Consider the following 71,167-nt stretch of genomic DNA (forward strand, 5'->3'; position numbering starts at 1 on the left):
AAAATGTGGAAGTAGGTGCACAGCTTGGAAACATCCCCCCTGTGCTTCTATAAGTTCCAGTAGATTGTCCACTGGCAGCATGGATTGATTTCTTTGCTGCTGTGAAAGCCGCCAGGAAAAGTCTCTGGTCACCAGAGCTCCCTGCTTCTTCAAGCACATCTCTGGTTCTTTCCCTGCCCCAGTTACTGCTATAGCAGGGTCCTATATGCACTGAGCCTAAAGCTTTTTCAAGCCTTCTTAGTGCAATTGGCAGCACATCAGTCTCATAATCTGAAAGTCCTGTGTTTAAGCCTCAGAGAAAGCAATGAGTTTCATTCCCTAGTTCAGATTTTCTACAGGAGATCAGAGAAAAGAAACTAGAGGAGAGTGGTTTCTAGACACCCTCCCACCCATCTAACACACACACAGATTCTTCTAAGGCATTAACTTTTCCTTCTCTATGGATCTTGTATTCTCAATAGAGCAAAATATAACAAAAACATGCAAGTCTAAACCTAATACAGTATGAAACTCAATACAGATCAAATCTCACCCTCAGAGATCTTCCACTAAGCTTCTTTCACAGACTAGACTTATTTCTTGTCTGGGCCCAATCTTTTCACCTGGTATAGTCCTTGTTCCAGCTCAGGTGGTAGCTAGGAGATTTCTCATGACTGCACCCACCTTTCTTCTGTACCACCCCCTTATACAGCTTTGGTACAAGGCAGGAATATTTTGTCTGTCTCCTGGGGAAGAGCCCCAGGTTTAAGATGGATTCCTGTACCAGGTGACATGGTCACATGTCCTGTGAGACTCTAAGCCTTCATTCTTTCTGGCCTGACTCCCAGATGGTGCAGGACAGAGCCATCTGCAGTCTATTGTCCTGGTTAATGGGAGCCATCAAGAGTCCAAACCACTATTAATGGCCCACACTTTGCATCATTACAACAGGACCTCAGAGTTATAGTTCATATTTCTAGTTTCAGATCCAAGAATGATCGATTCATACAAATAGGATGAACACACACAGTAGATTATAAGCTTTGTAATGATACCTTAAAAGAGACCTTTTGCATGAAGCATATTTCAGTTACTTTATATTCACACTCATTAGCATATTTTCATAAAATCCTATGGAATTCAACGTCATAGCAGGGAAAGGGTTTTACTGCGGCACCTGGGAGCAGTTGAGTTTCATGTTCAGGCTGTGGTATGAGTTGCTCCAGGTTTCTCGTAAGCACGCAGGGACCTTAGCCAGTGCTCTTGATACAGGAATGGCCCCGACACGATAAAGTGAGGGGGATTGCATTTCACTTTTTTATTTTTGTATTTCCAATGACATTTCTGTTTGTGATTTCGTTTTGCTTTGTATAACTGTGTTTTCTACTGGATTTGATATTTAACTAAAAAACGAATAAGGCCTCAGGGTGCCGGATGGAGGAGCAGGCTGGGGCTAGGACTGCTAAGAGAGCGAGAATAGCAGGTTTTCTGTATTGTTTCTTGTCTTCATTTTCATGACTAGTTTCTCTTGTGCACTAAATTTGTTTCTTTTACATGTGAGCCTGGCTAGCTCAGTTGGTAGAGCATCAGACTTTTAATCTGAGGGTCCAGGGTTCAAGTCCCTGGCCAGGTGAAAAGGGAACCATTCCCCTCAAAATGAAAGAAGGCATCTCTCCAGGATGTTACTTGACAACACCTTTTTTTTTCCCCAGGAAGGGCTGTGTACTGCCTGGGACTGAAGGGGCAACTTCCTCACATGCCCACTGGTCTCTCAGGGCTTGTCTACATCAGAAAGTTGCAGCGCTGGTGAGGGAGTTACAGCGCTGCAACTTAGGAGGTGTACACATCTGCAGGGCACCACCAGCGCTGCAACTCCCTGTTTGCAGCGCTGGCCGTACTCCCGCTTTGTCTCGGGTGTAGAGGATCCAGCGCTGGTGATCCAGCGCTGGTAATCAAGTATAGTCACTTACCAGCGCTTTTCTTGACCTCCGTGGAATAAGCAGGTATCCCAGCATACCTGAGGAAGCCTCCGGTAATCAAGCTGGTCTCCTTCCCCGGCTTGCTCTCGCGTTCCCCGAACCCCGAGCAAGCAGGTCTCCTTCCCTGAGGTTTGCTGGGTGGTTCGGCGAACGCGAGAGCAAACCGGGGAAGGAGACCTGCTTCGCCGCGGTTTGCTCTCGCGTTCCGCGAACCACCCTGCAAACCGCAGGGAAGGAGACCTGCTTGCTCGGGGGTTCGGGGAACGCGAGAGCAAACCGGGAAAGGAGACCAGCTTCGCCGCGGTTTGCTCTCGCGTTCCGCGAACCACCCTGCAAACCGCAGGGAAGGAGACCTGCTTGCTCGGGGGTTCGGGGAACGCGAGAGCAAACCGGGAAAGGAGACCAGCTTCGCCGCGGTTTGCTCTCGCGTTCCGCGAACCACCCTGCAAACCGCAGGGAAGGAGACCTGCTTGCTCGGGGAACGTGAGAGCAAACCGCGGCGAAGCTGGTCTCCTTCCCCGGTTTGCTCTCGCGTTCGCCGAACCCCCGAGCAAGCAGGTCTCCTTCCCTGCGGTTTGCAGGGTGGTTCGCGGAACGCGAGAGCAAACCGCGGCGAAGCTGGTCTCCTTCCCCGGTTTGCTCTCGCCTTCCCCAAAACCCCTTGAAGCCGCCCAACAGCGCTGCAGTGTGGCCACATCTAACACCACTTGCAGCGCTGGTTGCTGTAAGTGTGGCCACTCTGCAGCGCTGGCCCTATACAGCTGTACTAATACAGCTGTAACAACCAGCGCTGCAAAATTTTAGATGTAGACATGGCCTCAGTCTGGATTAAGAAAGGCCTCTGGGAGCTGCAGCAAACTGCTGTGTGACAACTTGGTGAGTAAATGCAGTGCTACCCGCACAGGGTCATCCTCATCAGAACTCAGCAGAGGTCTGGGTGTTCCCTACTGGTCCCATGGTGTAAGGGCCAGCACTCAGGACTTTGAATTCTGCAATCTGACTTGAAGTCTCAGTGGGATCTGAGGACAATTCCTGTGCCACAAACCCTGCTGGGTCTTCCAAGTCTCTATCTTGCTTTCTGAAAAGCCATGAAAGCTTATCTTTTCCCCACTAGCTATTGTGACTTGAGCACAAGAGGGGATGTTTGATCCAGAAGCCTGGCCGTGCCTGGGGTCCTGTAGGTAGGGATGCGAGCTGCATTTCCTCTGAGTCCTGAAGCTGGGCTGCAGCCTGGCCTAGGAGGCAGCACTGCTGGTTGACCTACTGGCCCAAAGTCACTTGTGCGGTGTTGGTGTCCCCAGGAATGCTGAAGGGCCTAAGGGAGGGAGGCTCAATACTTCCCCCTATCAGTCAGGGTGGAAGAGGAGGGCTGCAAGAATGGGCAGGTTAATGGCTGGGCCTTCTAGCGTTCGGCTGGGGACATGGTGGGGAACGCGAAGTGGGAGAAATGGTTGCAGGCCTGTGAGAAATGGTTTGGCCAGTGACATAAGTGGATTGTGTCATTACCTACAAAGTTGTGGTGCTCAAGACCCATCTGTGGGGAATTTCCTCAGCCATGTGTTTCCCCCAGCTCCACGAGTGCTGCTGAGACCGAACACGATGGCCTTCCACCTCTTGTGGAGCAATAGGATGTCCCTATCTAGTCAGGAGAAGTGTGGCTTTTCTGCCGTATTAGAAGGGGTGTTGGGTCTGGTGGGCTTGTACGGCTCTACTTTTTTGTTTTTTCAATTTTCAGTGGTGGCTGAGCTGGAGGGCAGTTCAGGCCCGAGATAAATTTTGGGGCAACAGCAAAGAACCCAGCTGACTCTTCCGATATGGCCGTATTTTTTTTGACCCCACTGGATGCAGCACCGGGTATGGGATGGCGGATGGTGGCAGAAGTGGGAGGAGTAGACTCATAGACTCATAGACTTTAAGGTCAGAAGGGACCATTATGATAATCTAGTCTGACCTCCTGCTCAATGCAGGCCACAGAATCTCACCCATCCACTTCTATAACAAACCTCTAACCTGTGTCTGAGTTATTGAAGTCCTCAAATTGTGGTTTGAAGACCTCAAGCTGCAGAGAATCCTCCAGCAAGTGACTCATGCCCTATGCTGCAGAGGAAGACGAAAAACCTCCAGGGCCTCTGCCAACCTGCCCTGGAGGAAAATTCCTTCCTGACCCCAAATATGGCGATCAGCTAAACCCTGAGTAAGTGGGCAAGACTCACCAGCCAGGACCCAGGAAAGAATTCTCTATAGTAACTCAGATCCCATCCCATCTAACATCCCATCACAGACCACTGGGCATACTTACCTGCTGATTAAGAGGTTAGGAACCCGCCCCCCAAGTGTTCTTCTATTCCCACCTTACACCCTACAGGATTTTCAGTGGGTGGCTTGGTGGAAGGTGCTTGCAGGATGGCTTCATCTGCAACAGTGGCTGCCCTCACAGCAGCGGCAGCCAGAGCAGTGAGCCACCCCCCTTTGGCTCAATCTGAACAGGGGTCAATGTACCAGTGGGTGTGATAGGCCAATTTTAGGGAGCTTCCTCTGAAGGTGAGCAACTGTCCCCAGAGCTTACTGACAGGCACTTTAAAGTATTTGCATATGTGCACGGCCAGCATGTGCAGAGCAAAGGCTGCCCATGGGCACTATGTCAGATTCTGGCACTGCTTGAGACAATGGACCATCTTCAGCCACCAGGTAACCCAGGATCTAAGGCAGGAATTGGGTGAGGGAGCAAGTGAAGCTGAGCAGGGCAGACAAAAGTTCATCTTGCCTTCATGGGCGCTAGCAATGATGCCCTTTTTGTGTGCCAGGGCTGACAAAAATATCCCAGATAGAGAAGCAGCAGGCCCAAAAAGTGCCATTAGGGTGCTGACTTAGCTCAGTTGCGAGAGTGTTAGACTGGCAATCTAGAGGTTCCTGATTCACTCCTGTGCTTTGGCATGCTCTCTGTGTGCAGCAGTGGGCTTTTCTCTGGAAGCACAGCAGTGCCTTTACTCACCACAAATCCCTCATTTCAGGCTCCCAAGCAGGAAAAGACAGCATGGACTTGTGCACCGAGTTGGCCCACCTGACCTTTCTTTCTTCTCTTGCTCTTTGTCAGCAAGGGGAAGAAAAAGAAGCTCTCCTTCAAGCTGGAGTCAGAAGGGTGACGTCAGGATGACTTCCTGAGTGCCGGCTCCAGTCATTTGCTCTACCAGCTGACCTATCGAAGGGCTGCCACCTCTCTCTCCAGGTTTGCCCATCGGTGTGTTCAGAATGGAGAGGGGTACTAGTGGTGTTCCCCAGTGGTCAGTCCTAGGACCAATCCTATTCAATTTATTCATAAACGATCTGGAGAAAGGGGTAAACAGTGAGGTGGCAAAATTTGCAGATGATACTAAACTGCTCAAGATAGTTAAGACCAAAGCAGACAGTGAAGAACTTCAGAGAAGTATCACAAAACTGTGACTGGGCAACAAAATGGCAAATGAAATTTAATGTGGATAAATGTAAAGTAATGCACATTGGAAAAAATACCCCCACTATACATACAATATGATGGGGGCTAATTTAGCTACACCTAATCAGGAAAGAGATCTTGGAGTCATCATGGATAGTTCACTGAAGCCGACCACGCAGTATGCAGCAGCAGTCAAAAAAGCAAACAGGATGTTAGGAATCATTAAAAAAAGAGAGTAAGATAGAGAATATCTTACTGCCTTTATATAAATCCATATAAAAATGAATACTGCGTACAGATGTGGTCTCCTCATTTCAAAAAAGATTTACTGGCATTAGAAAAGGTTCAGAGAAGGGCAACTAAAATGATTAGGGGTTTGGAATGGGTCCCATATGAGGAGAGATTAAAGAGACTAGAACTTTTCATCTTGGAAAAGAGAAGACTAAGAGGGGATATGATAAAGGTATATAAAATCATGAGTGGTGTGGAGAAAGTGAATAAGGAAAAGTTATTTACTTGATCCCATAATATAAGACCTAGGAGCCACCAAAGGAAATTAGTAGGCAGTAAGTTTAAAACAAATGCAAGGAAATTCTTCATCACACAGACACAGTCAACGTGTGGAACTCCTTGCCTGAGGGGATTGTGAAGGCTAGGACTATAACAGTGTTTAAAAGAGAACTAGATAAATTTACAGGTTTCAGAATGGAGGCCATGTTAGTCTGTATCAGCAAAAAGACCGAGGAGTACTTGTGGCACCTTAGAGACTAACAAATTTATTTGAGCAACAACTCTGACATCATAATCAAAAAGGCTGACAAAGGAGGTGCTGTTGTCATCATTCTACACCACATTCTACAAGCCATTACCCTCTGATCCCACTGATGATTACCAAAAGAAACAACACCATCTGCTCAAAAAACTCACTGAAAAAGCACAAGAACAAATCTGCACAGACACACCCCTAGAACTCCAACCAGGGGTATTCTGTCGTCTACCCATAAACCTGGAAATCCTGGATGCCCCATCATCTCAGGCATTGGCACTCTGACAGCAGGATTGTTTGGCTATGTAGACTCCCTCCTCAGGCCCTATGCTACCAGCACTCCTAGCTATCTTTGAGACACCACTGATTTCCTGAGGAAACTACAGTCCATTGGTGATCTTCCAGAAAACACCATCTTGGCCACTATAGAGATAGAAGCCCTCTACACCAACAAAGATGGATTACAAGCCATCAGGAACAGTATCCTCAATAATGTCACAGCAAATTGGTGACTGAACTTTGTGACTTTGTCCTCACCCACAACTATTTCACATTTGGGGACAACGTATACCTTCAAGTCAACGGCACTGCTATGGGTACTCACATGGCCCCACAGTATGCCAAAATTTTTATGGCTGACTTAGAACAGCGCTTCCTCAGCTCTCATCCCCTAACGCCCCTACTCTACTTGCACTACACTGATGACATCTTCATCATCTGGACCCATGGAAAAGAAGCCCTTGAGGAATTCCACCATGATTTCAAGAATTTCCATCCCACCGTCAACCTCAGCCTGGACCAGTCCACACAAGAGATCCACTTCCTGGACACTACAGTGCTAATTAGCGATGGTCACGTGAACACCACCCTGTACTGGAAACCTACTGACCTCTATACTTACCTACATGCCTCCAGCTTCCATCCAGGACACACCACACGATCCATGGTCTACAGCCAAGCTCTAACATAGAACCGTATTTTCTCCAACCCCTCAGACAAAGACAAACACCTACAAGATCTCTATCAAGTGTTCTTACAACTACAAAATCCACCTGCTGAAGTGAAGAAACAGATTGACAGAGCCAGAAGAGTACCCAGAAATCACCTACTAGAGGAAAGGCCCAACAAAGCAAGTAACAGAACGCCACTAGCCGTCACCTTCAGCCCCCAACTGAAACCTCTCCAGCGCATCATCAAGGATCTACAAGCTATCCTAAAGGACGATCCCTCACTCTCACAGATCTTGGGAGACAGGCCAGTCCTTGCTTAAGACAGCCCCCCAACCTGAAGCAAATACTTACCAGCAACCAGACAACAAAAACACTAACCCACGAACCTATCCTTGCAACAAAGCCTGTTGCCAACTCTGTCCACATATCTATTCAGGGGACGCCATTATAGGACCTAATCACATCAGCCACACTATCAGAGGCTCATTCACCTGCATATCTACCAACGTGATATATGCTATTATGTGCCAACAATGCTCCTCTGCCATGTACATTGGCCAAACCAGACAGTCTCTACATAAAATAATAAATGGGCACGAATCACATGTCAAGAATTATAACATTCAAAAATCTGTCGGAGAACACTTCAATCTCCCTGGTCACTTGATGATAGACCTAAAAGTCGCAATATTACAACAAATAACCTTCAAAAACAGACTCCAACGAGAGACTACTGAATTGGAATTAATTTGCAAACTGGACACCATTAAATTAGGCTAGAGTAAAGACTGGGAGTGGATGGGTCATTGCACAAAGTCAAACTATTTCCCCATGTTTATTTGTCCCCCTACTGTTACTCACACCTTCTTGTCAGCTGTTGGAAATGGGCCATCCTGATTATCACTACAAAAGTTTTTCTCTCCTGCTGATAATAGCTCACCTTAACTGCTCACTCTCGTTATAGTGTGTATGGCAACACCCATTTTTTCATGTTCTCTGTGTATATCTATCTATCTATCTTCCTGCTGTATTTTCCACTGCATGCATCCAATGAAGTGGGTTTTAGACCATGAAAGCTTATGCTCAAATTAATTTGTTAGTCTCTAAGGTGCCACAAGTACTCCTCTTTCTTTTTGCAGATGAATTAGTGGAGGTTAAGTCCATGAATGGCTATTAGCCAGGATGGGTAAGGAGTGGGATCCCTAGCCTCTGTTTGTCAGAGGGTGGAGATGGATGGCAGGAGAGAGATCACTTCATCATTACCTGTTAGGTTCCATCCCTCTGGGGCATCTGGTATTGGCCACTGTTGTCAGATATGATGCAGGGTTGAATGGACTTTTGGTCTGACCCAGTATGGCCATTCTTATGAAGGGAGGGGAAGAGCACTGTAACAGAGTTTCTGTAGTGTAGTGGTTATCGCATTTGTCTAACACACAAAAAGTCCCTGGTTTGAAACCGGGCAGAAACATGAGGGCTTAATATTCCCAGCTCCTACTGGCCTGTCCCTGCTGTTTTAGGAGCAGCAGTGATTTCTATGCTCAAAAGGTTTGTTATATTCCCCCCATTCCCACTTTTGTCTCCTCTCCTTCTCTGAATGCCTGTGAAGTGGCTTTTCCCGTCCTGCTCCCTCCTGGACTGCTCGTGGGATGAATGTTCTGGTTGAAGAGCAGAAGAGCTCCCAGGTAGACAAGGTGTCTGGGACTCTAATTAGGCAGCACTCACAGACCCAGAGCATGGACACTGCCCAAGGTGGAGTGTGACCAACCAGATGCAGCCAAGTCATCTCTAGTCGCAGGCCATGAGGTGTAGGCCCTTAAAAGGGGAAGGGGCCATGTGCTCAGGAGTCACTCACAAGCTTGTACCTCCAGTGAATACCCTTTGCCCAGACCGCCTGGCCAGTGGTTCTCTGCGTTGTATTTCACTGTGCCTCAGGAAGACTTACCTTCATCGCACCGTCCATAGCTGTGCTGTGAGACACTTACCTTGCAGAATCCTGACATCTGCAGTGATGTGCCTGTCCTGGGAGCATGAGTATGTCAGTGTGAGTGTTACCCCTCCTCCCCCACTTATTTTGAGCTTAGCTATCAGTATAATAAATGTGCTGCTATCTGCCAGACTCTGGTGGGTCATTAGTCCTCCCTACGCTTAATAGCTGGCCCAATTTTGGGTAACACCTGCATAACCCTAACCCCTGCATGGCAGAGGGTGGAGAAATGAGCTGAGGAAAAAGCCTTGGCATCAGCAGGGGAAAGCTAGATGATCTTGGAGAGTCACCTTTTGAAGCCTTGTGGCTTGGCTTCCTCTGCCCTTGGAGGTTGGCCTACGGAGGCAGGCTCTTCCTGCTGGCCTCCTTTGTATGATTTGCCAAAGGAGGAAGTGAGGCAGGAATGGGGCAAAAGAGGAAAGTCGAGCTGAGGAAGGCAGGGCAGAAGCTAAGTGCCTCAGTGCGGCTAAGTGGGGTTAGTAGAGTGCCACCATTCGTTCTGCAAAGCCTGGGGTGGTGGGGTTGGCTACTGGGAGGTAGAATCCTGTGCCTGCCACTTGGCTTCCCAGGGATGGCTACTTGCATCCCAGGAGAAGAAGGATGGTTCTGGGTGAAAGGAAGGCAAGCAAAGCTATGGGAGGAAATTTGGGTGCGGGGTGCTGACTCTGCACTGGGGGAGGGGGTTGGGGTGCAGGAGGGGTGGCGCTTACCCCAGGCAGTGCAGCTCCCAAAGTGACCAGTACACACAACCCTGTGTCAGCAGCTCCTAGGTGAGCCGTGCCAGGGGGTCTCCTTGCGCTGTTGCCTGCAGGCACTGCCCCCAGAGCTCCCATTGGCTGCAGTTCCTGGCCAATGGGAGCTGGGGAGTTAGTACTCGGGGCAGGGGTAGTGAATGGAGACACTCCCCCCACCCCAGGGGATGCTGGGACATGCCGGCCATTTCTGGGAGTGGCACAGAGGGACGGAAGCAGTGTGGGCAGGGAGCCACCTTAGTGCTGCCGGCACATCTCTGCACACTCATTGAGGGAGCGGAGCAGAGGTCGTCCATGTGCTGCCTGGGGTAGGAGCAGTGCACAGAGCTGCCTCCCTTCCCGGGTCTATTACAGGAGGAGAGGGGGGTCTTTTGGCCTGTAAGGTGCAGCAGGTTGGACTAGATGATCGCATTGCTCCCTTCTGACCTTAAAGGCTCTAAGTCTAAAAGGGAGAGGGAAGTAAAGGAAGTTTTTTTAAAAAAATAAAACAAACATTGTAATACCAGGATAACTCCAACGACTTATTGTCTAGTCCCACCCCTTTCTTCCTCCATTGTGTTTTGAATGACCTGCAGGACACTGATTCTCTCATTCCATTGCTAAACTGATACAATGTGACTGAAATTAAACCAAGTCCCAGGGGAGAAAACACCACATCAGTGCATTGGCTGGGAATCAAACCCTGGTCAACTGCTTGGAAGGCAGCTATGCTCACCACTATACCACCAATGCATCTGGGAAAAGTGTTACTTATGCTTGCCCAATGAGGCTAGAGCAGCATTGAGGAGATTTTCGGTGTGGTAAAATGTACTGGATTCTCATCACTAAAAAAAAACGCCTCCATCTTCACTTGAGTTTGAACCATCAGCCTTTCAATTAGCCACCAAAGTTGTTAATCACAGGGTATGTCTACACTACGGGATTATTCCGATTTTACAGAAACCAGTTTTTGGAAACAGATTGTATAAAGTCGAGTGCACGCGGCCCCAGTAAGCACATTAATTCGGCTATGTGCTTCCATGTACCGAGGCTAGCGTCGATTTCTGGAGCGTTGCACTGTGGGTAGCTATCCCGTAGCTATCCCATAGTTCTTGCAGTCTCCCCTGCCCATTGGAATTCTGGGTTGAGATCCCAATGCCTGATGAGGCAAAAACAGTGTCGTGGGTGATTCTGGGTAAATGTCGTCACTCACTCCTCCCTCCGTGAATGCAACGGCAAACAATCATTTCGTGCCCTTTTCCCTGGATTGCCCTGGCAGACACCATAGCATGGCAACCATGGAGCCATTCAGCCTTTTTTCACTGTTGCCGTATGTCTACTGGATGGTGCTGACAGGCGCGCTACTGCAGTGCTACACACCAACATCCTCTTGCCTTTTGCAAGTTAGCAAAGATGATTACCAACCATACCGTGCAGTCTGCTGCTTTGCAAGTTGACAATGACAGTTACCAGTTTACTGTACCATCTGCTGCTGTCATGGGTGCTCCTGGCCGGCCTCGGTGAGGTCTGCCTGGGGTGCATGGACTCAAATGGGAAAGACTCTCCGGGTCATTCCCTTCTTTAAGTTTTGTCTAAAGGGAGAGTCAATCCTGTCTAGACTATCAGGCAAGTCTACTAAAGACTGAGAGGCCAACGGCCGCTCCCAGTCAGAGCCCCAGACATCCCACAGAAATGATGAGCTGCATGCCATTCTAGTGGGTGCCCCTGCAACAACCCCATCCCTTGCTTCCCTCCTCCTCCAACCCTCTTGGGTTACATGTCAGTTGTCCCCCCATTTGTGTGATGAAGTAATAAAGAATGCATGAATTTGAAACAACACTGACTTTATTGCCTCTGCAAGCAGAGTTTCAAGGGGGGAGGGGAGGGAAGCCTCCAGCTGCTATGATATTCCAGGCAGGACTGAATCTCCATTAGACAAAGCTTAAAGAAGAGAATGACCTGGGAGTCATTCTCATTTTTGCCCAGGCACCCCCGGCCGACCTCACCGAGGCCGGCCAGGAACACTCACGGGATGATGATGAAGGATACCAGTCCTACTGTACTGTCTGCCGTCCGGAAGGAAAGGGAAGGAAAAGGGATGTTGCTATGTAGCGCTGCAGCACCATGTTTGCCAGCAGAATCCAATAGACGTACAATGACATTGAAAAAAGGCGAGAAACAATTTTTTTTCGTTTGCTTTCACGGGGGGGCGGGTGGAACAACATATACCCTCAACCACCCGCAACAATGTTTTTGACCCTTCAGGATTTGGGAACTCAGCCAAGAATTCAAATGGTTTTCGGAGAGTGTGGGAACTGTGTGATAGCTACAGTCAACAGTCGCCCCTCCCTCTGTGAGCATCCATTTCATTCTTTGGCTTTCTGGTACGCTTGTCTCAGCTCCTTAAGTTTCAGCACTGTGTTGAGTCCCTGCTGTGGCCTCTGTTTGTCATAACCTTGGAGATTTTTTCAAATGTTTTGACATTTCGTCTTTTGAAACGGAGTTCTGATAGAACAGATTCATCTCCCCATATAGAGATCAGCTTCAGTATGTCCCGTACGGTCCATGCTGGAGCTCTTTTTTGATTCTGGGACTGCATGGTCACCTGTGCTGATCGGCACTCCATGCTGGGCAAACAGGAAATTTAAATTCAAAAGTTTGCAGGGCTTTTCCTGTCTATCTGGCCAGTGCATCCAAGTTCAGATTGCTGTCCAGAGCGGTCACAATGGTGCACTGTGGGAGAGCACCTGGAGGCCAATACCATCTAATTGCTGCAACACTAACCTAATCCAACATGGCAATACCGATTTCAGCGCTACTACCCTCATTGGGGAGGAGTACAGATATTGGTACTAAGAGCCCTTTATATCGATAGAAAGGGCTTCGTTTTGTGGATGGGTGCAGGGTTAATGCGATTTAATGCTGCTAAATTCGATATGAACTCGTAATGTTGACCAGGCCACACAGAGCAGCAGGTTTCCCCTATTGTTTCCTGCTCTTGTTTTCTTCACTAGTTTATCTTCTGCACCAACTTGCTCTTCTCCTTTGTGAGCCTGGCTAACTCAGTTGGCAGAGCGTCAGACTTTTAATCTGAGGGCCCAGGGTTAAAGTCCCTGGTCAGGTGATTAACTACTCATAAGGATCTTATATTGTCTTTCTGGAGTCCTCTTTGATGTTCCTCTTTCTCTTCAGGATTTTCCCTTTCCTCAGAAAGGCCTTTTTGTGTGTGGGTTTGAAGGGGCAACTTCCTAACAGCCCCTCTGTCCTTGCAGCCTGGAGGAATAAAGGCCTCTGGGCATATAGCATGTTCCTTCCCTGCACACACACACATACAAACACACAGAATATCCCTAAGGAACTGGAATCACCTGCTGCCTTCCCCTTTCCTGCTGGATTCCCAAACGAGGATGCTCTACAGCCCAAACCCATGTCCCTTCTTTTCCCAGTGCCCCTCAATCCCAACCCTCTGTCCCTCCTATGCACTCTGCTCCTCACTCCCAACCAGAGCCTACTCCTCTTCATCCTTCTCCTCTGTCCCAATCCACATACCCCTCCTATTCCCAGTGCCCCACAATCCCAACCCACAACTCTCTCCTCCTTACACTGCTCCTCGATCCCAACCCACAGGCCCCTCCTCCTCACGCTGCATCTCAGTCCCAACCCACGGCTCCCTCCTTCCCTCCAGCAGCAGGTGCCTCAGACTCCCTCAGGAAGATTTTCTTGCAAGGTTTCATGTATGAGTCTGCATGTGGATTTTACAGTATGTTGGAAATAGGTTGGATTGCTTGCCGAAATGATCACTTTTGCCTGGCGTTGGATTCCCAGTCTCCTTGTTATTCGGGCAGGAGAAATAAAGGGTTGTTATCCTTGTTGTGTGATTTGAGGGCAGCCCAACTGTGCTTGGCAGACCCCGATTGAGGGGCTCACCCTCAATTCAATAGCATTCGCTAGGCAGGGGAAAGGGGTTCCAAAGCCAAGTGGGCTGGGCCCTGGGTCCTAATACTAAAATTTAGGTGTTAGATCAATGTTAGGACAGGGTGGCAGTGAAGGGATGAGTGAGTCCCTAGACAACATAATGAGTATGGTGCCTTCTTATTTTCCCCCTTTTCCACCCAGGATGGCAGGTGAACTCTATAGAGGCACCTCTGGGCTTGCACTGACTAAGGACAACAGCTGTGAGTGGGGTGAAGAGCAGGGATAGCTCATGTTAAAGGACTTTTGGTTGCTGGACTTACGAACTGTAGAGAGAAGGAAACTGCCCAGCTTATTTGGGGGTGGGTCTTTTCCTTGTAGTTTAGGTTTATGAGTTGGGGCTGCTGACATGACTTCTGCTAACCCTGGGCTTACATTGCAATGTAGACATATTCTGAGAGGGCATCTATACTGTGATAAAACCCCTGAGGCCCGGCTGGCCTGGATCATCTGACTTGGACTCCTGGGGCTCAGGTTGTGAGGCTAAAAACTGCAGTGCAGACATTTAGGCTCAGACTGGAGCTCAGGCTCGGAGACCCTCACCCTTCATGGGGTCTTGGAGGCTGGGCTCAAGCCCAAGTGTCTACACTGTAATTTTATAACCCTGCAGCACAAGCCCCACAAGCCTGAATCAACTGACCCAGGGTTTGAGAATAGTGACTTGAGTATGTTTATGACAATGTAGACATAATGCTGTGCTATGTCCAGACTGCAATGAATCACTGAAGGCTGCCTGTCATAAACAGATAGCTACGGGTTAATGTTCTTTTACCTGTAAAGGGTTAACACAGGGAACCTGAAACACCTGACCAGAGGATCAATCAGGAAACAAGGCTTTTTCAAACCTGGGTGGAGGGAAGTTTTGGGTGTGAGTTCTTTGTTCTTTGTCTTATGTCTGTGCCCTCTCGGCTCTGAGAGTGATTTTTCTATCTCCAGGATTTCTAACCTTCTGTTTCCAAGTTGTAAGTACAAGGATAGTAAGACAATAGGTTTATATTGTTTTTCTTTTGTATTTACATGTGTGTTGTTGCTGGAATGTGTTAAATTGTATTCTTTTGGAATAAGGTTGTTTATTCATTTTTTTTTCCTTTAAGCAATTGACCCTGTATATTGTCACCTTATTACAGAGACTATATTTTATGTCCTTTTTCATTCTTTTTATATAAAGCTTTCTTTTTAAGACCTGTTGGAGTTTTTCTTTAGTGGGGACTCCAGGGAATTGTGTCTGCAGCTCACCAGGGAATTGGTGGGAGGAAGAAGTCAGGGGGAAAAATCTCTTTGTGTTAGATTTACTAAGCCTGACTTTGCATACCCTCTGGGTGAGGGGGAAGAGAGATTAGATCTCTCGGTACTTGTGTTTCCAGGACTGGAAGCAGGGAATCTCCTAGGGTCGTCCAGGGAGGGGAGCCTGGGAGGAAGTAACAAGGAAACAAGGGGAGGGGGTTATTTCCCTTTGTTGTAAGACTCAAGGCTTCTGAGTCTGGGGGTCCCCCAGGGAAGGTTTTGGGGAGACCACAGTGAGCTAGGCACTGTATAATTCCTAGCTGGTGGCAGCGATACCAGGTCCAAGCTGGTAACTAGGCTTGGAGGTTTTCATGCTAACACCCATGTTTTGGACGCTAAGGTCCAGATCTGGGAAAAAATGTTATGACACTGCCCCATGCCAGCCTAGGCTCCCAAGGCTTTGGCTGTGGGGTGGTAAATCTGCAGTGTAGATGTTTCAGCTCAGGCTCAATACTGGGCTCTGGGACCCCTCAAAGTTGGGAGGGAGTTTAGCAAGCAAAAAAGGTAAAACCGCAATGAAGTATTAACGGTGATTTCCCTGCACACAACCCCTCCAGTTTTGTGAGCTAGTTACATACCAATTCACTGACTGTTTGGAAATCTGAATTTAAACTGAAACATTAATACACACTTTAAAAGCTTATACAGTGTATGATTAAATATGTGTGTCTGAAAAAGTATAATAGATTTGAAAAGTATGAACATAGACTAGCTTCCTTGCTTCCTTATACAGCTGTTTTTTATGATGCCAGTGCATTCATTTCGGTGGTGTTGGCCAACCTATTAATTTCAAATGATGATTTGTAAGCAAAGTCTAAATGAGCTCTCTCTGACAGCTAGTGATGAGCTGGGGCTGCAGGGAAAGGCTTCAGGGCTAGATTCTATTTACATTCACACCTAATCTACCTAGGTATCCAGCAAACAGAGCTGTGTTGTCCAAGTGATAGATTTTGGCTGAGGTTGGGTTACAAACCACTTGAATGTGGGGGCGGGAGGGGATGAAATGTTGTTCTTATTGTTTGAATAAAGGGCAGTAGAACTGTAGCCTGTGATGATTTGAAGACATCAAGAGAGAGGGTGGGGACCTGTCCCTCTCCACTGTTTAAAGACAGAGCTGATTAGGCTCCATAGATAGTATTTTGTTCTGTTAATTGACCACAGCAGCTGAAATCACTGACAATCAAGTCTAAGTGCTTAGTCCTGTTGTGGGGACAGTGTTCCTGTGGGACAGCGGTTTTGTGGAAGAGACAGCCCAGACTGCACTAGCTGCGAGGTTCCCCCAATGAGAGCTCAGCTGAAATGACTGAGAGCTGGTGGAACCTCAAGAGACCAACTTGCAGAGGTCACGGTGGCAGCAGAAGGTGACTGTGCAGGGCCTTTGGCAACAGAGCGGTGGAGTGAATAGTGGTACAACGAACAGCCGTGGCCAGAGGGAACAGTGAGCAGCTGGAGGAACAAGCAAGGTGCCTTCTTGTCCCCCACCTGGCAGGTGTACTCACGTGAAAGCACCTCTGAACTCTGAGTCTCCCCTGACCAAGGACAACACCGGTGAGTGGAGTGCGGTGGAGGGAAAAGTGAGGGGCGTGTTAAATAAACATTTGTTTGTTGGACTATATTTTAGTCACTTTACTCCAGAATGCTAGATTTGTGACTGGGAATGGAAACTTATATAAATATGTTTCCTAGTAGGCCAAGATTTTTAAAATGAATTATTTGCCCAGGTTGTTATCCCACATTGTTGCTATCTTGGGAGGTCATTATACTGGGGAGTTTCTGTACTAAACATTTTTATTATTATCATTCATTTTTACATAAGAATGGTCATACTGGGTCAGACCAATGGTCCATATAGCCCAGTACCCTGTCTTACAACAGTGGTCAAGGCCAGGTGTCCCAGAGGGAATGAACAGAACAGGTAATCATCAAGTGACCATTCCCTGTTGCCCATTCCCAGCTTCTGGTAAACAGGCTAGGGACACTCAGAGCATGGTATTGCATCACTCCCCATCCTGGCTAATAGCCACAGATGGACCTATTCTCCAGGAATTTATCTAGTTCTTTTTATAATCCTGTTATAGTTTTGGTCATCACAGCATCCCCTGGCAAAGAGTTCCCTGGGTTGACCTTATATTGTGTGAAGAAGTACTTCCTTTTGTTTTTTTTAAAACCTGCTGCCTATTAATTTCATTGGGTGACTGCTAGTTCTTCTGTTATGTGAAGGATTAAATAAAATTTCCTTATTCACTTTCTTCGCATCAGTCAGGATTTTGTAGACCTCTGTCATATCCCCATTAGTCATCTCTTTTCTAAGCTGAAAATTCCCAGTCATTTTAATCTCTCCTCCTGTTTCGTACCCCTGATCATTTTAGTTGCCCATCTCTGTACCTTTTCCAATTCCAATAAATATATTTTTAGGATGGGTGACCAGATCTGCACACAATATGCAACGTGTGGGCGTACCATGGATTTCTATCGAGGCAATGTGATATTTTCTGTCTTATTATCTATCCCTTTCTTAATGATTCCCAACATTGTTTGCTTTTGTGACTGCTGCTGCACATTGAGTGGATGTTTCAGAGAACTATCCACAATGACTCCAAGATCTCTTTCATGAGTGTTAACAGCTAATTCAGATAATATCATTTTGTATGTATAGTTGAGATTGCTTTCCCACGTGCATTACTTTGCATTTATCAACATTGAATTTAATTTGCCATTTTGTTGCCCAGTCACCCAGTTTTGTGAGATCCTTTTGTAGCTCTTCGCAGTCTGCCTGGGACTTAACTATCTTGAATAGTTCTGCATTATCTGCAAATTTTGCCTCCTCACTGTTTACCCATTTTTCCAGATGAATATGTTGAACAGTACTGGTCCTCGAACTGACCACTCAAGGATACCACTATTTATCTCTCTCCATTCTGAAAACTGATAATTTATTCCTACCCTTTGTTTCCCATCTTTTAACCAGTTACTGATCCATGAGAAGACTGCCCTCTTATCCCATGATGGCTTACTTTTCAAAAGTCAATTTAAATTAAATACACTTTTTAATTTTTTTTTTTTTTTAGAAATCTAGATCTGTTATGTGTTTTGGTGTAACTTGCATTATCCTTATGTTAAATTTGCATAATCCTAACAAAACATTTACTTTATTCATATCTCTTTTATTTATCTCATTGGACCTGACACTCTCCCTGTAAATTCAAACACCCCCCCTAATTTCAATTCCTGGGGAAATCACTGAGTATTACCCTGGATTCAATGGCATTTCTCTATTGGTCTGTCTGCTTTGGGGCAGGGGCAATAACACATCCTGCTGCATTCGTTATTTCAAAGGCCAGTTTAGGATTTTCATTCTCATACACGGTGCACAAAGCAGGACTTCACACTCAGTGTAACCTAAATGAGCCGCCCACAGATTCTGGCAGCCACAAAGAGCATTTGGTGTGAGAGCCCAGACCTGACCCTGCCCTTGTCCCTGTCCCTGTCCCTGTCCCAGTCCCGGGGGGTCATCCACGACCTACCAGCTGCTAACTCCTAAACTTTCAGTAACTCTATTATCAGTGCCTGGAGTGTAATTTAAACCATAAGAAAAACCACACTGGGCTAGACCAAAGGACCATCTAGCTCTGAATCTTGTCTTCTGACAGCAGCCAAGAGCAGGTGCCGCAAAAGCCACTTAACAAGGCACCACTGGGAGTTATTATCCCTGCCCCAAAAAGCAGACAGACCAATGGAGAACTGACATGACTCCAGGGTAATACTTCCCTGCGGTTTTACCATTTCCACTTGCTAAACTCCCTCCCAACCTTCTGGGTTCCTAGAGCAGGGTACTGAGCCTGAGCCGAGACACATACACTGCAACTTTACAGCCCAAGCCACATGACCTTGATTACTCCAACCCAGCCCTGCCCTGGATGTTTCATTGCACTGGAGACGTACCCTAACATGATGTCTACACTGTGATTAACACACCCAGGGCACCTGTCTCAAAGCCTGGGTCAGCTGACTCAGGCGTATGGGGCTGGGGCTGCAAGACTATAAAATGACAGTGCAGACATATGGACTTGAGCCCAACCTCTGAGACCCCACGAGGGGTGAGGGTTTCTGAACCCAGGCTTCAGTGTGAACACAAATATCTGCACCACAGTTTTTAGCCTCTCAGCCTTAGCATAATGAGCCCAAGTCAGATGACCCAGGCCAGCCATCCTGCCATCTTTATCCCAGGAGAGATGGACTCTAAGGGTACGTTCCCATTGCAATGTAAGCCCAGGAGTGGCAAGCTGTGCTCAAAGCAGCACCCTGCAAGCCCCATATTCACCACTCTCATATAGTGATGATATGTTTTGAACAAAGTCTGCCTGGTGAGGGATCATTTTAAAAATCTTGAACTGTTCATCTACTGAACATTAATGTCTTCTTGCATTCTATGTGCTCACATTGGTTTGGGAAGTTATGAAGTTTGCTCTGTGTGCATTACAGAAATATGTTATGAGGTTGGGAAATGCCCAGACCAGCCTTTCAGGTGCAAAAATGGAGGAGACAGACTTGCTGCTGGCCCATTCAAGGTATCCACACTCCCAAGGACTATTCCAGGAACCGTGTACAATGCAGACTTCTCCGAGATAGCACAGAGACAATGGACAGTGCTTGACTCATGTCGTAGCAAAGGTACTTCCTAGCAAGTTGGAAGAAACTATGAAAGGGAAGTAGAGACTTTATGAATTGGCCTCTCTCCCCCACAACTCAACAGCTGGAAACACATCTGGAGGACAAAGACTGAAATGAGATAAATCAGAAGAGAATAGCAATAATACATTTAAATCAAAGTCCTCAAACAGACTAGTACTGGTTTTTCAGCAGAAAATTTTCAGTTTGGGGAATTTTCTTTTCCCAGTCAGACCTTGCCAAGGGAAGCAGGGAGAAAATGTTTGAGTTGCCTTCTTCAGGACAACTTACCCTAGACATTCTAGCTGTGGGTCACTGTCGTGGCATTGCTGAGAAATGGGGTATTTTTATAATTTGAGGAGGTTCCAGGGTGTTCGGGGGAGATTATGAGGATGTTACCTCTTGAGATAAAAACTAAGAAATACAGAACTAGAGAATTTTTTTTTTTAGAAATCTGAGATTTAGATATTTTATTTAAAGCCGGGGATGGGGAGGAGAGAGGGTTGTCTGAGTTTCTGAGAAGGTTTTTGTTTGCAAGAAGCATTATTGTTTGATTTGTCATTGTACCAAAGGGGAGATGGTTGTCTATAAAGGAGGGGTGAGGTGAAGACTAAAAGCATCCCGTGAGGATGGGATTTGAACTCATGCGTGCAGAGCACAGTGGATTAGCAGTCCATCACTTTAACCTCTCAGCTACCTCATCTGACCTGACAAGAAAGGGACAGGAGGAGAAATCTAGGCCAGCAGTGATAGGGCCAATATGGAGTTTTTAAATACTAAGCAGAAGCAGGGGCTGAATGAGCTATGAGGTAGCTAGGTATGACCTTGCTCCTGTCTCGAAAATAACCCTTAACTGTGTGGTGGTCTATTTCATTACTTCAGGGTGGCTGAATGTACATAATATGTTTGTAGTTGGGTTGCTCTTGTTCTAGGGTACACGCACCCCTCAAATCCGAAGCAACACTGTCATAGGCCGAGGGCTGGAGCTGATTACTTCTTGAGCTCCCTTCCACTCTGACATTTCTGTGGTTCTGGGCTTTGTCCCTTGCTCTTTGGAAGAACTCCTCATAAACATCCCCTGGCCAACCTGGTTATCCTCCTTCCCATCCCTCCGTACAACTCCCTTGTTCTATGAAGCCTAGAAACACATGCTAATGGTTAGGCAGGTTGTGTGCTGAGATCACTATCAGGATGACAGATGATGTCTTATTGTTTCCTTGTGCTCTCTCTGTCCTTATTCAGGGCCATTGTACCTGTATTCCCCCTCTGTGGTCCAGCAAGGGCACCTGTTCTCAGACTGTCCAGCTGGCACCTCTCTTGGGTAGAAACCCACATCTCTCTGGCTCCTAGCTGTAGTATCTCCAGGCTGCACTGCTCCCTGCCTACAGTGTGAATTCCCCACTAAGGCAGATCCTCTCCCTCAGCAGGCCTGCTTGGCCTTTCTTCCTCAGAGGCTAGGAACAGCAGAACTGCCCCTAGTTAAGGTAGGATACAGCCCATGGCCAGCAAACAGTGATTCTCAAGGTAAAGGCGTTACAGAGAGAACATATTAAACAATAAAAGAACCTATATGCCTGCTAACCAGAGATCACTCCAATGGTTGGGAGGGGCGTGGGGAGTGGCGGTTCGAGCGGGGGTGGGGGCTGGGTTCCCTCCCCAGCTCAGGGAGGGGAGCGGGGAGTGGTAGTTCGAGCGGGGGTGGGGCGCTGGCTTCCCTCCCCAGCTGTGGGAGGGGCCTTAGGACTGGCGACTCCTTCAGTGGGAGGGGCTCTTGTTTCCATCCTCAGCCCTGGGAGGGGCCTGGGAAGTGGCAGATCAAGTGGGGGAGGGGCACTGGCTTCCCTCTCCGGCTCTGAGAGTTCTGGGAAGGGTCGGATGGAGCGGGGGCGGGAGGCTTGGTTCTCTCGCCAGCTCTGGGAGGCCAGTGGGGAGCGGTGGTTCGAGTGAGGGTGGGGCGCTGGCTTCCCTCCTCAGCTCTGGAAGGGGCCTGGGGAGTGGCGGTTTCAGCAGGGACAGGGCTGTGACATTATGAGTGTACTATAAAATCTCAGTGAAAGGTGACAGGGCCAGTAAGGGTTAATTAACTCACCTCACCAACTGACCTGACCCGTGGGTGAACCTTAAGGACTGGTTAGGAAGATCTGTAAATGAACAGAGCTTTGAAATGCAAGTCTGCATTGTCAGAGGTAGAAGGGGAGATGTTTGCTCAGGTCTTGTGATGTAAGCAAACGAGTCTTGTCTATTGCTATAGTTTTAATTGAAGGATCAAAAAAGGAATATTAGCATTTATGATGATACTCAAGTAAAATAGTATTATTGTCTATGTATCTCTTTGACGGTTGTGGTAACCTGTATCTGAACTGTTTAATGGATAAATGACTCTGTGCTAATTGCCAGGATGTTTGGGAGAAGGAGTTAAGCCTATTGTTTTCTCAGGCCGAAAGGCTGCTGGAAATGTATAAGAACCCTGGGACACGATCCTTCTCATCTCAGATCTGCTTTGGGTTTCAAGAGGGAGAGCCACCCTGAATATGGAAATTGGACTATAACCTATAGACAATTTCTAAAAGGACTCTTGGCAACTACAAGCTCACCTCTGCTATGCATCTGAAACTCAAGAATTAAATTCAAGTCTGTATGTATATGGATCTTTTAAACAACACTCTCTTATTTTTTAATAAATTTTAGCTTAGTTAATGAGAATTGGCTGTGGCGTGTATTTTGGGTAAGATCTAAGTTATAATTGAACCTTGGTATCTGGCTGATCCTTTGGAATCAGAAGAACCTTTTCTTTTATATGATGAAGTCAGATTTTCAGGAATCATCATCATATCCCACAGGTGTGTCTGGACGGAGGCCTGAGGCTGGACACTTTAAGGGAACTACGTGATATAAACTTTTAAGTAACCAGTGAGGTACTATAGAAGCTGTTGTGTGTTTGTTATAACCTAGTCCCAGATTTGGACCTTAGCGTCCAAAATATGGGGGTTAGCATGCTTAGTTACCTGCTTGGACCTGGTACCTGCTGCCACCACCCAAAAAATTAGAGTGTTTTGGGGCACTCTGGTCCCCCTGAAAAACCTTTCCTGGGGACCCCAAGACCCAAATCCCTTGAGTCTCACAACAAAGGGAAATAATCCTTTTTCCCTTCCCCCCTCCAGGTGCTCCTGGAGAGATACACAGACACAAGCTCTGTGAATTCAAACAGAGTGAATCTCCCTCTCTGTTCCCAATCCTGGAAACAAAAAGTACTTTCCTATTCCCCCAGAGGGAATGCAAAGTCAGGCTAGCAATCCAACACACAGATCTCCCCTTGACTTCTTCCTCCCACCAATTCCCTGGTGAGTACAGACTCAATTTCCCTGAAGTAAAGAAAAACTCCAACAGGTCTTAAAAGAAAGAAAAATACATACAAATGTTCTCTCTGTATTAGATGATACAACACAGGGTCAATTGCTTAAAAGAATATTGAATAAACAGCCTTATTCAAAAAGAATACAAATCAAAGCACTCCAGCACTTATATTCATGCAAATACCAAAGAAAAGAAAACCATAGAACTTACTATCTGATCTCTTTGTCCTTACACTTAGAAACAGAAGATTAGAAAGTAGAACTACTTCTCCAAAGCTCAGAGAAAGCAGGCAGGCAGAAAACAAAGACTCAGAGACTAAATTCCCTCCACCCAAAGTTGAAAAAATCCGGTTTCCTGATTGGTCCTCTGGTCAGGTGCTTCAGGTGAAAGAGACATTAACCCTTAGCTATCTGTTTATGACACGCCCCCCAAATTGCAGACAGTGGGGAAGCTCACTGGCGGCGATTTCCTTCTAGAACTTGAAAATAAACAGATTACTACAACACATGCACCTTTACATATACTACTAAGTATATAACTAACAGATTTCTACATTTTAAGAACACTTTTTAACTACCGAATTCTGGGAAACTCTCACGGGAGAGTGCATCAGCAACTTTATTAGAAGCTCCTGTGATGTGTTGAATTTCAAAATCAAAATCTTGGAGAGCTAAACTCCAACGAAGAAGTTTCTTGTTGTTCCCCTTGGCAGTATGAAGCCACTTTAGTGCAGCATGGTCAGTTTGTAGTTGGAACCGCCGTCCCCAAACATATGGGCGTAGCTTTTCCAGGGCGTACACAATGGCATAGCATTCCTTTTCACTGACTGACCAGTGACTTTCCCTCTCAGACAGTTTCTTGCTGAGAAACACGACAGGATGGAAGTTGTGATCTGTTGCTTCCTGCATGAGCACTGCTCCTATACCACGCTCAGATGCATCTGTGGTTACTAGGAATGGCTTGTCAAAATCCGGGGCCCTGAGCACAGGGTCAGACATGAGCATCGCCTTAAGCTGGGTAAAGGCCTTTTGACACTCATCAGTCCACTTAACGGCATTTGGCTGGGTCTTTTTGGTCAGGTCGGTCAATGGGGCAGCGATTTGGCTGTAGTGTGGTACAAATCGCCTGTAGTATCCGGCCAAGCCTAAGAAGGATTGGACCTGCTTCTTGGACCGTGGGACAGGCCACTTTTGGATAGCATCCACCTTGGCCTGTAGGGGGTTTATGGTTCCTTGACCCACCTGGTGCCCCAGGTAAGTCACTCTGTTTTGGCCTATTTGACACTTTTTGGCCTTAACAGTTAGTCCTGCCTGCCTGATGCGCTCAAAGACCTTTTCCAGGTGTAGTAGGTGTTCGGGCCAGGAGTCTGAAAAAATGGCCACATCATCGAGGTAGGCAACTGCAAATTCTCCCAGTCCAGCTAGTAGACCATCTACCAGCCTCTGGAAGGTGGCGGGTGCATTTCGAAGGCCGAAAGGAAGGACATTGAATTCATACACCCCCACATGGGTGACGAATGCTGACCTCTCCTTGGCAGGTTCATCTAGCGGTACTTGCCAGTACCCCTTGGTTAAGTCTATTGTAGAGATGAACTGGGCACGTCCCAGCTTTTCCAATAGCTCATCGGTGCGTGGCATTGGATAGTTGTCCGGACGAGTTACCGCATTTAGCTTACGGTAGTCCACGCAAAAGCGTATTTCCCCATCTGGTTTGGGTACCAGAACCACTGGAGATGCCCATGCACTGGTAGATGAGCGGATTATACCCATTTGTAGCATGTTCTGGATCTCCCGTTCTATAGCAGCTTGGGCATGAGGAGACACTCGGTAGGGTGGGGTTCTGATTGGGTGAGCATTACCTGTATCAATGGAGTGGTATGCCCGTTCAGTCCGTCCTGGGGTGGCTGAGAACAATGGGGCGAAGCTAGTGCACAGCTCCTTGATTTGTTGCCGTTGCAGACGTTCCAGGGTGGTTGAGAGGTTCACCTCTTCCACGCCACCGTCTTTTTTCCCGTCGTAGTAGACACCGTCAGGCCACTCAGCATCATCTCCCTGGACTGTAAACTGACAAACCTGTAAGTCTCTGGAATAGAAAGGCTTGAGAGAATTAACATGGTACACTTTAGGCTTTAGTGAGGAATTGGGAAATGCTATGAGGTAGTTTACAGCTCCCAGGCGCTCTTGGACCGTGAATGGCCCTTCCCATGATGCTTCCATCTTATGGGCCTGTTGCGCCTTCAAGACCATAACCTGGTCTCCTACCTTGAAGGACCGATCTCTGGCATGTCTGTCATACCAGGCCTTTTGCTCTTCTTGAGCATCCTTTAGGTTCTCTCTAGCAAGGGCTAAAGAGTGTCGGAGGGTGCTTTGTAGGTTGCTTACAAAGTCCAGAATGTTAGTTCCTGGAGAAGGCGTAAACCCCTCCCATTGCTGCTTCACCAACTGTAATGGCCCCTTAACCTCGTGACCATACACAAGTTCAAATGGTGAAAACCCTAAACTGGGATGTGGTACAGCCCTGTAGGCAAACAGCAACTGCTGCAACACTAGGTCCCAATTATTGGAGAATTCGTTGATGAATTTTCATATCATGGCCCCCAAAGTTCCATTGAACCTTTCCACCAGGCCATTGGTTTGATGGTGGTACGGGGTGGCAACCAAGTGATTCACCCCATGAGTTTCCCACAGTTTTTCCATGGTCCCTGCCAGGAAATTAGACCCTGAATCTGTAAGGATGTCGGAGGGCCAACCTACCCTGGCAAAGATGTCTGTTAAGGCCAGGCACACAGTGTTAGCCCTGGTGTTGCCTAGAGCTACTGCTTCCGGCCATCGGGTAGCAAAGTCCACTAAAGTCAGTACGTACTGCTTTCCTCTGGGCGTCTTTTTTGGGAAAGGGCCCAGAATATCCACAGCTACTCGCTGAAATGGGACCTCAATTATGGGGAGTGGCTGGAGAGGGGCCTTGACCTGGTCTTGGGGCTTTCCCACTCTTTGGCATACCTCACAAGACCGGACATACTTGGCAACGTCCTTGCCCATCCCCTCCCAGTGGAAGGACTTCCCCAACCGGTCCTTGGTTCTGTTCACCCCAGCATGGCCACTGGGATGATCATGGGCTAAGCTTAAGAGCTTCCCCCGGTACTTAGTTGGAACCACCAACTGTTTTTGCGGCTGCCATTCTTCCCGGTGTCCACCAGAAAGAATTTCCTTGTATAAAAGTCCTTGGTCTATAACAAACCGGGATCGATTAGAAGAGCTGAGAGGCGGTGGGGTGCTCCGTGCCGCCGCCCAAGCTTTCTGAAGGCTGTCATCCGCTTCCTGCTCAGCCTGGAACTGTTCCCTTGAGGCTGGGGTCACCAGTTCTTCCTCAGACTGTGGACTTGGGCTTGGTCCCTCTGGAAGCGATGTAGGTGATGGGGTTGTTTCCGTTGCTGGTGAACCGCTCTCCGCTGGTGCACCTGAGGGTATTTCAGGCTCTGGCTGAGCCTTTTGGGTATGGCTGTCTGTTGCTTCTGCCAGTTTTGGCTCGCTGGCGCCCTCTGGCGTTGAGTTTGAAGATGGGGTTGCACTTGCTGGTGCTGGTTGCTGTTCCAGTTCCGGGCCTGGGACTGGAGGTGCTGTGGCTGTTTCAGTGGTAGGCATGGAATCCGGGTCCACTACCTCTGTCTGGGTCTCCGGTAATACAGACGGGGCCTCTGTGGACGGTTCAGGAACAGGAATGGGTCTGGAAGCTTGCCTGGTTTGGCTACGTGTAACCATTCCCACTCTCTTGGCCTGCTTCACCTGGTTGGCCAAGTCTTCCCCCAGTAGCATGGGGATAGGATAATTGTCATAGACTGCAAAAGTCCACATTCCTGACCAGCCTTTGTACTGGACAGGCAGTTGAGCTGTAGGCAAGTCTACAGCTTGTGACATGAAGGGGTAAATTGTAACTTTGGCCTTTGGGTTGATGAATTTGGGGTCAACGAAGGATTGGTGGATAGCTGACACTTGTGCCCCCGTGTCTTTCCACGCAGTAACCTTCTTTCCGCCCACTCTCAAATTTTCCCTTCGCTCCAAGGGTATTTGAGAGGCATCCGGGCCTGGGGATCTTTGGTGTGATGGTGGTGTAATGAATTGCACTCGCATGGTGTTCTTGGGACACTTGGCCTTGATATGTTCCAGTTCATTACACTTAAAGCATCTTCCATCTGATGGGTCACTGGGCCGAGGTGAGTTACTGGAGACTGGTGAGGTTGAAGGGTAGGGTATCTGTGGCTTTACTTGGGTGGTATGTGGGGTCTTTGGCTGTCCTCGGTTGTAGGGTTTATGGTCTGTGTGCCCCCTGGGGTAATCGTTCCCCTTGACAGTAGCTTTCTTGCTTTCTGCCAGTTCCATCCATTTGGCTCCAATCTCCCCCGCCTCAGCGATATTCTTGGGGTTTCCATCTTGTATGTACCGTGTGATGTCTTCAGGAACACCATCCAAGAACTGCTCCATTTGTATGAGGAGGTTCAGTTCTTCCAAGGTTTGAATGTTGTTTCCTGTTAGCCAGGCCTCATAGTTTTTTGCAATGCAGTAGGCGTGTTTGGGAAATGACTCCTCTGGTTTCCACTTTTGGTTTCTGAAACGCCGACGGGCATGATCTGGGGTTATCCCCATCCTGTATCTGGCCTTGGTTAGGAAAAGTTTATAGTCATTCATTTGGTGCTTAGGCATTTCAGCTGCCACCTCTGCTAAAGGTCCACTGAGCTGTGACCTCAATTCTACCATGTACTGGTCTTCGGGAATGCTGTACCCAAGACAGGCTCTTTCAAAATTTTCCAAGAAGGCCTCGGTGTCATCACCTGCCTTGTAGGTGGGAAATTTCCTGTGCTGTGGAGCAATATTTGGCGCCGGGTTGTTAGGGTTGGCTGGCACATGCAGCCCAGCTTTTGCCAACTCCAGTTCATGTTTTCTCTGTTTTTCCTTCTCTTCATTCTCTTTTTGTTGTTTTTCCATTTCTTTTTGGTGCTTTTCCATTTCTCGGCGGTGGGCCAACTCTTCTTCTTCTTGTTTCCTTCGGTGGGCGAACTCTTCTTCCTCTAGTTTTCTTTTGTGTGCTGCCTCTTGGGCTGCTTGTTCTCTTTGGTAGGCTGCCTGTTCTCTTTGGTAGGCTGCCTCTTTGATCTGTTCTTCTCTTTCTTTCATCTCCATCTCTTTTTGTTTTATTTCCAGTTGTCGCCTGTGTTCAGCTTCTTTGATTTGTTCTTCGGCCTCAATTTTTGCCTTAGAAGTCATGATTCCTGTTTTCTTGTGTTGGGGTGCCCTCCGGTGTTTATCTTCTGAACTGCAGGTTCTCTGTTGCCTCCTGAAGTCTGCCTAGCAACAGTGCCTTTAGCTAATTTTCCTTTTCTCTCTCTAGCTAATGTTCAATGAAGGGAAACCAGAAAAACCACTTTATTTGCATGCATATAAGTGCTGGTACTTGCCTCCTAATGGGAGGGCTATTGCATGACAAAAGACCCTCACAGTCTCTTAATGGCTTCTCGCTTAACATGCAAGCCACAAACTGCCAGAGAGAGCAGAAAAAAAAATTCTCTCTGGTTCCCTTTTAAAACCAACTGTTTCTCTCTGCTAAAAAGCCCTTAGCAGAGAAAAGAAAAATATAATATTCCTACTGGCTTCTGGATTCTGTCTAGATCCCACCCACTGCCACCATGTTATAACCTTAGTCCCAGATTTGGACCTTAGCGTCCAAAATATGGGGGTTAGCATGCTTAGTTACCTGCTTGGACCTGGTACCTGCTGCCACCACCCAAAAAATTAGAGTGTTTTGGGGCACTCTGGTCCCCCTGAAAAACCTTTCCTGGGGACCCCAAGACCCAAATCCCTTGAGTCTCACAACAAAGGGAAATAATCCTTTTTCCCTTCCCCCCTCCAGGTGCTCCTGGAGAGATACACAGACACAAGCTCTGTGAATTCAAACAGAGTGAATCTCCCTCTCTGTTCCCAATCCTGGAAACAAAAAGTACTTTCCTATTCCCCCAGAGGGAATGCAAAGTCAGGCTAGCAATCCAACACACAGATCTCCCCTTGACTTCTTCCTCCCACCAATTCCCTGGTGAGTACAGACTCAATTTCCCTGAAGTAAAGAAAAACTCCAACAGGTCTTAAAAGAAAGCTTTATATAAAAAGAAAGAAAAATACATACAAATGTTCTCTCTGTATTAGATGATACAACACAGGGTCAATTGCTTAAAAGAATATTGAATAAACAGCCTTATTCAAAAAGAATACAAATCAAAGCACTCCAGCACTTATATTCATGCAAATACCAAAGAAAAGAAAACCATAGAACTTACTATCTGATCTCTTTGTCCTTACACTTAGAAACAGAAGATTAGAAAGTAGAACTACTTCTCCAAAGCTCAGAGAAAGCAGGCAGGCAGAAAACAAAGACTCAGAGACTAAATTCCCTCCACCCAAAGTTGAAAAAATCCGGTTTCCTGATTGGTCCTCTGGTCAGGTGCTTCAGGTGAAAGAGACATTAACCCTTAGCTATCTGTTTATGACAGTGTTGGTTGGTAAATCTAAGTATCGGAATAACCACCAGCATTTGGGATTTGTCTGCCCTATTTTGTAAGCAGTTCACCCTGATTGAGAGACCTCACCTGGCTCCCACGGGCAGCATCGTTAAACGGCCGCTCCCCAGTCACCTCACAGAGCCGTAAGGGGAAGGCAGCACCCCACCCCCGCTGGAACGGCTGCTCACCGGTCCCCTTGCAGAGCTGGGGAGGGAACCCAGCGCCCCACCCCCAAAGGAACGGCCAACCCCAGTCCCCTCGCAGAGCTGGGGAGGGAACCCAACACCCGGCCACCGCAGGAGGGAAGGTAGTGCCCCACCCCCTCAGGAATGGCTGCTGCCAATTCCACTTGCAGAGCTGGGGAGGAAACCCAGCGCCCCACTCCCGCAGGAACGGATGCTCCCCGATCCCTTGGCAGAGCTGGGGAGGGAACCAGTGCCCCGCCCATGCTGGAACAGCAGCTCCCCAGAGCCCTCGCAGAGCTGGGGAGGGAAGGCAGCACCCCACCCCTGCTGGAATGGCCGCTGCCCAGTCCTCTCGCTGAGCTGGGAAGGGAACCCAGCGCCCCGCCCCCGCATGAATGGCCGCTCCCATGTCTCCTCGCAGAGCTGAGGAGGGAAGGCAGCGCCCCACCTGTGACGATGCGGTTCTGGTGGGACCCAACTGAGAGTGCCAATTCAGGACCAATTGCTCAAACAGGGCTGTTACAGCCCTAGGCTGAGGTTTTTCCACCTCTAAGGCAAACCAAACCAGCCAGACAAAAGTAACTTCAGTTTCACCCCACTGGCTAACCACAAGTCACACAAGCAATTTCCTTAGACACTCCAGTCTCCCAGTATCACCACCAGTGCCACTCGTCCTGGGGATGAATGGTTATGAAAACTAACACCCTAGTAAAATAAAAAGGTTCTCTCGATCCCAAAGGACCATGCCCCAGACCCAGGTCAATATACACATCAGATCTTACCCACAAATCACGCTGTTGCCAATCCTTTAGAATCTAACATCTAAAGGTTTATTCATAAAGGGAAAAAGATAGAGATGAGAGCTAGAATTGGTTAAATGTAATCAATTACATACAGTAATGGCAAAGTTCTTAGTTCAGGCTTGTAGCAGTGATGGAGTAAACTGCAGGTTCAAATCAAGTCTCTGGAGAACATCCCCCACTGGGATGGGTCATCAGCCCCTTGTGCAGAGATTCAGTTTGTAGCAAAGTCCCTCCAGAGGTAAGAAGCAGGATTGAAGACCAGATGGAGATGAGGCATCAGCCTTATATAGGCTCTTCCAGGTGTAAGAACACTTCTTTGTTCTTACTGTGGAAAGTTACAGCAAAATGGAGTCTGGAGTCACATGTTCAAGTCCCTGCATACTTTGCTGTGTTACAAGGCGTATCTGCCTCCTCTCAATGGGTCAGTTGTGTTGCTGATGGTCCTTAATGGGCCATCAAGCAGGCTAGGCAGAGCTAACACCAACTTGTCTGGGGTGTCACCCAGAACTACAGCACCAATTTGAAATATAGACAGTATACAGCCAATACCTATAACTTCAACTACAAAATGATACGGACATACAGACAGCATAATCATAACCAGTAACCCAGAGTCTGGTCTTAGACACCTTATATGACCCCCTTTACATAAGACTTGGTGCCACTACAGGACCTTAGTTGCAAACCATGTTCTATATGGTCGCAGTTTATATCAATAACGTCACACCCACAACGCAAAATTGATGCAGGAAGGGATGACACAAACATCACTGACTGCATCCCAAGAGCTCCCCATCCTTGGGTCTGTCTCACTACAGCTAGTGTTGGGCTAGAGACCCTACCAGTGTATAACAGAAATGGTTTATCAAAGTCATGTTTAATTACATGATTGAATCTCTTTACAAAGTCAAGGTATAACTTGGTTAGCTTTTGCAGCATGGTTCCTGTATGTTTCATGTGATCTTGCCAAGAGCTAAAGAACAGAGCAACTTTATCCATACACACTCTGGCAAATGTTTGAAACCCAATTAACATTAAACCAATGTAGATATTAATGTTGTTCATTGTCCAGGAATTCTGGCATTTAGCCATGAAAGCCATATGGTAGTGTGCCTCAGTTTCCCCTTTTCTACTGCACATCAGGCCTGGAATGTCTTTTCCCCTGTGAAAAGTTTCAATACTGTTTACAGAAATTAACTGTGAAACATTAGTATAGCAAGGCCTTTTAACATAAAGTGTGTTCTCATGTACTGCTTTCAACATGTTCAAGAGATTTTCCAAAACATTGGGCACATTGTACATTCTTACAGTTCTTGGTAATAGCAACACATTATTTACAAAAATCACCATTGGCAATTACAACAAATTAATTGCAAGTGTCCATCTACAATCATGTTTGTCATGCCACACCCTTGGATTAATGCCATTGGAGTTTGGGCATTTCAGGGTTAACCTGTGGCTTCCCTTTGCAAAATTCAGTTTTCTCTTTTCCCCTTGTCCTGCAGGATCAAACCCTGATTTCTCCTGCTTAACCAAATTCACTGGCTGATGGGGTGGGCTCTCTGTGCTAACAGCTATTAGCAAGTCTTTCTTCTCCCTGCCAGCCAGGTAATTTGCATCAACACAGACACTAGCTTTTAACTTCTTAGCTGCTACCAGTTCCAAGGCTGGACTTTGTCTTACAAAGATACCACACAAATCCAAAGGGTCTGAGGGTGAGAGTTTGCCTGCTCTTCCCTGCATCCTCAAGCACTTAGACATAAAGCCGTTTAGCTCTGAAACACCAGTAACCCAATCTGTTCTCAGACCCTGAAGCACAGACTGCTCACTTACAGAATCAGCATGGAGACATTCCTGTCCCAACACCATTGTCTTCCCAATAAGCTGGCCACACACAGCCACGCGGTTATAGGGCTGCTCAACTTTCTTAATAGCTTTTACTTCATCTGAGACCTTTTTAAAGTTATCCACACTGGATCTTTCAAAGGGAAAGTCAGTGGATCCTTTAACAGAAAATTTCTGGCTGTTAGGAACTGAAACTTTCTTGATCAAATCACTTTTACATCCTTGAGTTGCAGTAAACTGCTTGCACAGGTTACCACGGGGGTTCCTTTCCCTATGAGCTTGTCTAAGCAGCAATTCACTCCTCTCAGAACTTCTGCCCTTACCCTTTTCACCCAGGGCTTGCTCTAAAGGACACTTTCCTAAGCCCCCACAGACTCTTTCTGGGTCTCACTTACATCCAGAATCACCTCTGGCCCATCAGGCAGATTCCTACACAATCCCCTTCCAGGCAAACCTATAGACATTCTAGATACCAGGTTAGAAGCATTCTTCTTTCCTTGGCCATGAACAGTCGTTAAACCGTCAGTAGGTAACACAATTAAATCACCTTTCTGCTCTCCTTGTGCCCTGGCTAGGGTATCACCCTGAGCAGACAGAGTTGCTACACCCTTTTCCAACCACACATTAGCAACTGGCAAACTACAAGCACCAGAATTGTCTGATCTCTGCGATTTTGCTAAGACACTAACTGGATGCAACCTAGTTACAGGGCCATTCTCCCCAGCAGACACAAACTTAGGACCATTCCCTTCCTGGGCTTTAGCTGTATTTACAACCAACTCTGAGACAACTGAATGACCCTCAACCATCACAGGCTGAAAGGCACCTTCTGTCTGCTCCACAGACACAGAAAAGCCAGAGACACATTCTCCTTCACCAGACACACAGCTTGGGATTTCCTTTCCCTTGTCCCAGCACACCAGGCTGTGCACAGATAACTGCTTGGAGACTGAGGTAGCTTCCTCCACAGGCAAGTCAATACCCCTGACAGACACAGGCACATTTCCTTCACTGTCACATTTTTCCACACAGGAAACAGGTAAGGGATAGGGACACTCATTTTCCACTATTTCTGCCTTCCCAAACTGCTGACCAGATAAAGCCATCAGCTCACAAGGCTGCCTAGGCTCCTCCAAACCTTCTCTACCAGGCACATTACCACTTCCAACAGATAAGCTGCTGCTTTTTTCACTACACTGAGCTACTTCCAGCAAATCACAGTTACCCATTTCAGGTTCACTTTTACAAGCTGCACTAGCCACCAATCCATTACCCATCTACCCTTTCCTTCCTCAGTTAGGGCTTCCATCTGACCATTTACTTGAATCTGCTCCTGAGAAATGTCTCCCTCCCCGATGAGATCTTTTTGCTCTTCATTTAACTCCAGAGTCACTTCTGAGACATTAGACAGACATTCAGAAACTTCATTCCCACACACACTGCTTTCTTGAATAGACAAACAGCTATTACCAACCAGGTTAGACTCCCCCTCTCCCCGGCCATAGCAAAACTGGTTAAACACAGAAAACTGATCCCAGTAATACCACATATCAACATAGTTATAAGCTGGATTTTCAAGAGGATACATTTTCTGCTGTTCTTTCCTTGCTTCTTTGACTTGGAGCTGAAGTCTGGCAGTTTCATGTTGCATCTTGTGTGTCTCTGTTCCAGCTCCTGTTGCCTCTGTCGAGCTTTCTCCTCGGCAGCCAGTAATTCCAGACGCCCCTTACGAGCTTTTTCTTCTCTCTCATCAGCCTCCTCCTTTCTTTCAGCAGCTTCCTTCTCCAGCTTGGCCAAGGCTTACTTCTCTTCCATTTGAATTTCTGCCAGTTTTTGCTCATATTCAAACTGCAGGCCGTCCATCAGGGCTTGTAGTTTCATTGCTTTTGCAGATGCTTTCTGGCTCATGGTCACTGATCTTTAACCAGCCAAACTCTCAATCCCAATTTTCAAATTTGGATAGCGTGGGGTTCTGACCCAAAGCCTAATTGACCTGGTTCTGTGGATCCTTGCACGACTACGCCTCTGTGATGGTGCTACCCGTGGGAGCCAGCTGAGGTCACTCAATCAGGGTGAACTGCAAACAAAATGGGGCAGACAAACCCCAAAGGCTGGTGGTTATTCCAATACTTAGATTTACCAAGCCAGCACAAAACAGCCTCTATAGTACCTCACTGGTTACTTAGAAGTCCAGACCATGCAGTTCCCTTAAAGTGCCCAGCCTCAGGCCTCCGTCCAGACACACCTGTCAGATATGATGATGATTCCTGAAAATCTTCCTTCATCATATAAAAGAAAAGGTTCTTCCAATCCCAAAGGATCAGCCACAAACCCAGGTTCAATTATAACTTAGATCTTACCCAAAATACACGCTATAGCCAATTCTTATTAACTAAGCTAAAATTTATGAGAAAAGAAAAGAGAGTGTTGGTTAAAAGATCCATATACATACAGACTTGAATTCAATTCTTGAGATTTAGATACATAGTAGAGGTGAGCTTTGTGATAAACTCAGGACAGATAGCTGCAAGGGAGGGGTAGTAATCAGTACCAGAAGGTTAAAAGGCCCTCCTCCTTATCAACTGAGAGGCAACCATAGGTCAATCAGGTTCAGCTGGGAAAGGTTACCAAGGTAGTAAATTAGAATCAGCTGAGGGGGGAGCTACCTGAGGTTAATTGGGACCAGCTGATTCCAACTTGGGGCTGCCTGAGACCTTTTTAAACCCTTCCCTGTATGAGGTGAGGTGAAGCCCAGCCCTGCCGCCAGGAGTAGAAAAACAGTGAGACAATCCAGGAGGAGAGGCAGTACTTTCTCCCACAAGGGAGGTAAGAATTCATTAACCAGGACTAGTGGAAATATGGGGAGCAAACTTCCCTTGTGTCCCAAGAGGGACTGCATTATCCGAGCCTGTCTCACCAGGGCTGAAAGCAGCAGAGACTGAGGAGGTGCCTTATCACAGCTTGTAGTTGCCAAAAGTCCTTTTAGAAATAGTCCATAGGTTATAGTCCAATTTCCATATTCAGGGTGGCTCCAGTCAATGACTGGGGATCTCAATCCTCATGACTTAAGGTTTCCCACTCTTGAAACCCAAAGCAGATCTGAGATGAGAAGGATCGTGTCCCAGGCTTCTTATACATTTCCAGCAGCCTTTCGGCCTGAGAAAACAATAGGCTTAACTCCTTCTCCCAAACATCCTGGCAATTAGCACACAGTAATTTATCCATTAAACAGTTCAGATACAGGTTACTACAACCTTCAAAAGAGACATATAGACAATAATACTAATTCACTCAAGTATGATCTTAAATGCTAATATTCTCTTTTTTGATCTTTGAATTAAAACTATAGCAATAGACAAGACCTGTTTACTGACATCCCAAGAGCTGAGCAAACATCTGCCCATCTACCTCCAACAATGCAGACTGCATTTCAAAGCTCTGTTCATTTACAGATCTTGCTTATCAGTCCTTAAGCTTCACCCATGAGTCAGGTCAGTCGGTGAGGTGAGTTAATTAACTCTTTCTGGCCCTGTCACCTTTCAGTGAGATATTATATTATACTCAGAACATCACAGGTGGGGCACTGGCTTCCCTCCCCAGCTCCGGGTGGGGAGTGGTGGTTCCAGAGAGGGCGGGGCACCAGCTTCGCTTTTCAGTTCTGGGAGGGGCCTGGGGAGTGGCTGTTCGAGTGGGGGCTGGGCGCTGGCTTCTCTCCCCACCTCTGGGAGGAGCCTGGGGTGTGGTGGCTCCAGAGGGGGCGGGGCTCTGCGTTCCCTCCCCAGCTCTGCGAGGGAACTGGGGAGCATCCGTTCCAGCAGGGGTGGGGCACTGGGTTCCCTCTCCAGCTCTGCCAAGGGACTGGGGGGCAGCCGTTTCAGAAAGGGAGGGGCGCTGGGTTCCCGCACCATCTTTGTCAGGGGACTGAAGAGCGGCCGCTCCTCTGGGGGCAGGGCACTACATTCCCTCCCCAGCTCTAGGAGAGAACTGGGGAGCGGCCGTTAATGCAGGGGTGGGGTGCTGGGTTCCCTCCCCAGATCTGCCAATGGACTGAACAGCGGCCGTTCCAGTGGGCTCGGGGCACTGGGATCCCTCCCGAGCTCTACCAATGGACTGGGGAGCAGCCGTTACAGTGGGGGAGGGGCGCGGGGTTCCCCTCCCATCTCTGCCAGCTGACTGGGGAGAGGTCGTTCCAGCGGGGACGGGGCGCTGGATTCCCTCCCCAGCTCTGCCAGGGGACTAGAGAGCAGCCGTTTCAGGAAGGGAGGGGTGCTGGGTTCCCGCACCATCTTTGCCAGGGGACTGAAGAGCAGCTGTTCCTCCGGGTGCGGGGCACTACATTCCCTCCCCAGCTCTGGGAGGGAACTGGGGAGCGGCCGTTGATGCAGGGGTAGGGCACTGGATTCCCTCCCCAGATCTGCCAATGGACTGGGGAGCGCCCGTGTCATAAACAGATAAGTAAGAGTTAATAGAACAAAACTGCTTTGTATCTCTTTTGCCTGGAAAGGATTAACAAGAACAGTGAGCCTGGCTGTCACCTGACCAGAGGACCGATCAGGGGATAGGATACTTTAAAATCTTGAGGGAGGGAAGTTTGTGTGTGAGCTGTTAGTGTTTGGTTCTTGTTCACTCTGGGGGCTCAGAGGGATCAGACGTGCAACCAGGTTTCTCTCCAATCTCTCCAGTACAGACTCTTATAAGGTTAGAATAGTAAGTACTAGGCAGATAAGGCAAGTTAGGCTTATGTTTGTTTTCTTTATTTGCAAATGTGTATTTGGCTGGAAGGAGTTCAAATTTGTATTTTGCTGAAAGGATTTTAATTTGTACTTGTATACTTAGGCTGGGAGGGTATTCCCAGTGTCTATAGCTGAAAGATCCTGTAACATATTCCATCTTAAATTTACAAAGATAATTTTTACTGTTTTTCTTTCTTTAATTAAAAGTTTCTTGTTTAAGAACCTGATTGTTTTTTTATTCTGGTGTGAGACCCCAGGGGACGGGGTGTGGATCCACCAGGGAATTGGTGGGGAGAAAGGAGAGAAGGGGGGAGAGAGATTAATTTCTTTCTGTGTTAGGATTACTTTCTCTCTCAGGGAGAGTCTAGGAGGGGGGAAGGTGAATTTTCCTCTCTGTTTTGTGATTCAAGGAGTTTGAATCACAGTGATCTTCCAGGGTAACCCAGGGAGGGGAAGTCTGGGAGAGGCAACGGTGAAGGAAAGGGTTTACTTTCCTTGTGTTAAGATCCAGAGGGTCTGGGTAATTGAGCTTAGAGGAATTCATGCTGGTACCCCATCTTTTGGACGCTAAGGTTCAGAGTGGGGAATTACAACACGACAGCCCGTTCCAGTGGGGGAGGAGCGCTGGGTTCCCCTCCCATCTCTTCCAGCGGGGGCGAGACGCAACTTTCCCTCCCCAACTCTGCGAGGAGTCTAGGAAGCTTCCACTCCAGCGGGGATGGGTCGCTGGATTCCCTCCCCAGCTCTGATAGGGGACTGGGGAGCGGCAGTCCCTGCGGGGGCAGGGCACTGGGTTCCCTCCCCAGTTCTGGGAGGGTACTGGGATGCGGCCATTGCAGCGGGGGAAGGGCTCTGGGTTCCCTTCCCAGCTCTGACAGGGGACTGGGGAGTGGCTGGTCCAGCGGGGGCGGGGTGCTGGGTTCCCTCCCCAGATCTCCGATGGGACAGAGGAGCAGCTGTTCCTGAGGGGGTGGGTCACTGCCTTTTCTCCCCAGCTCTGCCAGGGAACTAGAGAGTGGCTGTTCCAGCGCGGTTGGGGCACTGCCTTCCCTCCCCAGCTCTGCGAGGGGACTGGGGAGGGGCCGTTCGGGTGGGGGCGGGGCACTGGGTTCGCTCCCCAGCTCTGCAAGTGGACTTGGGAGCAGCCTTTCCTGCGGGAGCAGGGCGCTGGACTCTTTTCGGCTCTGCATGGGGACTGGGCAGTGGCCGTTCCAGTGGGAGCGGGGTGCTGCCTTCCCTCCCCAGGCCTGTGAGAGGATAGGGGAGCGGCCGTTCCTCTGGTGGCGGGGAGCTGCCTTCACTGCCCGGCTCCGCGATGCGACTGGGGAGCCGTCGTTCCTGCTGGGGCGGGGCGCTGGGTTTCCTCCCCGGCTCTGCGAGGGGACTGGAGAGCAGCCGTTCCAGCGGGGGACAGGGTGCTGCCTTCTGTTGCTGACACAGAGGGTGCCCGAGGCGAGCAACAGTGGTTCGTGCACAGAGTGCGAAGCGCCAATGAACACACACCCGGGTGGAGAAGGAAGCAAAGTTTATTTGAGATCTCAAAGCGGTGCAAGGAGACAAGCGCCTCAAATCATGCACACCGACACAAGCGGCTTGACCCTTTTTATAAGTTTTTTTTCTTTCTTCTTTCTCCCCCGTCTCCTCCTCCTTCCTCCCCCTTAGCAGTTTCGTAAGCGCAGGTGCATTAAGTAATCTTGGCCACAGCAGCTCGTTAGTAAGTTTTCCTTCTGCAAGTTATCTTGTCCTTCTGCTAAAGGTGCACAGGCACTCCCTATCCGTGGCCCCACGAAGTCCCGGGACCTCCTGGTCAACCTCCTCCTTGCCCTGGCTAAAAAGGCCATCTACACGACCAGGGAGAGGAGGTTGTCCGATGGAGACCCCGGTGACTGTGGGGCTTGTTTCCGATCCATGGTCCATTCATGCATCCGGGCGGAGTTCCTCTGGGCGGCGTCCACTGGATCCCTTGACGCCTTCGAGGAGCAGTGGGTGCTGTCTGGGGTTCTCTGCTCGGTGTCCACGTCAGATTCCCTTCTTATGACCCTTTGACCTCACTCCTGTCTCTGTTCTTTTATTAGTTGTCCCACAAACTCAGTGGGTTCTGTGGCCCTGTGGGTCCTCCCCTTAGGCTGGGGGGGGATCCTTTAGCCCGCCCACTTCCCAGACACCCAATAGATAAAGGTGCACAGGCCTTATCACCACTGCTTTAGACCGGTTTTAGCTGTGCTGCAACTGAGAACTTACTGTTACACATTTAATTTCACAGCTGCTAGCTTTCTAGATCAAGTAGAGTTCAACATGGAGGAGCTTTGGTTCACTGAGGCCTAGATTTATGTCTAGTGACACCAACACCCCCTTGGTACTGTCTCTGAGCAGCCCCTGCTACAGTCTGCCCAGTCCTCCCCCACTGCTGTGTCCCCTCCCCCAGCTAACACCCTGCCTCTCCCCCATGCTACTGCCTCTGAGCAGCCCCCCCAACAGTCTGCCCAGTCCTCCCCCGGCTGTGTACCCTTCCCCCAACTCCCACCCTGCCCCCCCATGCTACTGCCTCTGATCAGCCCCCCCCTACGGTCTGCCCAGTCCTCTCCCACTGCTGTGTCCCCTCCCCCCCCAGCTCCGACCCCTGTCACATCCCCCCTCTACACTTTCTCCGTGCAGCTTGCCCCATTGCCTGCTGAGTCCCAGCTTCACCCCCTGACATCTCTCCAACCCCACCTCCCCCCATCACTCATAGACTCATAGACTCATAGGTCAGAAGGGACCAATCTGATCATCTAGTCTGACCTCCTGCACAAGGCAGGCCACAGAACCCCACCCATCCAATTTTATACAACCCCTATCCCAGGACCGAGTTATTGAAATCCTCAAAAATGGTTTGAAGACCTCAAGCTGCAGAGACACCACCAGCAAGCGACCCGTGCCCCACGCTGCAGGGGAAGGCGAAAAACCTCCAGGGCCCCTGCCAATCTGCCCTGGAGGAAAATTCCTTCCCGACCCCAAATATGGCGATCAGCTAAACCCTGAGCATGTGGGCAAGAGTCACCAGCCAGCACCCAAGAAGGAGTTCTCCGCAGCAACTCAGTACCCATCGCATGCAACATCTCCCCGCAGACCATTGAGCAAACCTGTCTGGTGGTAATTCAAGATCAATTGCCCAAATTGACGATCCTATCATAACATCCCCTCCATATACTTATCAAGCTTTGTCTTAAAGCCAGGAAAGTCTTTTGCCCCTACTACTTCCCTCGGAAGGCTATTCCAGAACTTCACTCCCCTAATGGTCAGAAACCTTCGTCTAATTTCAAGTCTAAACTTCCTAATATCCAGTTTATACCCATTCGTCCTCGTGGCTACATTAGTACTAAACTTAAATAATTCCTCTCCCTCCCTAACGTTAACCCCCTTGATGTATTTATATAGGGCGAGCATATCCCCCCTCAGCCTTCTTTTGGCCAGGCTAAACAAGCCAAGCTCTTTGAGTCTCCTTTCATAAGGCAGTTTTTCCATTCCTCGGATCATCCTCGTAGCCCGTCTCTGAACCTGTTCCAGTTTGAATTCATCCTTCTTGAACATGGGACACCAGAACTGCACACAGTATTCCAGATGGGGTCTCACCAACGCCGTATACAACGGTACTAACACCTCCTTATCCTTGCAGGAAATACCCCGCCTGATGCATCCCAAAATCGCGTTTGCTTTTTTAACAGCCGTATCACATTGGCGACTCATAGTCATCCTGCTATCAACCAGTACCCCAAGGTCCTTCTCTTCCTCCGTCGCTTCCAACTGATGCTCCCCCAACGTATATCCAAAATTCTTATTATTAATTCCTAAATGCATGACCTTGCACTTTTCACTATTGTATTTCATCCTATTTCTATTACTCCAGTTTACAAGGTGGTTCAGATCTTCTTGAATAGCATCCCTGTCCTTCTCCGTGTTAGCAATACCCCCCAGCTTCGTGTCATCCGCGAACTTTATTAGCACATTCCCGCTCTTTGTGCCAAGGTCAGTAATAAAAAGGTTAAATAAGATCGGTCCCAAGACCGATCCTTGAGGGACTCCACTGGTGACCTCCTTCCAGTCCGACAGTTCACCTTTCAATACGACCCTCTGGAGTCTCCCCTTTAACCAGTTCCTTATCCACCTTACAACTTTCATATTCACTCCCAGCTTTTCCAATTTAAATAACAGCTCCCCGTGCGGAACCGTGTCGAACGCCTTACTGAAATCTAGGTAAATTATATCTACCGCATTTCCTTTATCTAAGTAATCCGTCACCTTCTCAAAGAAGGAGATCAGATTGGTTTGGCACGATCTACCTTTAGTAAATCCGTGTTGCAGTTTGTCCCAATTACCATTGACCTCTATGTCCTTAACTACTTTCTCCCTTAAAATTTTTTCCAAGACCTTACATACTACAGACGTCAAGCTAACAGGCCTATAATTACCCGGATCACTCTTTTTCCCTTTCTTAAAAATAGGAACTACATTAGCAATCCTCCAGTCATACGGCACAACACCCGAGATTATCGATCGCTTAAAAATTCTCGCTAACGGGCTCGCAATTTCACGTGCCAGTTCCTTTAATATCCTCGGGTGGAGATTGTCCGGGCCCTCCGACTTCGACCCATCAAGCTGTTCAAGTACGGCCTCTACCTCAGTTGCAGTAATATCCACTTCCACATCCAGATTCCCGTTTATCATCCCTCCATCATCGCAAGGTTCCTCACTAGTCTTATTAAAAACCGAGGCAAAGTACTTGTTTAGATGTTGGGCCATGCCTAGGTTATCCTTAACCTCCATTCCATCCTCAGTGTATAGCGGCCCCACTTCTTCTTTCTTTGTTTTCTTCTTATTTATGTGGCTGTAGAACCTTTTACTATTGGTTTTGATTCCCTTTGCAAGTTCCAGTTCAATGTGGCTTTTAGCCTTCCTCACTTTATCCCTACATGTTCTGACCTCAGCAAGGTAGCTTTCTTTACTGATCCTGCCTTCCTTCCACTCCCTGTAAGCTTTCTGCTTTTGTCTAATCCCCTCTCTGAGTTGCTTGCTCATCCAGTTTGGCCTGCAACTCCTGCCCATGGTTCTTTTCCCCTTTCTCGGGATGCAGGCTTCCGACAGTCTCCGCAGCTGTGACTTAAAGTAATTCCAGGCCTCCTCCACATTTAAATCCACTAATTCCTCCGTCCAATCCACTTCCCTAACTAATTTCCTTAACTCTTTAAAGTTAGCCCTCGAGAAGTCAAAAACCCTAATCGCAGATCTACATTTGTTTATCCTTCCATCTAGTTTGAACTGAATCAGCTCATGATCACTCGAACCAAGGTTATCCCCTACCACCATTTCTTCTACGAGGTCCTCACTGCTCACCAACACCAAGTCTAGAATGGCATCCCCTCTAGTAGGTGCTTCAACTACTTGATGAAGAAATCCATCCGCAATCACATCCAGAAAAATCTGACCCCTATTATTCGTGCAAGTACTCGTCCTCCAGTCTATATCCGGGAAGTTGAAGTCCCCCATAATCACACATTTCCCCTTTGTGTTTACTTCATTAAAGACATTAAAGAGGTCTCTATCCATATCCCAATCCGATCCCGGCGGTCTGTAGCACACCCCAAGCACTATCTCAGGGGAAGCTCTAGTTGCTTTTTTACCCAGCGTGATTTTTGCCCAGACGGACTCCGTCTTATCCATTCCATCGCATCTTATTTCGCTACATTTAATTTCATCATTGATGTACAAGGCTACTCCCCCACCTTTGCCTTTCTTCCTGTCTTTTCTGAACAGCACATAGCCTTCAATACCCGTGCTCCAGTCATGAGTACTATTCCACCAGGTTTCGGTAATCCCTATAATATCCGGCTTCACTTCCTGCACGAGTAACTCCAGTTCCTCCATCTTGTTACCTAGGCTCCTCGCGTTAGTGTACAAACCTTTTAATTTTCGGCGTTTGGCGTCAGTGACATTCTTTCCCCCGTCGTGCACAAACTGTCTGCCACCAGCATCACCCGTTACTCTGGTTTCTACTCCACTATTCCTCCTTGGATCAAATCTTGGGGCCGCAAGGGTATCCCCGCTCACTTTGTTTACTTCCCTCTCCAGGTTATGTTCTGGCGTGGAGATCTCCCGAACATTTCCCAACCATCTCCCCCAACTTTCACAGCCCTTGCCCCCATAGTGCCCCTGCCCCTGCTCCCCGTGGTGGGCTTGAAAGGCCCCCAATCCCCGGCCGCTCCACTCCCCAGAATTGGAAGCTGCTGGCATTGAGGAAGGTGGGGCCTGGGCTGGCCCAGCTGCTTGGGCAGATCCTGGTAAAAGAGAGAAGAGCGGGCAAGGCTGAGGCCCCTCCCTTGTCCCGGGGGGGGCAGGGGTCCCACAATTTAGCTCAGTGTCACCCTCCCACATACAGAGGAGATGTCAACTCCCAGCGGGCCGTGCTCCATCTCCAGCCCTGCTGGGATGAGACCACAATCCCCCAGTGCCCCCCGCCCCACCACTGCCATCAGCAGTCAAGCCGGGGAATCGCCCCCCTTCTCCCCTGCAAGGGCTGCAGGACTCCCTGCCCCCTCCAACACCAGCCTCCCTGCCATGTATCCCGGGGTGGGGTCGGATAAGGGTGGATTTATTCTTTCCATTGCCCAGATCTAGCCCTCAGCCCCGGTCTACCCATACGGGATCCAGGGTCTGGAGCAGTTGGCTGCTTACTGAGGGCTACAAGGAGCCACCAGGAGAAGGGAGTAGATTCTCCACAGTTTTGCATCCACTCACACTGGTACCTGTCTCACACATGGGGAAACTGAGGCACCAGTGAGGGCGATATGGCCTGCACCAGCTCCAATTGGAACTCTGCGGGAGATCCAGGAATAGAACCCAGGAGTCCTGGCTCCATGGGCAGCTTGGGACTCCTCCATTTGGGGGGGCTGGGAGGTCCCGGACTGTGGCCCTGCCCCAAGGCCCGCTCCCACTCAGCCTCCTCCTGCCGAAGCCCCCCCACACTCCCCTTTCAGCCCCGCCCACACGCCACCCTCAGGCCCCCTTTGTTCCACTCCCCTGACCCCCTCCGCCTGCCTCTCATGTTTCTTCCCCCAAGGCCCTCCACTTGTGCCCCTTCGCCCCCTACCCCAAGCCCCCCCACCTGCCTGCCTGACGTTTGCACCCCTGTCCCTCTCCCCGTGGCTCCGTGTGGGCAGATGGGAACTTGGGACAGGGCAGAGTTAGGATGGGGCCTTGCGAGGGAGAGGACAAGTGGGATCAGGGCCTCTGAGTGGAGCATGGGCCAGGTGCCTCCCCAGGCCCCTTCTAGTCACAGCCCATGCCTGGCTCCCAGCTTCTGCTCCTCTAACCACTAGACTGCACTGCCTTCCCAGAGTGGGGATAAGAACCAGGAGTCCTGGTTCCCAGCCGGGCTGCGGGTGGAGCAGGATGTACTGGCCATGGGCTCAGCTGGGTATCACTTACCGTCAGTTTGGATGATATCCCAGTCCTGACCTCCAGACTCACAGCTCTGCTGGTGACCCTCACTCCCAACCCGCAGCCCTCTGGGTTCCCCGCTGACCTCCCCAGTCACTGCGCTGCCCATGCCCTTCACTCCCGACCCGCAGCACCTGGTATCCCAGTCGTGACCTCCAGACTCACAGCTCTGCTGCTACCCCATACTCCCAACCCACAGCCCCCTGGGTTCACCCTAGCTGTAGCGGTGCCCCTCACTCCCGACCCGCAGCCCCCTGGGCACCTTCCAGCTCTGCTGGTGCCCCTCACTCCTGACTCGCAGCCCCTATTATCCCAATCCTGACCTCCAGACTCACAGCTCTGATGGTGCCCCTCACTCCCAACCCTCAGCTCCCTGGTTTCCCCCCAGCTCTAGCAGTGCCCCTCATGCCTGATCCACAGCCTCTGCTATTCCATTACTGAGCTCCAGACTCACAGATCTGCTGGTGTCGCTCACTCCCAACCCGCAGCCTCCTGGGCTACCCGCATAGCTCCCCAGTCACTGCGCTGCTGGAGCCCCTCACTCTCGACCCGCAGTCCCTTACTTCCGACCCGCAGCCCCTGCTATCCCAGTCCTGACCTGCTGACTCTCAGTTCTGCTGGTGGCCCTCAATCCAGATCCGCAGCCCCCTGGGCTTCTCCCAGGTCTACCGGTGCCCCTCACTCCTGACCCGCAGCCCCTGGGCTCCCTGCAGCTCTGATGGTGCCCCTCACTCCCGACCCACAGCCCCTGCTGTTCCAGTCCTGACATCAGGACTCATAGATCTGCTGATGCACCTCACTCCCGACCTGCAGCCCACTGGACTCCCCACTGAGCTCCTAAGTCACCGCACTGCCAGAGCCCCTCACTCCCGACTCGCAGCCCCTGCTAACCCAGTCCTGACATCCAGTCTCACAACTTTGCTGGTACCCCTCACTTCCAACCCGCAGCCCTCTGGGTTCCCCCCAGCTCTAGTGCTTACCCTCACTATCGATCCGCAGCCCCCTGGGCTTCCCCCAGCTCAATCGGTGCCCCTCACTCCCGACCCGCAGCCCCTGCTATTCCAGTCCTAATCTCCAGACTCACAACTCTGCTCATGCCCTTCACTACCGACCCGCAGCCCCCCGCTTCCCCCAGCTCTATCGGTGCCCCTCACTCTCGACCCACAGCCCCCTGGGCTCCAGGCTGTGCTCCCCAGTCACTGTGCTGATGGTGCCTCTCACTCCCGATTCACAGCCTCTGCTATCCCCGTCCTGAGCTTGAGACTCACAGCTCTGCTGGTGTCGCTCACTTCCGACCCTCAGCCCCTGCTATCCTAGTCCTGAACTCCAGACTCATAGCTCTGTTGATGCCCATCACTCCCGACCCACAGCCCCCAGGGGGTCCCACAGCTCTACCGATGCCCATCACTCCCGACCTGCAATCCCCTGGACTCCCCCCAGCTCTACAGGTTCCCCTCACACCCAACTCGCAGACTGCTGTGCTCCCCGCTGAGCTCCCCAGTAACTGTGCTGCCGTTGCCCCTCATTTCCGACCACTGCCCTCTGGGCTTCCCCCAGCTCTACCGGTGCCCCTCACTCCGGACCCGCAGCCCCATGGGCTCCCCGCTAGGTTCTCCAGTCACTGTGCTGCCATTGCCCCTCACTCCCGACCCACAGCCCCTGTTATCCCTGTCCTGAACTCCACAATCACAGCTCTGCTGGTGCCCCTCACTCCCAACCTGCATCCCCCTGGGCTACCTCCAGCTCTGATGGTGCCTCTCACTGCAGCCCCGCAGCCCCCTGAGCTCCCCAGTCACTGCGCTGCTGGTGCCCCTAACTCCCGACTCACAGCCCCTCCTGTCCCAATCGTGACATTCAGACTCACAGCTCTGCTGGTGCCCCTCACTCCCGACCTGCAGCCCCCGGGGTCCCTCCAGCTATACCGGTGCCCCTCACTCCTGACCCGCAGCCCCCTGAGCTCCCTCCAGCTCTAACGGACCCCCTCACTCCCAACCCGCAGTCCCCTGGGCTTCCTCCAGCTCTGACAGTGCCCCTCACTCCCAACCCACAGCCCCCGGGGCTCCCCGCTGAGCTCGCCGGTCCCTGCACTGCCGGTGCCCCTCACTCTCTACCCGCAGTCCCTAGTATCCCAGTCCTGACCTCCAGACTCACAGCTCTGCTGGTGCCCCTCACTCCCGACCCGCAGCCCCCTAGGCTCCCTCCAGCTCTATCTGTTCTTCTCACTCCTGAACCAGAGCCTCCTGGGCTCCCCACTGAGCTCCCGTGTCACTGTGCTGCCGATGCCCCTCATTCCTGACCCGCAGCCCCTCCTGTCCCAGTCCTGTACTCCAGACTCACAGTTCTGCTGCTGCCCATCACTCCCGACCTGCAGCCCCCTGGGATTCCCCCAGCTCTAGCGGTGCCCCTCACTCCTGACCCGCCATCCCTGGGCTCCCTCCAGCTCTACCAGTGCCCCTCACTCCTGAGCCACAGCACCCTGAGCTCTCCGCTGAGCTCCCCAGTCACTGCACTGCCTGTGCCCCCACTCCTGACCCACAGCCCCTGCTATCCCAGTCCTGACCTCCAGACTCTCTACTGGTGCCCCTCACTCCCGACCCATAGTCCCGTGGGCTCCCTCCAGCTCTGCTGGTGCCCCTCACTCCTAACCTTCAGCCCCCTGGGCTCCCCGCTAGGCTCCCCAGTCACTGCGCTACCGGTACCCCTCACTTCTGACCTGCAGCCCCTGCTATCCCAGTCCTGACCTCCAGACTCACAGATCTGCTGATGCCCATCACTCCCGACCCGCAGCCCCCTGTGATTCCCCTTGCTCTACTGGTGCCCCTTGTGATGGAGTATGAACTGTCTGTGTGAGGGATGGGAGAGCAGGAGGTGACTTTAGGTGAGGGACAGGACCTGAGCCTGTAACCTGAGCGATGCAGGGGGGACGGGAGTTCAACACCTTGGCCCAAGAAGGTGGACAAAGGCAGAGAGCTGACTAGAGAGGGTTTGGGCAGTTTCAGTTTTACGGCTGGGTGGTTGGAATTGAGGGAATCCCAAGCTGGGGACAAAACACTCTGAACCCCCAGAAGGACCAGATTGAGGGGTCCTGGTCGTGCCTACAAGCTCTGCTGTCACCTGCGTTCCTGTTGTCCAATAAACCTTCTGTTTTACTGGCTGGCTGAGAGTCACTGTGAGTCCCAGGAAGAGGGGTGCAGGACCGGACTCCCCCACACTCTGTGACAACTGGTGGCAGTGGTGGGATATACTGCACCCCGTGGACAACGCTTCCTGCAGTAAGTGACTGGGGAGCAGTAAAACTAAGGGATGATTGTAGAGGTGATTAAGCCCTGGGAGTGTGTGACCAGAGAGGACTTTTGCAGTAACAGGGTCCCCCGGGGGATTGCAGTGAGCGGTCCCAGGGGTGAAGGAGTCTGCGGATCAACCCTGGCAGATGGGTGGTGACCTCAAGAAGGGCTGGTGCACTAGGGGTCTCCCTGGAAACCCTGGGGAGCAGTGAGCACCCCGGCCTGGGAGTGGCCAGCAGGAAGATGTATGCCAAGTGGCTTAAGTGCGATCTGGTTGGGCTGTGCAAGCAGAGGGTGCTGCGCACAGGGAGGCTCACAGAAGACCAGCTGATTTCCCGGCTGGAGGAGGGAGATCACTTGAATGAACTGATCACTGTCTCTGAGAGAAGCAGCCTGATAGATGCAGTGCAGAAACCAGTGTCTGTCCCCACTGGGAGTGGTCAGCCGGCGGCTAAGGGTTTCCCGAGACCCCCCCTTCCCATGCCTAGGGGAAGGGTCAGGAGGAGCCCAGCGAACACCAAGGGCACCATGACACCCCCATCCAGCAGAGGATCCTCCTGGCAAAGCTCGCCCTCCAGCAGGGGATCGTCCCGGCGACGCTCGGCATTCGTGGAGCAGAAGCGGCTGGAATGGGAGAGAGAGCTAAAACTGAGAGAGCTGGAGGATCTTGAGCGACAGAGAGAACATGAAGAGAGACAAAGACAGCGAGAACAGGTGGAAAAAGTGAGAAAGAGGGAATATGAAGAATAACAGCGTCAGTATGAGCTAGAACTGGCTCGGCTGAGGAACAGTGGGGCCCCCAACTGCAAGGAGTGAGGGGGGCCCAGGACTGCGCGGAGCTTTGGTAGGTGCATTCTGGCTCAGCGTAAGGAGGGGGAGGACATGGATGACTTCATGGTTGCCTTTGAGATGGCCTGCGAGCTGCACCAGGTAGATCCTGCGGACAGGCTCCAAGTTCTCACTCCCTTACAGGACCCCAAGGCCGTGGCATTGTACCGCCAATTGGGAGATGCTGAGAAAGGGAACTACGAACTATCCAAACAGGCCCTGCTGTGCCAGTTCGGGCTGACACCTGAGATGTACCGAGAGAGTTTCCGGGGTCAGTATAAAACCCCTGAGGTCTCATATCTGCTACTAGCTGTCCGCATGGAGGGATACACCAGCAAGTGGGCCAGTGGGGCCCAGATGAAGGGGGACCTGGTTAAACTGCTAGGACTGGAGCAACTGTATAAGCAGTACCCATCTGACCTGAGGCTGTGTTTGAGGGACCAAAAACCAGGGGACCCGCAACATACAGGGCGGCTGGCCGATGAGTTTGTGAAGATCTGGTCGGGAGGTGGCAGGGAGGAGTCCCAAAGGAACAGGCCCACAGCGATGCAGAGAGTCTCATCATGGGACCTCCCAAAGAGGTAATAGGGAGAATCCCGTCCCAAGGAGAATGCCCAGGGACACGGCTCAGAAAGGCTGTGGCCTCAGAACAAGCTAGCTAGAGAGAGAGCGTGTCTCCATCCCTGTCTCAGCTGCTGAGTTCCAGGCTGAGTTGCAGAAAAATCCCTCATTCTGGTGGTAGATTTCACAACTCGCTACCTCGAGGCTGTGGCCTTGTCCTCTATCGAAGCAGACACTGTGGCAGATGCGAAGCTGACCATTTTCAGCCAGGTGGGGTTCCCCAAGGAAGTCTTAAAGGACCAGGGGTCCAACTTCATGTCGACCCTGCTCCGGTGCTTGTGGGAGAAATGTTGGATCCGGCACAGCTGGGCCTCAGCGTATCACCCCCAGTCCAACGGGCTGGTGGAAAGATTCAACGAGACCCTAAGGATGATGCTAAAAACATTTATGAACCAGCATCCGCAGGACTGGGAGAAGTACTTACCTCACCTGCTGTTTGCATATAGGGAGGTACCCCAGGAATCTACTGGGTTTTCGCCTTTCGAACTGTTATATGGAAGGCAGGTAAGGAGGCCCCTGGACCTGATGAGAGACGAATGGGAGGGGAAGGCCACTCCCGATGGGGAGTCAGTGGTGGAGTATGTCCTGACCTTCCGGGAAAGACTTGCCGAGCTCATGGGCCTGGCCAGGGAGAATATGGTCCGAGCCCAGAGGAAGCAGAAGGTCTGATATGACCGCACGGTGCGGGCCCGCGCCTTCGCCACCGGGGATCAGGTGACGGTTCTCATCCCCATGAGAAAGAACAAACTTCAGGACCCCGGGAAGGGCCCTTCAAGGTTGTCAAGCAACTAAATGAGATAAATTATGTGGCGGAGCTGTCGAACTGGTCATATCACCGTCGAGTGTACAATGTGAATATGATGAAGCCATATTATGACAGGGGAAATGTGGTGTTGGCCGTGTGTGGACATTGGGAGGAGCAGGGAGATGACGCTTTAATGGATCTATTTCCTGGGACAAAAGCTGGTTCCTCGCTGGAGGCAATTCCCCTCTCTGATCAGCTGACCCCGGCCCAGCATGCTGAGATCACAGGGGTGCTGCATCTATACCGACAGCTGTTTTCCAACCAGCCTGGACGCACTAATTTGATTGTCCACTGGGTGGAGACCGGGTCACATCCTCCTATAAGATGATCCCGGTTTTGGGTCATCGGGAAAACTGCCGAGGACCTAGAAAGAGAGGTCAGGGACATGCTGGCTTTGGGGGTGATCCAGCCATCTTCCAACCCTTGGGCCTCTCCAGTGGTGCTGGTCCCCAAAAGGGATGGGTCGATCCGGTTCTGTGTGGACTATGGAAAGCTCAATGCCATCATCGTATCTGTTGCCTACCCCATGCCCAGGCCTAATGAGCTCCTAGAGAAGCTGGGAGGCGCTCGGTACCTCACCTCCGAGGATCTTACAAAGGGCTACTGGCAAGTGCCACTAGACGCAGATGCCAGGCTGAAATCGGCCTTTATCACCCCTCTGGGGCTCTAAGAGTTTCTGACCCTGCCTTTCAGCCTCAAGGGAGTGCCAGCCACCTTCCAGCGCTTGGTGGATCAACTACTGAGGAGGATGGAGCATTTTGCCGTGACGTATATTGACAATATCTGCATCTTTAGCCGGACCTGAGAGGACCACGTGTCCCAGGTTAAACAAGTGCTGAACCGACTCCAGAAGGCTGGGTTAACCGTAAAGGCTGAGAAGTGAAAGGTGGGGATGTCTGAAGTATCTTATCTGGGCCATCGGGTGGGGAGTGGCTGCCTAAAGCCGGAACCAGCCAAGGTGGAGGTGATCAGAGACTGGCCTGCTCCCCAAACCAGAAACCAGGTCCAGGTCTTTATTGGGATGATGAGGTACTATCGAAGGCTCGTGCCCCACTTTTGAGCCATAGCTGCCCCCATCACTGAGCTGTGCAAGAAGGGGAAGCCAGACAAGCTGGTCTGGACCGAGCAGTGCCAGCAGGCTCTCCGGGCGCTGAAGAAGACTCTAGTTAGTGGCCCAGTTCTGGCAAACCCAGATTTTGACAAGCCCTTTATGATGTTCACCGATGCCTCAGACATGGGACTCGGGGCGGTGTTAATGCAGGAGGATGAAAAGGGGGCGAGACACCCCATCGTGTACCTGAGCAAGAAGTTGCTACTGCGGGAGCAGAACTACGTGGCCATCGAGAAGGAATGCCTGGCCATGGTGTGGGCCCTTAAGAAACTGGAGTCATATGTCTTTGGGCGACACTTCACTGTGTACACCGACCACTCTCCCCTGACTTGGCTGCACTAGATGAAAAGAGCCAACGCCAAGCTCCTGAAGTGGAGCCTGCTCCTGCAGGGCTATGACATGGACATGGTCCACGTGAAGGGAAGTGCCAACTGATAGTGGACGCGATGTCCCGGAAAGTGGGGCCCTGAACTTTCCCAGGTCACTGGTCAGAGTTACCCCGCTCAGTTCAGTCTCGAAGGGGGAGAGATTTGATGCAGTAAGGACTGTCTGTGTGGGGGATGGGAGAGCTGGGGAGGACATTAGGTGAGTGACAGGATTTTTAAGCCTGTATCTTGAGCCAGGTACGGGGAGAGGGTGTCAGCACCTTTGCCCAGGAAGCTGGACAAAAGAATCGGCCGGCTGGAGGAAGGGCAGTTCAGTTTCTGTTTTGGGCTGGGTGGTTGGAATTCAGGATATCCCAAGCTGGGATCCAAGTACCCTGAACACCCAGAAGAACTAGATTGAGTGGTCCTGGTTGTGCCTCCAAGCTATGCTGTAACCTCCATTCCTGTGTCGAATAAACGTTCTGCTTTACTGGCTGGCTGAGAGTCACTGGGAGTCCAGGAAGAGGGGTGCAGGACCGGATTTCTCCACACTCCGAGACAGGAGCGGTGCTAGGTCGCTGTCTTCCCTCCTCGGCTCTGTGAGGGGACTGGGTAGAGGCCGTTCCAGCTGGTGCGGTGTGCTGGGTTCCCTCCCCAGCTCTCCGAGGGGAATGGGCAGCGGCCGTTCCTGCGGGGGCGGGACACTGCCTTCCCTCCACGGCTCTGCGAGGAAACTGGGGAGTGGCCATTCCTGCTGGGCAGGGCGCTGCCTTCCCTCTCCGACTCTGCTAGAGGACTGGAGAGCAGCTGTTCCTGCGTGGGCCGGGCACTGGGTTCCCTCCCCAGCTCTGTGGAGGGACTGGGGAGCGGCTGTTCCAGAGGGTGCCCGAAGCAAGCAACAGTGGTTCGTTGCCCAAAGTGCGAAGCGCCAATGAACATACACCAGGGTGGAGAAGCAAGCAAAGTTTATTGGGATCTCAAAGTGGTGCAAGGAGACGAACGCCTCAAATCATGCACCACTATACAAGCAGCTTTTCCCTTTTTATAAGTTTTTTTTCTCTTTCTTCCCCCACCCTCCTCCTCCTCCTTCCTCCCCTGTAGCAATTAGGTAAGCACAGGTGCATTAAGTAATCTTGGCCGCGACAGCTCGTTAGTAAGTTTTCCTTCTGCAAGTTATCTTGTCCTTCTGCTAAAGGTGCACAGGCCTTATCACCACTGCTTTAGACCAGTTTTAGCTGTGCTGCAACTGATAAATTACTGTTACACATTTCATTTCACAGCTGCTAGCTTTCTAGATCAAGAAGAGTTCAACATGGAGGAGCTTTGGTTCACTGAGGCCTAGATTTATGCCTAGTGACACCAACACTGGGGAGTGGCCGTTCCTGCTGGGGTGGGGCGCTTTCTTCCCTCCCCAGCTCTGCCAGGGGACTGGGGAGCGGCCGATCCAGCGGGGGCAGGGCGGTGATTTCCCCTTCCAGCTCTGCGAGGGGACATGGACGTTGTTTTTCCTGCGGGGGCAGGGTGCTGGGTTCCCTTCCCAGCTCAGCGATGGGCCTGGGGAGCGGCCATTCCAGTGAGGGTGGGGCACTTTCTTACCTCCCCAGCTCTGCAACGGGACTGGGTAGTGACCGCTCCTGCGGGGGTGGGGCACAGGGTTCACTTCCCAGCTCTGCGAGAGGACTGGGGAGCGGCCGTTCCTACAGGGGCGGGTCACTGTGTTTCCTCCCCAGGTCTGCCAGGAGACTGGGGAGTGGCCATTCCAGCGGGGGAGGGGCGCTGCCTTCCCTCCCCAGCTCTGCAAGACCACTGGGGAGCGGATGTTTGTGCGGGCGTGGGGCGCTTTCTTCCCTCCCCAGCTCTGCCAGGGGACTGGGGAGCGGCCTTTCCTGCAGAGTCTGTGCTTTGTGTTCCCTCACCAGCTCTGGGAGGGGACAGGGGAGTGACCATTCGAGATGAGGAGGGGCGCTGGGTTCCCGACCCAACTCTGGGAGGATACAGGGGAGGGGCAGTTCCAGCGGGGGCAGGGCGCAAACTTCCATTCCCAGCTCTGGGAAGGGCCTGGGGAGTGGTGGTTCAAGCAGGGGGGGGGGAGCGCTGTGTTCCCGACCCAATTCTGCAAGGGGACTGGGGAGTGGCAGTTCCAGCGTGGGCGGGGCGCTGGCTTCCCTCCTGTCATAAACAGATGGTTAAGGGTTAATGTCTCTTGTACCTGTAAAGGGTTAAGAAGCTCAGTGAACCTGGCTGACACCTGACCAGAGGACCAATCTGGGGACAAGATACTTTCAAATCTTGGTGGAGGGAAGTCTTTGTTGTGCTGTTTGTTTTGTTCTTTGTTCGCTCTTGGGGCTAAGAGGGACCAGACGTGCAACCAGGTTTTCTCAAATCTTTCTGAATCAGTCTTTCATGTTTCAAAATAGTAAGTATAGCCAGGAAACGTGGATCAATCTTATGTTTGTTTTCTTTACTTGTAAATGTGTCTTTTTCTGGAAGGATTTTTACCTCTGTTTGATGTAACTTTGAATCTCAGGCTAAGCGAGGTGGGAAGGTCCCTCTAGGCTATATAAATCTGAACACCCTGTAAAACATTTTCCATCCTGATTTTACAGAGATAATTTTTACCTTTTCTTTCTTTAATTAAAAGCTTTCTATTTTAAGAACCTGATTGATTTTTTCCCTTGTTTTAAGACCCAAGGGGATTGGGTCTGAACGCACCAGAGATTGGTGGGGGGTAAAGGACGGGGTGGGAGGTTAATTCCTCTTTGTTTTAAGATCCAAGGAGTTTGGATCAGTGTAGCCTCTCAGGGTAACCCAGGGAGGGGAAAGTCCCAGGGAGGGGGAAAAAGAGGAGAGGGAAGGCTAATTTCTCCTTGTGTTCAGATCCAAAGGGTTTGGGTCTTGGATTCCCCAGGGAAGGCTTTGGGAGTACAGGAAGTGTGCCAAACACCATATTTTTGGCTGGTGGCAGCGTACCAAATTTAAGCTGGTAATAAAGATTAAAAGTGATCATGCAGGTCCCCGCTTTTTGGATGCTAAAGTTCAAAGTGGGGAAAAAACCTTTATACCCCCCCAGAATGGACCCCGCCTGGGTGGTCTCGCTGTGGGAAGTGCATGGAGGGTCAGAGGATGCTGAATGCTCCAAGGAGAGACCCAGGAGGTAACGACTTGTGAGCTTCTTGCCCTAAAAACTTCTGCTCCAAGGGAGAGGAGGCTCCTCAAAGTCCTGACTGGTTTTGTGGGGAGCAGTTCCAGAGCATCGCCCATGGTCTCCGTGACAACTGGTGGCAGTGGTGGGATGTACTGCACCCCGTGAATGGCGCTGCTTGCAGTAAGTGACTGGGGAGCAGTAAAACAAAGGAGGGATAATGAGAACCAGGTGTGCTGAAGGCTCAGAGAGGGACGGTTTCAGGGAGCGGTTAACCTCTGGGAGTGTGTAACCAGCGAGAAGGACTGTTGGAGTAACAGGGTCCCCCTGAGGACAGCAGCCAGCAGTGTCAGGGGCAGAGGAGCTTGCCGCTCTGCCCTGGGAGAGAGGATTTTAGCAGTAGTAGGGTTCCCCTGGGGATGGCAGGAGCAGTCCCAGGGGCGGAGGAGTCTGCAGCTCGACCCTGGCAAAGAGGTGGTGACCACGAGAAAGGCTGGCACACCAGGGGTTCTTCCTGGAAGCCATGGGAGAGCCAAGAGCACACAGGACTGTGAGTCCATAGCCACTTGGGAATGGTGAAGTGATGGCCTATCACCAACTCCTTGAGAAGGACATTGTGATCCTCTACACAAAGAGGGTTACGCACGGGGAAGTTCACCAAGGCACAGTTAATCGTGAGTGGAAGGAGAAGGACACATCTGAGGAGCAGATTCCTGACCCAGATGGGGCTAGAAAAGTATCTGGGAGCAGCTGGAGCAGCAGCCAGACATCCCCGAGAGTCTGGTCTCCAAACAGATGATGGTTTTCACGATCGAGTTCCCCATCATGGGATCGGAGATGTATGGGATGGGAGCAGAGCCTGAGAGTGCGAGAGGATCGTGAGAGAGAGCAAGAGCCCGAGGAAAAGCTGCAGGAGAAGCAGCAGCAGCATGGACTGGGGATGGTGGAGCAGAGAGACATAGGGGGCTGCCCAAGGGTCAGTGGGGAAACACATGGGGTGGCGAGACCCTGGGACAGAGAGAACTGTGGTGGTGCAGCCGCAGATGCTGAGGGGCTGTGTGACCTGAGTGAAGGTCCCCAGGGTGAAGCCCCCCGTCCTGCATATGGCCTGGATCCCTGTGCAGACCCAGGAGGGGTCTGGCTGGCTGGTCATTGGGGTTCTCCAGGATATTGGCTAGGAGGTCCTGTTGGGAGGTGACTGTGTCTCTTTGGGACAGGATCCAGGCCCTGCTCCTGTAACGGCCGAGGGTTTGAATTCAAATCCAGGGAACCAATTGGGTAAGATGGAAATGGTCTGTGAAAATGCAAATGACGTGGCTGGCAGCGGGGAGGGGCTGTTGGGCTCGGGATACCTGCCTACCTGTAGCCAGCCCCCTGGGGCTGAGTGGGAGGGAGAGATGCTCCCCACCCCCCCTGCACACCGGAGAGGGGGCTCACGCTGGCTCTGAGGCTGTGACTAAAGCAAGGAGCTCGCTGCCTGCCCCCTCTCGAACCACCACTCCCCAGGCCCCTCCCACAGCTGGGGAGGGAAGCCAGCACCCTGCCCCCGCTCGAACCGCTACCCCCCAGGCACCTTTCAGAGGTGGGGAGGGAAGCCAGCGCCCCGCCCCCGCTCGAACCGCTACTCCCCAGGCACCTTTCAGAGCTGGGGAGGGAAGCAAGCGCCCTGCCCCCGCTCAAATCGCCTCTTCCCGCACCCCTCCCAGAGCTGGGGAGGGAAGCCAGCGCCCCGCCCCCACTGCAACGGCCGCTCCCCGGTCCCCTGGTAGAGCTGAGGAGGGAAGGAAGCGCCCCACCCCTGCAGGTCTGCACACAGGCCATGGCCATGGCCGGGAGTGCAGCGCAGAAGCTGCTCCAGCCCTGCAGCCTGCGGGGCAGCGCAGTGGGGTGGGGGCAGCACGGAGCAGGCAGGGCCCAGGTGGGCGGGGGGCGGAGACACACGTGGGGTGGACACGCTCCTGCCAGGAGCTGCCTGATTCACCCCCTGCCCGGGAGCTGCAGGAGGGGCCCAGATCATGGCTCGGCTGCAGAGCTCGGAGCCCAGGCTGGGCCCAGGAGTGAGGGGATGGGGGAGCTGGGGGTGTAGCGGGGGTTGGAGCCGAGAGTTGGTTGGAGATGGGGCTGTACCACTGCCGCTTGGCGGCGGGGGGGCCCTCCAGCTTTTATTTTTGCTCCGCCCCTCACATCCCAATATTTCATCTTTTACATCTGGTTACTCTAGCCTGATATGAAGGAGGATGTCTGGACCAAGGGGCCAGGGACTGGCCTTTGCTAGAGAAACCACTGTCAAGTTTTAGCCAATTAGGACAAGTCAGCAAATAAGAACAACTTCAGGTATCAGTAACTGCTACAGGTTGCAAATTCCTACATGCAGCAGTTTCTAGCACTACACCTGCACAGCTCTGCTCCCCGGCTCTTCTCGGGCTCCTGCTCTCTCCTTAGCTCTGCCCCACTCTCGCCCAGGCAGTTCCAGCTCACATGGAGGATGGGACCCTCTGGCCTGGTGACTCTCTCATTACACTGCCTGGCCTGTCAGTGCAGTTAACTTGGAGCTTTGGCCTCTCCCCATTGTCCCTGGGGACAGTCAGTCTCAGGGTCCTGATTTCCCATTGATCATTCCCCCTTCTATTGGTGCTGGGAACTAGCCAACCAACACCCCCCCACACACACACACTAAGTTTTAGTAAAGGGCCAAGAGCCCCCTTACACAAGCCAGCCCCATGAGGGTCACCGATGTGCAGAGAAGGCAGCACAAGCTGGTCCCATGGTGTAATGGGCAGCACTCAGGACTCTGAAACCTGTAATCTGAGTTCAAATCTCAGTGGGATCTTGTGTTGGCTTGTGGTCATAGGCGGCAGGTTATATACATTTGTGGTGCTCGGGCTCCAGGAATATTCAAGGCTGGGGGCCCTGCTCCAGCAATATTTGGAGTTGGGTCTCTTCTCCTGGCCCCTGCCTGGCACCCCTCCCCTCTGCTGTGGTGCATCCCTGCCTGACAAAAAGCAGCATGTGCCTGTCCCCTGCCTGCTCCTGCTGCTGGAGTAGAGGGATTCTGGGCAGAACTGCTGCCCCAGAGTCCTAGTGCAGGCTGCCCTCAGCTTCTCCAACACCCCCAACCCTGAGCTCCTCCTGAACCCTGATACTCTGCCCCAGTCCTGAGCCCCCTCCTGCATCATGAATCACTCATCCTCAGCCATACGCTCCTGCCCAGAGGGTGCACTCCTTCCCATCCCCAGAGCCTGCACCTCTCACCCCTTCCTACAACCCTGCCGGAGCCTGCACCCAGCACCCAAACTCCATCCTAAAGACTGAACCGTGCACCCCTCCTGCACCCTAATCCCCAGCCCAGCATCTGAAGCCCAGACCTCCCCCCTAAATCCCCTCCCAGAGCCTTAGGCAGGTGTGGGTGGAGTTTGGGGGGCGGGTTCTGGGCACCACCAAAATTTATACAAATTTGCCACCCATGCTTATGGTAAAGCCCCAGAGCTCAACTTCCCTGTCTCCAGCTGCGTAAGAGTGAATCTTTCCCCTCCTGCTGGGTGACTCACACCTCCTAGAGCCAGGTCTTTGGCTGGGATGGCTACAATGGTTAGGGCTCTAGAACTTGCTATCCTGATAGTTGGGATTCTTGCTGCTGCACCTCATGTTCACAAGCTTGGCCCTTGTGCTTCCTACCACACGTTTCCTCTGGCCCACATGGCGCTTGAAGAAAGGAGTGCCAGGGCTGGGATTAATAGTCAGGGCTTGGCAGGAGGGAGGAAGAGTCCCAGGCTGGAGCCCCGCACACCTTCCCTCCTTCGGGCACCTAGAGCAGAGGCAGCCCAGCTCTGTCTGCTGGATACCTCAGCAGTGTAGGTGAGTTCATGTAAATACAGTCTGGTCCCAAAGCCTCCACCCAACCCTGGTCATCAGTAGCTGCCAGGGGAGAGCTCATTCACACCTCGCTTACAAATCATCATTTGAAATTCTAAGGTTGGCCAACACTGCCGAAGCCAATGCACCGACATTGTCAGCAAACACAACAGCTGGGTGAGGAAACCCGGCTTTGTCCAGACTTTCCAAACCTATTTTACTTTCTCAGGTACAAGTAGTTTTCATACGTTGTATCTGCTTTTAAAGTGTGTTAACATTTCAATTTCCATTCAAATTTGCAACCAATGACAACATTGGCAGCGCTGCATGTAACTACCTGACCACTGAGGGAGGGGGTGTTGGGGAAATTCGGGGAGGGGGTGCACAGCCCCCTGACTGGGGGGGCATATAGGGAATGCCCAGTTTCACTGAATTGAGTCTCCTACTGCAGCACCTCAGCAGGACACATCAGAGAGGAGCTGCAGTGTCTAGGCAGTGGGATGCCTGTGCCTTTAAGAGCCCAGCCCTGGGAAGCCCATGCTGACAGGTGCTGCCTGTGAGAGGGGAAATAAAAAAGCCCTCTGCTCCCCCCACCCATGTTTGCAAACACTGGAGTCTCAGCCCACCGGGATCACTGTTACCCCTCTGCCCCTGCCTGTGCTGGGGTTTAACCCTCTGGCAGCACCTCCCTCCGGGCTTAACTCCGGCTCCTTCTCCCTCTCTGACTTTGCTCTTCAGCCCCTCTCCTAACTCTGCCTCCAGCTGTTTGACCCCTCGACCAGTCAATTTCCACTCCCTGCTCAGACCCTGGCCACCCCCTCCTCTGATTTGCCCCCCTTTGGCCCTTTTTAATCCCTGTAAAAAGTAGGGGGTTATGGGTCCCATTCTCTGGAGGGAGGGTTGGGCACCTGGCCCCTGCCTGCCCACTGCTCAAAGTGCCCCATGATCTTGTGGATGTTTGCTGAGTGCTGCAGGGTCACCCGAAGGGGGAGAGAGACGCGGTTAGCAGGTGATGCAGCCAAGGGTGCCTCACTCAACACTGAGATGCAGCCACCTCTGGGGTGAGTTACACAAGTCAGCAAATGAATTTGGAACAAGAAACGCACTGAAAGGACCAAGGCAGCTGCAGGAGGTGGAGAAAACCAGAAAAAGCAGTATCCCTGGATCCCAACCCTGCCCCTCCCCTAATCTACCCCCTAACCTCCACTCCCCTCCCCTCCCACATGTGAGGGGAGAACTCAGGAGTCCTGGTCCCCAGCCTTGCCCTCTCTCATATTTTGATATGGCTCCATCCAACAGCTGCCCCCACAATTGCAGAGCAGTGCCATGGGGCACACCGAGGCCTGCCTGTTTGCACAGGACGGGCAATGCCAGTGCCCCAGGATGGGGAGAGACAATTCTAAGGGAGAAGCAGGCAGCAGACAGCTCCCATGACTGAGAAAGAAACGCTAGGGGGTGCAATGCTGAAAGGAGTGAAGGGGGTTGGCAGGGAATGGGAGGATCTTCCCTCACAGCAGGTGTGTCTGTCTCCCTCCCAATTCCTCCCGAGCCCTACCCCAGCCCAGGCTAATTCCAGCCCAGCTACCAGGGTTAAATTTGGCCTGGATTCCCCAGCTGCTGGGGCTGGGGCGTGGGGCTGGGAAGCTTGAGCCTCTACTTCCCCTTCTCCAGATACAGTTGCATGGGCACAGACCAAAAGAGCCTGCAGCACTGCTGCTTAGAGGAAACTGAGTCACCAGCCAGTGACAGACACATCATGGCTCTCCTCATCCTCATCCTCTTTTCCGTATAAAACCTGAGGAGGGGAGGGGGTTAACCCAGAGCAGTTGCATAGTTAACCTGTGGAACTCCTTGCAAGAGCATGATTGAAGGCCAAGACTATAACAGGGTTCAAAAAAGAACTAGATAAGTTTATGGTGGATAGATCCATCAAGGGCTCTTAGCCAGGGTGGGCAGGGATGGTGCCTGTAGCCTCTGTTTGCCAGAAGCTGGGAATGGGCAATAGGGGATGGATCACTTGATGAGTCCCTGCTCTGTTCATTCCCTCTGGGGCACCTGGCACTGGCCACTGTCAGAAGACAGGAGGATACTGGGCTAGATGGACTTTGCGTCTGAACCAGTCTGGCCGTTCTTATGTTTCCCTTGGAGCAGCGGTGACACCCAGTGGCCAATCAGGGTAACACACAGAGCATGTTTCCCTTGGAGCAGCAGTGACACCTCCTGGTCATTCCAGGTAATGCACAGAAGGTGTTTCCCTTGATACAGCAGTGACACCCACTGGTCAGGTGGCGTAATGCACAGCATGTGTCTGCCCTCTACGAGCAGTGACACCCACGGACCAGTCACGGTACGGCACATAGTGTGTTTCCCACCAATCTGGGTAAGGCACAGAGCATGTTTCCCATGGAGCAGCAGTGACACCCAGTGACCAGCAGGGGTGGCATCAGCCTCTTCTCCTTTAGTGAGGGACTGAGATGGGCTAGACAAAAAAAATTGGGGGGCTGTGCCCCCCATCACCTGGCCCCACCCTTCATGGGGGCCATGACTCTGCTACTTCTCAGTTAAAGGCCAGGCTCATCTCCTTTCCCCCAGGCTAGGGTTTACAGCAATACAAACTTTATTAAAATAAAATAGTAAACAGAGTTTACTTTAAATATTCTAAATCTGTCCAAATTTTAGTACTGAATCCAAAGTTCTCTTAAAGATCCCATCAGTAACTAAAACCTAAATGAAAAATGGAAACCAAAAACAAGGCTTAATTTAAAACCCAAACATTAAGAAAAACTTTGTTTGTAAAAATAAAAACAAATGCTGTAAATTAATAATTTCAACATTTTATCAAAAAAGTGTGCTACAGCAGAATGATAAAATAACATCAAATAAATAAGCATGACCACTAAAACCTCCTGTAAAGGAATTGAATCCTTGAATACTGGTCAAATCTGTATAAAATATGCAGAACTATGTCAAAACTGGTGTTGCAAGTCAGCCATTCAAATCCAGCAAATGTCAATTAAAAGCTCCAGTCCAACCAAAAAAACCAAAACAACCCAATAAACCAAAATGGTCACAGCCTGAAACAAACCTACACAGAAGCAAAATTAAACTATACCAACGCAGGAACAAACGATCTAAATTTCTAATTCTAACTTCTTGTTTCTCCCAGGAGGAAGGTGTTTTGCACCCCAGTAACCAGGCTGTCACTGCAGTTTTCCTTTCACTAAATAAGATTTTTACCAAATATAAATTGCCCTCCAATTTCTCTAAGAGAAATTGAAATTGTATCTTTGTACTAATATCCCAAGTGTGCAAGTCCATCCCCTCAGAGCAGCCCCTCACCCTGAGGCCAGGGGAGAATCCCAGCTGGTTTGTGCATTTGTAACCCTGGGGCCTGAAGCTGATGAGAGAAAGGGAAGTGAGCCATCTTGGAGCTTTCCGATACCACCTGCGGGGAGCACAGGGATTTGACTGAGGGTACGTCTTCACTACCCGCCGTATCGGCGGGAAGCAATCGATTGCTCGGGGATCGATATATCGCATCTCATCTAGACGCGATATATCAATCCCCGAACGCGCTTATATCGATTCCGTAACTCCACCAAGCTGAACGGAGTTGTGGAATCGATAGGAGGAACCGTGGACATTGATCCCGAGCCGTGAGGAGGATGAGTAATTTGATCTTAGATATTCGACTTCAGCTACGTTATTCACGTAGCTGAAGTTGCGTATCTAAGATCGATTTTCCCCCATAGCCTAGACCAGCCTCAGTGACATCCTGACTAATTTTCCCCTTGTTCTCTGCCAGCAGGCTCAACTGAAGAGCTCGGGAGTGACTTGACCATGGCAGCACCCTATTTACACATTAAAAGCCGGCATTTGGGGGCCAATGGGGTGAAATGTGGTTACTTTTGGGGTTGGGACCCACATAAGAAGGGATGTGGACAAACTGGAAAGAGTCCAGCAGAGGGCAATAAAAATGATTAGGAGACTGAGACACATCATTTATAAGGATCTATCCTGTATGTTAAGCTAAGGCAAAGTTAGCATATCTATATTGTGACCTTTTACTCAGAGAGGAAAATCGACCTTTATCATGTTACTTAAATAGATAAGTACCCATGCCTGTCCAAGACCTTTACCTAGACCAATCGACAATGGAAAATGGCATAGGGGTTTTTTCAGTGTTATACCCACAGATTTAACAGGTACACCACAAGGTAACTTATGTGCATATGTACATGTCATCAACAAGCACAAACATACTAGCCTATGAAGTAAACGTACCCTAATGTTTTGTGGGTGAGGAATGAAATTTGGGCATAGGAGGAAGGATTTCCGGCCCTTGTGCCCTATAAAAGAGGTAACCCACCTCGCTAGAGCACTTTGCTCTATCATTCTGACTTACTTCCTCCACTCTCTCTCTATGTACTATCAGTAGGCTGTACTTGTTCTTAAACTTTAAGTTTCAAGGGAACTAGGTTAAGTTCAGTTTCCCTAAGTTGTTATTCTTTGTTTATTAGGTTTTGATTCTAAAGTTTAACATATTCTAGTAAACCTTAAGTAACACCGGCTTTTTCTAAGCACTGCATCTTTCAATTAAGAATTGAGAAACCTGAACTGCAAGGCTGGTCCTGTGTCTCTTACCATCAGGTTATCAAGGAAGGCTGTGAGTATATTAACCAAAACTTTGTTGCATATAATGCCATATGTATCTTCTGAATAGCAGTAATGCAACTATAACTTTGTAACTCAATTAAATTAAATTAAATGCAAGCTAATAAATTAAATTTTCATCAAATTATCCAAATTAATATTATTAGTATACCCTAAATCAGGCTACATGGGACAGAGAGTTGGAGTGCAGAGGGATGAAGACACTGGCTCTGGGGGTGCAGACTCTGGGGTGGGGTTAGAATGAGACATTGAGGGTGCACTAGAGAACTCAGGGTTAGGATAGAGAATTGGGCTGTGAATGCTCTGGAATGAGACCAGGAAAAAGAAAATTGAGATGCAAGAGAGAAATCAAGCTGGAGCAAAAAGCAAAGAAGTGTGCAATTTGAGCTCCAGAGGGAAGAAAAAAACCTCTGCCTGTCCCCTCTTACCAAAGCATCTAAGAACCAGATGAGAGACATTTTTCCCCCACTGCAACAACAATTCCAGTTGAATTAGACTGAGAAAGGAACTCTTCTTTTCTGCAGCACTAGCAATCCTGGACTGAGTCAGGAACATCTCATCCCCCCCACCTCCTCTGGTGTTCCTGGCCTGGGACATGGGAGAGGCTCCTCTCTTCTCCATTTGGGACATGGTGGGATGAGAGAAGTGACAGGGCTTTACGGGAAATCATTATTTGCCTGATTCGTGTGCAAGTCCTAGTCCTTATTAACCCAAACAAACCATTTATCCCGCATGCTGATGCCAGTTTGGAGGGTCTGGGAGCAGTCCCGTACCAGGAAGTGGAAGGAAATGTAAATCTGTAGACTTTGCCAGCTGAGGACTGTCTGATAGCGAAACTCGCTATCCCATTCCACCAGCTGCAGTTCTTGGTCTTGAAATGGGCCATCACTGAGAAATTTGGAGACTACTTGTGTGGTGCTCAGTTTCAGGTGTGGACAGAGAACAATCCACCGACTTATGTGCTAACAAGGGTTAAGCTGGATGCTACAAGGCAGAGATGGGTGGCAACTTTTGCTAGCCATAACTTCGCATTCAATACCAATGAGTTGGTATAATAGAGAATATGATTTATCAGGACCACCAATTCTTTGCTTGGGAGAGGATGGAAGCAGATGAGAATGAACTCTACCCTGCCATCTGTTGGTGATCTGTTGTAAAGGCCTTTTGAGGCTGCTGTCATTTGCATGGTTCCACCCACCCCAGATTGCATGATGGGGGTGCTTGTCCAAAGGATCATTTCAGCTGCTGTGGGATCCTTAGTCTCTTTCTGATTAGGGCAGGGGTAATAAAGTGCAGTTATTCTGGTGATATGAATCAAGGACAGTAGAACGGAACTTAGCGGTTCATGATTTCGGGACTCACCCGAACCTACATAAATCTTGTTAGGCAAGGGACATGGGTTCCAAAAGATGGTGGAATAAAACAGATTGCAAAGGAATATTTGCACTTAGTGCTGTGGATTTTTTGTAAAATCTCTAAAGGCACACTTTAGGTCCTTTGCATCTCTCCAGTTTAAAAATACAATTTTTTATACTTCTATTCCATGTTTTGATCTATGCATAGATAGAGAGTGGTTAATGACTAAATGCAGTTTTTAAGTATTTCTAAACTGTGGGCTGTGATCTTTTTTCCACAGTGAAAACTGAAAACAACTCTGTAGTTGGGGAAAACTCTCCCCACCAGTCAGGCAGCAAGAAAATTTTGCAGAGTGGATTCTGGGAGTTAAGCTGTGGGAAGCAGATTTTGTGACACACTCCAAAACCAGATTCTTAGCCACAAGTCAGCAGGTGGGTTTACGCAAATTCTGGCCTCTAGGACCACAGCTGGGGGGGCAGGGCAGGCCCCCACAACTTTTGTGGCACATGCACCACCTCTGCAACCAACCTTTGCTCCCTCACTCCATAACACCACACACACACAGCAGCCTTTTACCTCTCAGAACCAAAACGCACCCTGAAAGAGATCCAATAGCATAAGCTTAAGGCAAATGACTGCACCACTGACAACAACTCAAAGAGATTCAAACAGACCTCTGTCTTTACACACGGGGATGGCAGGAACCAAACCAGCAGGCACAAACACAGGCCAGCAAGACCCAGACAAACATCTATTCCAGCTTTCCACAAGGCTTGCGCATTGGGAACCCAGACCCCTTAATGAGGAATACTTTTCAGGCGAGGGTGAAGCTCTCAGGCCTCAAATGCCAGGTACAGTTACTCTCTCCTTGATCCAAAACGAACATCAAAATACACTGCATTACTCCTGCCCCAATAACAAAGAGACTGGGGATCCCACAGCAGCTGAAATGACCCTTTGGACAAGCACTCCAATCATGCAATCCGGGGTAGGTGGAGCCATGCAAATGACAGCAGCCTCAAAAGGCCTTTACAACAGATCACCAACAGATGGCAGGGTAGAGTTCATAGCGACCTTGCTTAAACTAGATTGTGGAAAAGATTAAAAAACACTGAACGTTCAAACTCACCAAATGCGGGTCAATCCATCCTCATCGTTGTATCTGCTCGTTATACTCCACACCTGAACGTAGCTCTCACATGGACAACATACCCTCCCAACTCAGTGTCTGTACGTTAACCTTTTACCCCCAGTCGGGGCTATTGCAGATTATGTATTCCTTATGCTCCCCGATCTTAAACTGAACTTCACACCCCCTGGGTAATCTGTACGTTGTTCCCTGATCACCAGAAACTTCTGCGCCTAAAGGCTGTACCGTACCCTTTTTTTTTCATTGAAGGTCATCTTAATAAAATGTTGACATTTGTTTGAGATCCTGGCTCCTCTTCCTTTGCAAGGCGTGTGCGTTTGCTCTGGGTTTTAGTCTGCTAAGACAGCGAGGGGGGCCGATTGAGCCAGAGGCGCTTGACTGCTGCAGACACGGATCCAAGGCTGAACCTCGTCCCCCACCAGCTGAAGACTTAACTGAAAACAGTTTAAGAAGTGCTCCCGTCTCCGGCACTCAGCTACCCAGCTCCCAGTGGGGTCCAAACCCCAAAGAGATCCCTTTTACCCTGTAGACGCTGTAAAATTCTGTGACCAGGGCAGCTGCCTAGCAGCCTGGGCATCTACCTGCCAGCGCGAGAGCGCGTAAGGCACTAATCTGGATAGTGCCGGCCAGGTGGCAGGCCTGTGAAGAGCTACGAGAGTGGCGCAGCAGAAGCGTGCTGGGCCCCTAACCCAGCGGTCAATGGATCGAAACCATCCTCTTCTATGTGTGCGTTTGTTTCTTTTCTCTCTGGGCCTTCCAGCGAGGTGGTGACCAGCAGAGCAGCAAGAGGTGGCTGAGGCGGTGGCCTGCCAGAGAGCTCCCTGGCACCTCTGGCTGCCTGGGCTGAAGGCAAGAGGGAGGTCTGGGTGTGGCAAGGGCCTCCTGTCCCAGAATGAGGCTGCAGTGCTTCCTGGTCCCCTTTTCCCACCCACCCCAGCGGGCTGCGGGAGAACACCAGGGAGGCTCTCGGGGCGCTAGGCAGTGCTGTGTGGCTGTCGGGAAAAAGCGGAGGCTACCAACTCGACCTGCCATTGACTCGCGTGGCTCTGCGTGTTGTCAGCCGGGGTGGGCCAGGCTGCGCACGTGACTCAGGCTTGGGCAGCATGGCCACTCTTTCCTGACGAGGCACGAGGCAGGCCAAGAGCTTTGCACAGCCTACAGGGAAGTGGGAAGGAGGCGTCTTTGAGCCGGCGTGTCTCATCCGCTTCTCCCTTGCCACTTGGGCGGAGGCGAGAAGGGAGCAAAATGTTCCTGGCTGAAAGCTTTTGTGCTCGGCCTCGAGGATTAAGCCTGAGCTTCTGGCACAGCTGCTGGGAGACGGGTTTCTGAATGGCATCCAGCACGCTCTTTGGGCCACCAGCTGAAAGCACTGAGGCCAAGAGGCAGCAAAATGGGACTAGATGCTCTTCAGCCTAAACTCATTTCCTCGCTTTTCCTAGTGCCCCTCAATCCCAACCCTCACTCCCTCCTATGCACACTGCTCCTCACTCCCAACCAGAGCCTACTCCTCTTCACCTTTCTCCTCTGTCCCAACCCACAGCCCCCTCCTATTCCCAGTGACCCTCAATCCCAACCCACAGCTCTCTTCTTCCCTCCAGCAGCAGGTGCTTCAGACTCCCTCAGGAAGATTTTCTTGCAAAGTTTCATGTATGAGTTTGCATGTGGATTTTACAGTATGTTGGAAATATGTTGGGTTGCCTGCTGAAATGATCACTTTTGGCTGGTGTTGGGTTCCCAGTTTCCTTGTTATTGGAGCAGGAGAAATAAAGGGTTCTTATCCTTGTTGTGCAAATTGAGGGCAGCACAACTGTGCTTGGCAGACACCGAATAAGAGACTCACGCTCAGTTCAGTAGCACTTGCTAGGTGGGAGACATGGGTTCCAAAGACAAATGAGCTGGGTCCTGGGTCCTAATATTAATACTTGGGAGTTAGAGCAATGCTAGTATAGGGTGGCAGTGAAGGGATGAGTGAGTCCCTAGACAACATAGTGAGTATGGTGCCTTCTTATTTTACCCCCTTTCCACCCGGGATGGTAGATGAACTGTACAGAGGCACTCGTGGGCTTGCACTGACTCAGGACAACAGCTGTGAGTGGGGTGCAGAGAGGGGATGGCTCATGTTAAAGGACTTTTTGTTGCTGGACTTACAAACCGTAGGGAGAAGGACACTGCCCAGCTTATTTGAGGGGTAGGCCTATTCCTTGTAGTTTATGTTTATGCATTGGGGCTGCTGGCATGACTTTTGCTAACTCTGGGCTTACATTGCAATGTAGACATACCCTGAGAGGGCATCTGTAACGTAATAAAAGCAGTGTGGCTCGGCTGGCCTGGATCATCTGACTTGGACTCCTGGGGCTCATGTTGTGAGGCTAAAAACTGCAGTGCAGACATTTAGGTTCAGACTGGAAGCCAGGCTCAGAGACCCTCAGCCCTTGTGGGGTCTCGGAGGCTGGGCTCAAGCCCAAGTGTCTACACTGTAATTTTATAACCCTGCAGCACAAGCCACACAAGCCTCAATCAACTGACCCAGGATTTGAGAATAGAGACTTGGGTGTGTTTATGACAGTGTAGACATAATGCTACGCCATGTCCACACTGCAATGAAACACCCAGGGCTGCCCCATGCCAGCTCAGGCACCCGAGGCTTTGGCCATGGGGTGGTAAATTTGCAGTGTAGATGTCTCATCTCAGGCTCGATACTGGGCTCTGGCCCCCTCAAAGTTGGGAGGGAGTTTAGCAAGCAAAAAAAGTAAAACCACAATGAAGTATTACCCTGGACTCAATGGCACTTCTCCATTGATCTGTCTGCTTTGGGGCAGGGACAATAGCACATCCTGCTGCATTCATTATTTCATAGAGTGGTTTAGGATTTTCATTCTCAGACACTGGGCACAAAGCAGGACTCAACTCTCGGCATAAACTAAACGAGCTGCCCACAGATTCTGGCAGCCACAATGAGCATTTGGTGTGAGAGCTCAGACCTGCCCCTGTCCAAGAGGGAGGGGGTCATCCATGAGGGGACTGGACCACTGACCTACCAGCTCCTAACTCCCAAACGTTCAGTAACTCTGTTATCAGTGCCTGTGTGTGTAATTTAAACCATAAGAAAACCCACACTGGGCTAGACCAAAGGTCCTTCTGACAACAGCCAAGAGCAGGTGCCCCAAAAGCCACTCAACAGGTCACCACTGGCAGTTATTATCCCTGCCTCAAAAGCAGACAGACCAATGGAGAACTGCCATGAGTCCAGGGTAATACTTCCCTGCGGTTTTACCATTTCCACTTGCTAAACTCTCTCCCAACCTTCTGGGCTCCTAGACCTATCCTAATGTTATGTCTACACTATGATTAAAACACCCAGGTCACCTGTCTCAAAGCCCAGGTCAGCTGACTCAGGGTTATGGGACTTGGACTGCAAGACTATAAAATTACAGTGCAGACATATGGACTTGAACCCAGGCTTCAGTGTGAACACAAATATCTGCACCACAGTTTTTAGCCTCTCAGCTTTAGCTCCATGAGCCCAAGTCAGATGACACAGGCCAGCCATGCTGCCATCTTTATCCCAGGAGAGATGGATTCTAAGAGTACGTTCCCATTGCAATGGAAGCCCAGGTGTGGCACGCTGTGCTCAAAGCAGCACCCTGCAAGCCCCATATTCACCACTCTCATATAGTGATGATACGTTTTGAACAACGTCTGCCTAGCGAGGTATCATTTCAAAAATCTTGAAGTGTTCATCTGTTGAACCTTAACGTCTTCTTGCATTCTATGCGCTCACATTGGTTTGGGAAGTTATGAAGTTTGCTCTGTGTGCATTACAGAACTATATTATGAGGTTGGGAAATGCCCCCCACCAGCCGTTCAGATGCAAAAATGGAGGAGCCAGACTCTCTGCTGGCCCATTAAAGGTGGCTACAGTCCCAAGGACTATCCCAGGAACCGTGTACAATGCAGACTTCGCCGAAATAACACAGCAACAATGGACACTGCTTGACTCACATCATAGCAAAGGAGCTTTCTAGAAAGTTGGAAGAAACTATGAAAGAGGGGAAGAGACATCATGACTTGGCATCTCTCCCCCACAAATCAACAGCTGGAAACACACCTGGATGACAAAACTGATTCATAAATCGGATGATAATAATAATAATACATTCAATCCAAAGTCCCCAAATAGCTAGTATTGGTTTTTCAGCTGAAAATTTTCAGTCTGGGGAATTTTGTTTTCCCAGTCAGACCTTGCCAAGGAAAACTGGGAGAAAATGTTTGAGTTGCCTCCTTCAGAACAGCTTAGCCTAGACACTCTAGCTGTGGGTCACTGTCATGGCCTTGCTGAGAACTGGGGTATTTTAATAATTTGGGGAGGTCTCAGGGTGTTTGGGGGAGATTATGAGGCTTTTACCTTTTGAGATAAAAACTAAGACATACAGGACTAGAGCATTTTTTTTTAGAAATCTGAGATTTAGGCATTTTATTTAAAGCAAGGGGGTTTCTGAACAGGCTTTTGTTTGCAAGAAGCAACATTGTTTGATCTGTCATTGTACCAAAGGGGGAGATGGCTGTCTAGAAAGGAAGAATGAAGACTAAATGCATCCTTTGAGGATGGAATTTGAACCCGTGCATGCAAAGCACAACAGATTAGCAGGCCATCACCTTAACCACTCGGCCACCTCATCTGAGATGTCAGAAAATGGACAGGATGAGATATCTAAGGCCAGCAGAGATAGGGACACTAAGGTGTTTTTAAATACTAAGTGGAAGCAGGGGCTGAATGAGCTCCCCCATCACACCTAGTGACCAGCTGTGGGAAAGGCTTCAGGAACAGACCGTGTTTGCATAGACACACCTACTCCGCCTAGGTATGCATGGGGCCGCTTCCCCAAAATGACCAGTTTTAGCTGGTGGCGGGTTACAAATCACATTAGCACTGAGTGGTATGAAATGTTATTATCCTTCCTGCATGAGTGAAGGGCAGCAGAACATACTTAGTCGGTCCTGATGGGTGAGGAATAGCTTTTATTGGACTGCATAGAAGTGATTCAGAACGTCACCCTAAAGCAGTGGTCCCCAAACATTTTACAATGTGTCCTCTTATCCATGGCTGTGGGCCCTCGGAGCCACAGTTGAAAACTGGGGCTGGGAGTGGGGTGTTGCTTGCTGAAGAGAGGGGTGCAGATGGGGTAAGGGGGTCGAGGCCGAGCTGGCAATCAGGGGCCCAGGCTGAGGGTGGGGTTGGAAAAGAGCTGGGACAGAGTGGGGCTGACTGGTGCTCCCTCCATGGGGGCTGGCTCAG

At 50.3% G+C, this 71,167-nt stretch overlaps 1 protein-coding gene and 3 non-coding genes across 4 annotated transcripts in view; 3 read left to right on the forward strand and 1 right to left on the reverse strand.

The window, feature by feature from the left end:
* The first annotated feature begins 1,539 nt into the window (after nucleotides 1–1,539).
* TRNAK-UUU (transfer RNA lysine (anticodon UUU)) lies at nucleotides 1,540–1,612 on the forward strand. Its single transcript has one exon. It is a non-coding gene; the product is annotated as a tRNA-Lys (tRNA).
* Nucleotides 1,613–10,503: 8,891 nt separating this feature from the next.
* Nucleotides 10,504–10,575, reverse strand: TRNAG-UCC (transfer RNA glycine (anticodon UCC)). Its single transcript has one exon. It is a non-coding gene; the product is annotated as a tRNA-Gly (tRNA).
* Nucleotides 10,576–12,873: 2,298 nt separating this feature from the next.
* On the forward strand, nucleotides 12,874–12,946 carry TRNAK-UUU (transfer RNA lysine (anticodon UUU)). Its single transcript has one exon. It is a non-coding gene; the product is annotated as a tRNA-Lys (tRNA).
* A 55,544-nt stretch (nucleotides 12,947–68,490) lies between these two features.
* Nucleotides 68,491–71,167, forward strand: part of LOC127040991 (uncharacterized) — a 49,628-nt gene continuing 46,951 nt past the window's right edge. The window contains exon 1 of the mRNA XM_050935508.1: nucleotides 68,491–68,550. The gene's annotated coding sequence lies outside the window, so the exon portion shown is untranslated. The remainder of the gene's footprint in view (nucleotides 68,551–71,167) is intronic.

The sequence above is a fragment of the Gopherus flavomarginatus genome (assembly GCF_025201925.1).
Source record: "Gopherus flavomarginatus isolate rGopFla2 chromosome 13 unlocalized genomic scaffold, rGopFla2.mat.asm SUPER_13_unloc_1, whole genome shotgun sequence".
Taxonomy (NCBI): domain Eukaryota; kingdom Metazoa; phylum Chordata; order Testudines; family Testudinidae; genus Gopherus; species Gopherus flavomarginatus.